This window comes from Copadichromis virginalis, linkage group LG16 (genome assembly GCF_057382275.1).
Source record: "Copadichromis virginalis isolate Kocher_CV1m ecotype Utaka linkage group LG16, C_Virginalis_male_GT1.1, whole genome shotgun sequence".
NCBI classification, from domain to species: Eukaryota; Metazoa; Chordata; class Actinopteri; order Cichliformes; family Cichlidae; genus Copadichromis; species Copadichromis virginalis.
In genome coordinates, this window is record NC_140633.1 from 17,868,055 (window position 1) to 17,929,002 (window position 60,948).

The 60,948-nt window shown below is 39.6% G+C and overlaps 4 protein-coding genes across 7 annotated transcripts in view; 3 read left to right on the forward strand and 1 right to left on the reverse strand.

The window, feature by feature from the left end:
• The window catches only part of clybl (citrate lyase beta like), a 68,297-nt gene extending 52,989 nt beyond the window's left edge, over positions 1-15,308 (reverse strand). The window contains exon 1 of the mRNA XM_085435663.1: positions 15,227-15,308. Within this exon, the coding sequence (XP_085291789.1) occupies positions 15,227-15,270 (44 nt within the window). The 5' untranslated portion in view covers positions 15,271-15,308. The remainder of the gene's footprint in view (positions 1-15,226) is intronic.
• A 15,457-nt stretch (positions 15,309-30,765) lies between these two features.
• On the forward strand, positions 30,766-36,613 carry LOC146690539 (G protein-coupled receptor 183). 3 transcript variants are annotated; one of them, XM_085435664.1, is made up of 4 exons: positions 30,766-30,925; positions 33,977-34,336; positions 34,672-35,186; positions 35,285-36,613. In XM_085435664.1, exons 1-4 carry the CDS (start codon positions 30,766-30,768, stop codon positions 35,447-35,449), a joined length of 1,200 nt encoding a protein of 399 aa, XP_085291790.1. In that variant the 3' UTR covers positions 35,450-36,613. The 3 variants fall into 3 exon arrangements, with proteins under 3 accessions (XP_085291790.1, XP_085291792.1, XP_085291791.1); XM_085435666.1 differs by lacking the exon at positions 30,766-30,925 and adding an exon at positions 30,951-31,100 and having other exon boundaries at positions 35,285-36,612; XM_085435665.1 differs by lacking the exon at positions 30,766-30,925 and adding an exon at positions 30,980-31,140 and having other exon boundaries at positions 35,285-36,612.
• A 7,821-nt stretch (positions 36,614-44,434) lies between these two features.
• On the forward strand, positions 44,435-49,151 carry gpr183a (G protein-coupled receptor 183a). The gene is made up of 2 exons (XM_085435667.1): positions 44,435-44,499; positions 46,425-49,151. The coding sequence occupies exon 2, from the start codon at positions 46,443-46,445 to the stop codon at positions 47,541-47,543; it is 1,101 nt and encodes a 366-aa protein (XP_085291793.1). The 5' UTR covers positions 44,435-44,499; positions 46,425-46,442; the 3' UTR covers positions 47,544-49,151.
• On the forward strand, positions 44,435-56,316 carry gpr18 (G protein-coupled receptor 18). 2 transcript variants are annotated; one of them, XM_085435668.1, is made up of 3 exons: positions 44,435-44,499; positions 54,623-54,672; positions 54,963-56,316. In XM_085435668.1, the coding sequence occupies exons 2-3, from the start codon at positions 54,638-54,640 to the stop codon at positions 55,972-55,974; spliced, it is 1,047 nt and encodes a 348-aa protein (XP_085291794.1). In that variant the 5' UTR covers positions 44,435-44,499; positions 54,623-54,637; the 3' UTR covers positions 55,975-56,316. The 2 variants fall into 2 exon arrangements, with proteins under 2 accessions (XP_085291794.1, XP_085291795.1); XM_085435669.1 differs by lacking the exon at positions 44,435-44,499 and adding an exon at positions 53,732-53,897.
• Positions 56,317-60,948: the final 4,632 nt, after the last annotated feature.

Genomic DNA, 60,948 nt, shown 5'->3' on the forward strand with positions numbered 1-60,948 from the left:
GACAAGCACCCAAAGCCACAGCTCAAACACCAGCAGCCCTTAACATGGTGTGTCTAATGCTCCTATTTAGCGTTTGGGGTGCAGTGGCGCGTGGACTGAGGTTTTTGGGAGGGGAGCGTGGATAGCACCTAGCCTGACAGCTGTGCCCCAAACTGAAGACAAAAGCCTGAGGAAGTACCGCATCAGCGAAGATGGGACTAAAAGGCATGGCAATTTGCTCGTGGTCTGGCCTATACTGCCATTTAATTCGGTGCATCATCCACCATTCATGCAAAATATAGCCCAACAGCAAACACTTCTTTTGTACACCAGAGCTTAAGCTGGTAGGACATCTTTAACAAACTCTGTTATTTAAAGAACAGGCATCATGTGGTACATTTAGATCAAAAGTAGATACACAAACTACAAATTCATAACAGACTTTCTTTTAGACAAACACAAACAGACAGAACATAGGCCACCTTTTGTGCATCACGTTTTTTTTGTTTTTTTTTTTCCACTGGAGTTTGTAATCCTTTGATTGGAGGGAGTCTCTTTGTCAATCCATGCACTTCAAAGCTAAGCTAATATACCATGCTGCTTGTGTTTGTGTGTCTATGTGTGCAAGTCTGCATTCAAGTCTTTAACATTTCACATCAAGGAGCGTTTTTTTTTTTTTTTTGCTTTGTCTTTTGTTTAAAAAAAAAAAAAACTCGACTGACTGATCGACTGATTGAATAACTGATCGACTGATCAGAAACGAGGCTGTCTGTCAACTAAAATTGTGAGTTTGAGGGCAGAGTTATGCTAAAATCTATTTAAAGCATTTAGCACCCAGGATTAAATTTCATACACATTAACCCTTTATTGCCATACACAGAGGTACCTCCTTTTCTGGGTTAGACTAACAGAAGAAGAGATAATTACTTGTTTGCTGTCACATCAACTATTAGGTGATAATTAGGCTGGGCGAGAATTTTAACTCGCCTAAATGGTTTGTTTGATCTGAACACGTGTTCTCAGATGGATGTCTGAGTATCCTGCATTAATTATTGTAAATTGAAGTATTATCCAGCCTGTTCAAAGATGGATGATGCTGATGCCTCAGTATGCAGTTCTCCTCACTACGGGGTGAAAAACAAATATTTCTTTTGAACCCACATGTCTTACTGTAAGATAGTTTTGTAAGTAAGCATAGGTGGGTGTGCAGATTTTCTCTTATGTTTTTAATCACTGTGGTAGGTTTAGCTTTGGTGTGAATTGATACTAGCTGTGAACTTTACTTGGAGCTGAGCGAGGCAGATGAAACGTTCGTAAACGTGAAGTGTGGATGGAGAGGTGCTCGCAAAGGGGTGGTGCTGCTATTTCTGGCCGCTACATCAATAACTAGCCCTGCAATAAAATGGAAAACTAAATATTTAGAAATATGTCTTAACATCAAAACAGGAAACCTATCCATGCCTCGCATAAAGGAACTACCTTTATTATGCCCTTGTGTCAATCCACACAATTGCAGAGATGTCAGAGGATTGAAGCTGACTCAAAAATAACTACTGGTTTAAATTAGACCATCAAACAGCCAGCTGCTGATTTGTTTCCTGTGTGTGCGCGTGCACATGTTGGAGTGTGGATGTGTGTATGTTGTGGTTGGATGGTGCACTGAGGGAGAGGACCGAGCAGGTTTCTGACCTCTCACGGGTGCAGAAAAGTGATTGCAACGGAGTCAGTTGACTAAAACAACAATGTGTGCAATAGGCCATTTCAAGCAAACTTTAATACATACTGTAAGACCTTTTAGTCTTATGCGACAATATTAAGAAGGGTCTAAAACTGGAATTTTTATGTCTAAACAGTAAACTATTACAAGTCATTTTTAAGGACAATTCCACAAGGCAGGGTCCTCCCACTCATCTTTTATAATCAAGAACATCAAGAAGAAATGCTTATTTTCTCTTAAATGAGAGGGGCATTGTTGATACTCCACATTTAATCTGTGACAAGTGTGTTATACCACAAGATACTTGTTTATTAGGTGAACTTAGGTGAAATGACCTACTTTTTTTCCTGTCATCCATCAGATTAGTTGTGCCTCGTCTCAGGTTGTGGCCAATTTCTGTTTTAGCAAGAAGCAACATAGATTTTCTATTTGCGCTTTCCAAAAATTCTTTAAAAAAAAAAGAGTGGACTTCAACCAAACCCTACCCTTATGCCCAGCCTGAGGGCAGGTCACCTGGTACGTGTTTAGTCACGATGACTTTTTATAGCAATAGTCAGAGATGCCATTATCCTGGGTTGTTTTATATAAAGCGTACTCAAATGATGTCACTGTTAACTTAGTCTCACCTGTTATGTAATCAAATGTCAGCATATGGAAAACTAAAATGGTAAAAAGCTGCGTGCAAGTAGGTCGGAGATTTCGAGAGAAAGTATTTTTATAGACAGCCGAAGGCTAAACAGATGAGAACATGCAATAAGGCTTTCTAAGGAGCTGCTGAACTTTAAATAACAAAGCACATGGTTTTCAGAATAAACCAGAAAATTTAAAAAATAAATAAATAAAAGCCAGTTGATGATTCTGGTAAAATTTTCATAAAAATCCCTCCATAACAGGAATTTTTAAAAATCCTGCTAACAAAAGAAAACAAAAAATCAGCACTCTTTACATGTTGGTGCATTATTCTGATGCAAAAAGCCATCACTTTATTTATTTGATCCAACAGTTTGTTTTCTTCTTAGTAGCTTCCATTTACAGCAGCCGAGATAGTTTGATCATAGGTTTGAATAGCTGCCCCGCGCCCTTTAAATGGATAAGTGGAAGAAAAGGGATGGATGGATATTATTCACTCAATTAGGACATCTTAAATGGAAAACACTGCCACTGCCAGTGTGATAAGACTGTTCCAACCTTGTCAAATCAAAAGGTAAAAGTGTCTCTTCTGACTTTTTAAACATTGTTTATTTGTATAATTGTTTTGCCCGCAATGTTTGTTTTTGCTCCACAACATGAGCATGTGCTAATAGTAAGGGTTCTGGTGTGCTGTAAAGCAAACCCTATGTGAGAGTGTCTGTGTCTTTAGAGGGCATTAGTAGAGGCATTATCTTGTTGAGCCAGACAGTTCAGTAGTAAACCCTCTGGCAAAGGGCCTCATAGTAAATTCTGATGGTACAGCACAGTAGAGCCGGAGTGTTGTAGCCTTCCTGGCACAGAGATATGGGTCGTGCTAGACTGTCCTCTCCCTAACCCCAGCACCACAGCCCAAACCCTGATGAGATTAGCTGGCCAGCCAGGCGCTCAGTGGTGGTAAAACACAAACACCACTGATTATGTGAACATTAAAGTCTGATCCCCTCACACTTTAGCTCAGATCCCCTTGTGCAGGGTCACAAGTGGGTCAGTAAAATGACTGTGCTGCCATTTGCAACCTACAGTATATGTCAACGCGACTTCTACCTTGGCAGCCACCGTGGACTTTGCTGATCGTAAACAAACGGAAGACTTATCCTGCGATTAGCGATTACATCATCAGAGACACGTGCTACCACTTTTAGTGGGTGAAGAATGGAACAGCAAAACAGCTGGCTTCCCAGAATCTGCCAAATAATGGTGTTTATTTCAGGAAACATGACTGCTTGCCCGACTTTCTTGACAATAGCCCAAATCAATAACAGGCCAAAGATTTTTATATTTCCTCGCAGAGACAAGCTTTTGTGGGGTAGGTGAGTAAACACAATGCTTTGTCCATTTATACTCTGTTAAATCACTACTAGAAATGGGATTAGGCAGGTTGGTATGCCAAGGTAATCACCCATTCAGCAGCAGCCAGAAGAAAAGGCCTCCTTAAGGAGAAGGGGTGGGTTTTATATAGCCGAGAGCTTTGATTACTGCCCCGTCTTAAAACCGCATCCGATGAGTAAAGACATGCACTGGTCCTCCCCCACATTTACTGGGCAAGTTGCCCTCCTGGGTTCCTGTAAATAAGTGATGTCACAGCGCTTAATGATGCCCAGACTAGACTCAGCGAGGTCCTGGAAAAAGGAAAAAAGAAAAAAAAAAACACAACCAGCTTCATCACTATTATAAGCATGCTGCCCTACTCTCATTTTGTGCACTGTATCTTAACAACATCAAGTGTACTCTTTCTAATTTTATGACACTAGAAAATTTAGCCCTCTCAGAAAAAAGCCAAAACATTATCCTCATCTGACGTTCCATTGTTCTCCGGGTAATGAAGATGTTCCCATGATAAGCAAGAAAGTTTCTCCAGGCTTTCTCCCCATCTCCAACGACGTAGACTGGTAGTGACAGTTGTTTCCAGTTGCTACATATAAAAGGGCCCATCATAAAGCCTGGCTAGAGGAAACAGGATAAGCGCTTGAGCCAAGGCAGTAAAAAGCTCTCTGGGAACTTGAAAGCCACACAAATGAAGTCTGCGTCTGCCATCTGGAAACAATAAACAAACAAAACCCAGCAGCCAAACAAACACCACGAACGGCAGAGAGCGAGAGAGCGAGAGAGAGAAAGACACCAAGAGAGAAAAAGCGAGCCAAAAAGAGAGAGAAAGAGAAGTGAAATCTGGCTTTAAGAGTTTGAGAGTGTAAAAAGGGAAGGTATCAATGTTTAAATGTGTGCAGCATGCATCATTAGCAGACAGTGATAGGAAGACAGACACAGAGACAAGCCTTTGTATAAAATATCCTTTGATGCTGGGGAGATGGTCCTGCTGTTTGAACGTGTGTGGTACCACTGAAACCTGGTTCTAATGAAGTGTAGTGCTAACAGGAGGCTGCCTGTCTGCAACCAGTGCTGGTGCCAGGGATTTGATGAGAAGTTATAAAACCAAAATTTCCAAGTTTGAAATTCTGCAAAATACCAAAAACTCTTTGCTTCCCACCCAAATAAATCATATTTTTCTTTCCTTATTTTTTAAAATTCGGGTGAAAGAAGAATAAGTTATCTACTCCTTTCACCCGAAGGCTTAGCTTTAAGTGTCGTTAAATTTTAAATTTTCTATGAATCATATAGAGTGGCACACCTTCTTGAGAATACACTCAGGAATACCAGAGTAAACTTCATTACATATGATAGAAAAAAAGGTTCAAACTCGACAAACTTATGATCAGATTAAAAACGTGTGGTCAAAGCTCACCGTGATGCTACTAAACATTTTTATACCAAAACTCAATAATTAGTTTGTGACGTAGAGCAAAATATCAGACATCTAAAGGTATTTGATGCCACAATGCAGAAAATCAGGTTTTCTGGGCAGTCACTTAGTGACAGTGTGTGACTATTTAATGAGGGAAATTCATGAGATAAAGCTTCACCTTCTAATAGACTAAAACTCAGAAGCTTCTCTAAAAGACTTTCTCATAAGAAGACCCACTGTCAACACTGACACCGAGGGGTTAATCAAAGAACTGCAGCCATGTGGCCCCAACACTGACCCTTACAGATACTTTCACATATAGGCATACATACACATAAGCTTCCTAGCGCAAAATGATACAGGGAACAGCGCTAACACATACACCACACACACTCAATCCCCCCCTGCTGTGCCCAGTTAGCAACACTTTGCTATAAAAGCAGGCCTCTTACTCATTAGTTTGCTGTGTATCAGACAGGAAATGCTGGGTAAATTACACCTCATCGCGCTGGAACTAGCCGACCATCACCATGGCAATGAGCCAACCTTGGTGCCGTGAGAAGACCTAAACATGATCGTGGCAGAGGAAGACGTGATGAGACAAGATATATCATTCCCTGTTAATAACCGCTCAGTCCCAGTGACACAAATCTACTCCTACAGGTTTCTGAGTTGTTAACTGAATCCAAATCTCTATGAATTTAACGGGCCTCCAAAAAACTCTGGCCTTTTGACAGAGGAGCTAACTCCAAACCTGGAAGTAATATCCTGCCCACACACAACTTTGACTGCTACCCAATTAATGGTACATGGGCTAAACAGCAAGAACCAAACAGAGTCTGTGTGAGAAACTGTCAGTCATCTGTACAATATATGCTTCGGTAGAGTTAAATCAGTTGTAAGTAGGTTAAAACGAGTCATGGCAATCAAAAGAGATTGAAATGACCTATAATTTGGCTTTTAATCAATCAAAAACATGCTGATCATGATTTACTGATACATTTAGTTTTTAACAGCTTCCACTATGCCACTTGAAACCTATATAATGTATGCATTACATCCATTTTCAGCGGTTAGAACTAAAATACCTGTACGTTATACTTTCATCACAGCACTTGGATTGGCTCACATCTCTAAAAAGCAAAAACACAAGTTTCCCCACTTTTGTTTTCATTAATAACAGAATATTTCCCCAGCTTCTCATTCAATTCGACCACCACGCTCAAATTCTTAACCACATAAACCACCCGCTAGCCAAGTCCACCGCATGTCTCTAGAACAAAATTCTTTTGTTGCATTGTTCACACATTCCTCCCTGGTCGTGTTTATACAGATGCAATTCCATGTGCGCACCGAGGTCGTAAGAAGTCCTACTCTGGAGCCGAAGATGTGCTATTGATCAAAGGCTTAAGCGCTAGAGCAGAGATACTTGTTTTGATTGGATTTTTTTTCCCTCCCCCTCTGTAGATACAGGTTAACATATCCATCTGTTGGCCGTATGGATCCACCTTGGTCAGTTAAGGGACAAGTGTAGGCCTCTCTACTCTGCCAGCTCTTCTCTCTCATCCCTGTTTACTCAGCTGGTCCCCACGCCAGTCGTCAGAGCTTTGTTTTCACACAGCAACATGTGTTAATGCTCTGTAACAGATTTCAAAGGCGAGCTTAGCTGGGTCAACAACAGGTAATAGAGCAATTTATTGATTCTGAGGCTAAAGTGAAAAGCCCCTACTTGATAGTCACTTTTAAATATAGACACTAATGCTGTATCAGTATAGTTGGTATATTTAAGTCATATCCTGTATTTTGGGGGTGTTGCATAATTCAGCTTGATAAAACACCAGCTCAGCTGACATATAACATGAACAGTAAAGAAAAAAAAAAGGTTAGATTTAGAAAAAAAAAAAACGGATAAAGAAAGGAAGGGTTTGATGTTACTTGACCAACCTGCTCACTCAAGGTCCCCACGGTTGTTTTCTTGCTTGATTGGATTACGGCCACACACCTTAAGCTCAGCTTCCACCACCAATCAATGAGGAAATGAAGTGTCAACACTCTGGTGTTTATTTAACACTCATTTATTTTCCTACCGGAAGCCAAAGAAAGCTCAGCCACAGAGGACACCAGATGAGCAGAGGGATTTTCGTTAGCCATTTAGAATTATTGCATATAACTGTATACTTCTAAGAGCATTACAAACACGGCTTTCTGTGGCGTGCAACTGCTAATTGCTTTTTCAGTTAATAAAATGTTGGTTTTTATTTTATTTTCCTTAATTGCTTTGCATGAAAATTCCTGTGGCATTATATAGTTTTGAAATTAAATTAGCCGAATTTAGTGTGAAATTACTAATGTATTCAGACTGAATAGCACTTTGCGCTACAATTAAGGCATTATAATATTAGACATGTATATTCAAATTCTGCATGTTTCTAATCTCTTTTATAACTTGGAATACGAAGCTTTTAAACTCCTGGCTGTGCATCCATATGACCAAGCTAAAAGAACTGGTAATGGGAAGACAACAGGAAGTCTGTAATGCTTCCAGTCAGCATGAAGTGCCATCAAAATAAAATTCTGCACAGTAGCTGCTGCTTAAAACAACTGGGGCAATTGAAAATTCCCCTCACAATTTATGCCAAATGCCACTTTATAAACATTCTAGCACGACTGCCAAGTGTCTGCGCTGCTTTATGCCCTTTCTCTTAATTGAAAACATTATAGGGGTGCATTACACTTAAGGATTTTATAAGCTGTGCTATAAAGCCCTAGCAGGCCCTGAGAGGGGAAACTGCCCATTAACTTATAAGGTCCAGGCCTTGGCTCTCTTAATTGACAACCTCTAGGCTACTTTCATCACTTGTCGACTTCATAGCAGCAATCAATGTTTCCTCCAGGATGCTGTTGCATCTTTGACACGAGGGTGTTTGTGACAAAGAGCAGTCTGCCGCCAATGCCAGGGCGAGGGCTCTAGGCTGTCCATAAAACAAGCACACACATTCCTCTCCTAGCTCCAGCCATCTGAGAGGGCTCCATTTAACCATTCAGGTACTGCTTCCCAGAGACACCAGTGCAAATTCACTATGAAACCTATTAAGAATGTGGACTTTTTAATACACCTCTGCAGTTCATATCAGCACAGATGAGAAAAACAATTTCTAAATGATCCACTAAAACAGTTTCTCTTATCAAAGTGGTATTAAAAACATGACATGCTAAGCAAATATTAGGTAAGATTAGGAAAGAAACTATTTTCTTTCAAACTTTTTCATGCTATTCCCACAAGCGAAAGAAGACAGACACACACACCAGACTGGCGTGACAGTCACTTCACACTCTAATGTGGCAGGATCATCAGCTTTGTGCCTCTGGAAATTAATATGCCTTGAATTAGAGCCACATGTCACGATGTTGTTGACCTGAACAGACACATTAATAGAATATTAAACTCACTAAAAGTTCTTTGTGACAAACATGCAAACTGTTTGAAGTGTCTCATTATACCTCTTAAGAGACATGCATGACAATTTACAAATGTAGGAAAGCAATAAGCAGCTCTGACTGTTAACCACCTGTCAATGGATCTCGTGAACCATCTAACAAAAACACACTCAAGTGTAGCAGCAGTATCCCAGCAATATAATATTTGAATTCTATGAACTTATAAGTCATAAGCAAGAAAAAGGATTAAAATCAAAAGAGCAGATTGGAAGGCAGCACCGGTCTTTTTTTGTTTGTTTGTTTTATGACAGTTTACATTTAAATTTGTTCATCCTTATGTTTTCCTACAGAAATTAACACAAACTATTGCTCCCCTTTTTCTTTAGTGGGGATAAATGACAGCAAAATTGAATTAGCTACATTTTTAACACATCATAAACAAACATTTAAATCCATTACTATGACAGATCCGCAGTTCATTTGTTAGCTGAAAAATCTGACTGAGTATTAACATCTACACATGGGTATCATGATACGTGGAGATGGAAATATTGCTTACATTTGTGTCTTGATTTTGGAATCATTATACCCCTCTTAACTATCCCATGACTATCTTATAACATTGCCCTTGTGTGCCATGGTTTACAGCAATATTGGCATGTTTTGCTGTGCTAGCTCGCAGGAGAGAGATTTTCAGTCAACTATTCTTCACCAAACTGCTCTCAAATGACTACACATACCTGGCAGTTTACACATCGACTTCATTTTCATTTATTTTGGCAGGAATTCCACACAGGAGTTCTCCTGTTTATATAGTCACATCTACTCTCAGTGTCACACACACTTTACATGTAATAAGATGCAAAATATTTAACACAAAATAGTCACATATACTGTTTGTTTATTTTGTTTTAAATAACTTAATAATTGTTATTTATGAAAATTACGACTATTCCTAGTCCATTTGCATTGGCCAAATATCAGTATCAGCTGATACTGGCCGATACTGGCATACAACTATGTCAGTGGCCAGTGTTTATTAGTTGTTCCAGTTTTCCACTGGTTTAATGTTAAAAAAGAGAACAAAATGGGAAATAACAAAAACAAAAAGCAAAAAAGAGCAAAAAGAAAATGAAAAGATTGAAAAAAAAAGACATTTATTGTTGCAGAGGATGAAGCCTAGTGACTTGGGACATCATCTTCTCTGTAGTACCACAAGCCTGACAGGTGCCACACAGGAAGAAGAGACTCCATTGTTATTATTATTTGGTAACAAACAACTGAGCTGAAAAAGCTATATGAGTGAATCTTGTATTATTTCCTAATTTAATGAATACCAATTACAAACCCATAAAGGCATACCCATTAGCTTAACTGGTTTTCGCCTCCTGTTAATTTGGCAATAATATCATGCTAGTAGACAATATTAAGAAGCGAAAAAGAAAAACATACCTGCCTAACAAGAGTACTGTCTCTGTAAGAATGTAAGTACACTAATGTGTTGTCAAACTTCTAGACAAATTCCAATCTTGATTTAGAATTTTATATGCTTTTATATGATGAAACACTTTAAAAGTATTTAAGTTGCTAAATTACAGACTGAAAATTGTCATTCTTAAACACAAAGTCATTATTAAAGTAATTTTCAACAGATCGCTTGTCACCAAAAAGAAATTACCTGCTTTTATTCTACTATTTGTAGTCTGGACATTTCCTCTTCTCAAACATTTGGGTAAAGTTGGTTGTTGTCATTTCCTACTCTGTGCTGTGCCTGTTGTTCAGGTACACACACCTGCCACTTCATTAGGTACAGCTGTTCAACTACTTGTTAGTCAATCACATGGCAGCAAACAAAAACATTTTAGGCACTTAAACATGGTCAAGATGATGTGCTGAAGAGCAAATCAAGTACCAGAGTGAAGACGAAAGGTGATTTATGGTTGTTGGTGCCACATTGGCTTGCCTAGATATTAAAAAAAAAAAAAAAAAAGCTGATGTACTGCAATTTTCACACCAATCCATGGGTTTCCAGAGAACGATCCAAAAAGAGAAACTATCCAGAGAGTGGCAGTTCTCTGGGTGAAAATTCCTTGTTGATACCAGTGTAGAGATGCACTGATTTCAATTTATTTGACTAATTCCAATTTCTGATTTTTCTGTAAGTGTGACCTGGCAATACCGTTGCATATATAGTCAACTTAAAGAGATTATTAAACTTCACGATCTCTCCAAATGTATATCAAGTAAACAACTGATAATAAAGTGCTCTTCTACTGAAAAGACATACTGATAAAATGAGCTGCTGTACACCCACGTTTACATGACAGGTTTTACTTAGCAAGCAACAGCAAGTTCCCCAGAATTATATAACAAAACAAATTTCAGGTACTTCCATCATTTTCTAGTATGTTTATAGCTTCAGCAGATAAACGGACGTCAACCATTTCTCTTTTTCACTCATCTCCATAATTTTCCCATAACTCCTTTGATCATTTGCTCTTATTGAGCCTGCTGCCTTCTAACATACTCTGGTCTCTGGTTAGCTTTGTCTTTAGCCACTTTTCCTGTGTTAGCTCCTTTAAAATGACCATATATAAGAGTCTCATTAGGTTTGTTGTAAGGAACATTTTCAGTTTCCCCCTGCAGTTTACTTTAGTGAACTTTCACACTAAAAACATAGCAAAGATTGTAAAAAATATTAGTTGATCTGGCGAGTCTCCATTTCTGCTGTGACATTCAGATGGTAGGGGGAGATTTTGGTGTAAACAACATGAAAGCATGGATCCATCTTGAATTGTATCAACGGTTCAGAATACTGATGGTCTAATAGTCTGGGGATATTTTCTTGGTACACTTTGGTACCAAATGAACATCATTAAAACACCACAGCCTACCCCGGTATTGTTGCTGGCTATGTCCATCCTTTTATGGCCACAGTGTACCCATCTTCTGAAGGGTGCTTCCAACAAGATATCACACATTGTGACAAAGCATCTCAAACTTGTTTCTTGAACATGACAATGAGTTCACTGTACTCAGATGGTCTTCACAGTCGCTAGATCACAATTTAGCACTTTTGGGATGTAGTGGAATGGGAGACATGCATCACAGATGCACAGGTGACAAATCTGCAGCAACTGCATGATGCTGTGATGTCAATATGGACCAAAATCTCTGAAGACTGTTTCCAATACCTAGTTGAATATGCGTCACAAAGAATGAAGGTAGTTCTGATGGCAAAAAAGTGTCTAAAGATAATAACAAAAGACTAACTGTAAAATGTAACAGGCACTTTATTCAATCAGGCGCAATTCCATAAATGTAGTTTTATGACTGTAATGACCAGTTTATGTGCACTGTATTGGTCTACCAGTATTCCAGATACTAATATCAATTCAGCACACATTTTCCACATTTAGAGGTTAAATTAAAAGAAACACCTCCACTCAGCATCACCACAAAGTACCACACCTAAAAACCTGAGTTAACCCTTGAATAGGGATGGGTATTGATAAGATTTTCACGATTCCGATTCCATTTTCGATTCTGTTTAACGATTCGATTCTTTATCGATTCTCTTATCGATTCTCTTTAAAAAAGGAGAACACTAAGGACGATTAGCTTAGAACATAGGTGTCAAACTCTGGCCCGCGGGCCAAATTTGGCCCGCAGCCTAATCACATTTGGCCCGCGAAGCCATACCAAATTACTATCAGAGCTGGCCTACTGGTATTATACAGCTAATATATATATATATTGTTTAGTATTAAGCTTTGCTTATTCCATATTCAGTTTTTCAGCAAAACGTGTTTGAGTCCATAAGAAAAGATTCATTCTTATATCTGGAGCAATAAATATATTTCAATAAATATTAACGTTAGCCCGCAACTTTGTTCCAGTTTTGAATTTTGGCCCACTGTGTGTTTGAGTTTGACACCCCTGGCTTAGAACTTTGTTTTATATCTTCTCTTTGAACAAGATAGAAATTTAGGAGTAACATGGCCTTACAAACCCAGCAGTGAGATCTTAAAGAGATCCAGCCTACGGCTCTTCAATGGGGTGTCACAGGGTCCCCAGGAAAAAAAATTGTAAATGTAAAATAATAAAATAAATATTCTTCAGTAGCAATAACAAAGTATAACATAAATTGTTCTGTGGCAATTACACAAGAATATCCAGTAATGTCCCTGCCCACAATTAAACACATTCACTTACCAAAATGAAATCGGGGGCATCTGCTGTGGCAAATGGGTTCAAGCCTTTTACCACAAACTTAGTCACTGCTCGGTGTCATTCATCTATCCTGGCCTGAAAGGAGACGCTACCGGTAGACTGCAGCGAGAGCTGCCAGCATCTGAGCCAGACTCTGTCTGTCTCTCTCATCATGGTCACCTAAATGCACAGTAATGGCAGGTTTTGTAATAAGGCAGATCGCGCTAACATAATATGCACTGTTATTTACCTGCCGCATTAACGGGAGAGGACGTGCAAACGTTACCGCTGCTGCTGGGTTGAGCTTCACGAGTCCGGAGCGGAATTAAAAACACGACATTCATTTAAGGTCATCGCGTGTTTTGTGAGCAAATGCTTTTGCATACTCGTAGTGTTTCCTCCCTTAAATTAAATATCTACTTTGCAATTATTGCAAGTTGCCCTGTTGTCATCCGTTCTCGTAAAGTATAACCAAACTTTTGAGCGTTTGAGCCGCTTACGCGCCGTGTTTCCTGCCAGGTAAATGACGCTCCGCAACGTGATGACGTCATTCGGGGCAACTGGAATCGATAAGGGAATCGTTTGCAAAAATGGCAAACAATTCCAAGGAATTGAAACAGTGGGAACCGGTTCTCAACAAGAACCGGTTTTCGATACCCATCCCTACCCTTGAAGAAAGTCCAGTTTATTGCAGGGCTGGTATATTGTTCCATTGATTTGATTATATGTCGCAAAAGTCATTAGCATTTGCATTTATCACAGCAGCATAACTGGAAACTGGCAACTTCCTTGCAACTAGGAAGGGAGAAAAAAATCAGTGGTTGCACGATGACTGCACTGAATTTTTTGTAACATTTACTCACAAACTCCCCATTAACTGAACGTGAAACAGCATCAGCACACAAGCTGAGCACAACTCACCTGCAGGACACCTCTTTGGAAGAGGAGACTCAATTCAACTGGTTGCCAACTGCTTGTATTCTGGTTATATTCCTATAATCAAAGTAAGGCTTCTAAGCACTTAGAGTATGTCACTGATGTGAGTTCACCTAGAATTTTGCTTGTGTCAGTGAGCAGGTGAAGATTAGTACACTAGCCTCATTTGAGTATCATTAATAAGAATGGCTCTCCGAGGTTGCACAGAGCTCCTTTAACAGTGAGGATCATTTACTTTTCCTCCAATTATGATGTGGTTTTGGTTTGATTTTCATATGAATATGCATCTTTTATTCATCACTCAACCACAGCATATCAAAGAAGTCTGCAACAGTGTAAAGTGATAGAGTATCCCATGTTATGCGTAAGTGTACAGCATTTGATATCCAGCATTTCAACTGGCTCCAGCATTTCTAAAGTGAGCACTGCAGGACGAATGCGTTTCTAGACTGGGCTTTTATCCACTGTCTAAGGAGAAAGGGGGGAACGTTGTCATTATGGGACTGTGTTAAATGTCTATCAAACAGTGCACATTTAGAGCAAAGGTTGACCTGTCACCATCTTCTGCTGCCTATGGAGAAAATTGCGATTCACCGTGAAGTCACAATTTATGACCGAAAGTACAGCAAAGAAAATGAAATGCAGCTACAGCAAAGCCAAGGTAGAAACTTATAAAGTTGCCAAAGGAAGGCAACTTTTCCCCAGGTTATTTTCAAGGAGCAGAATGCAACCCTGTGATCTAATCTTGTAAATGTGACACAAACATAAGAAATATGTGTCTTAGAAAAACAAAAACATAAAAAACAGGTGTGGTGATATATTTGGATTTTGATGGGAATTCATCCAAAGATGATCACTAGAGAGAACAGCAGTAAAATAACTTTTTCTTTAAAAGTTACGGGAAAGAAAAGGGGCAATAGTGGAGTGGAGGACGACTACCGCAATGCAAGAAAATAACTGTCAAACTTTTATGTTATTATATTTTCTTTGCAAAGTCGTCGGAAAAGTTGCATTAAAAAAAAAAGCAAATGTCCCTCACAAAAGCCAAACCTGCATAGCACACGGTCTGTGTTTAATGTTTTACTTAGTTATCAAATTACACACTACCTCTTGGCCCCAGTAACATTTTTACTTCGTTTCCCACCTCACATTAGATGTGCTGTAAAACTGCGACCCTGGGCAGAATGAGTCACACATTCTTACACTACATTACTAAAGTCGTTCAACAAATAACAGCCACGTTGCTACAATAAAAATAAACAAAAACTGTGTATTCCGTTATTTTGGAAAACGCAAGGCTGTAAAAACATGTTGCTACAAACACAGCTGCTTCTCCACCGCCTACAAAACAAGTGACATTTGACCAGCAGCTGCTAGCTGCACGCTATGAGCAGGAAAACCTATTCATAAAAATTAGCGCCTAAATATTTACAGTGTGTTTTGTTTTTTCCTCCTCAGCCGACAGGTCAAATCATCATTTTCAATCGAGATAAACTGAAAATAAATTGACTTACTGTGGGACAAGTTGTTTCACAGCTCTAGTAATGTGCGCCGCCATGTTTTCCGATGACGCTACAAGAGCAAGCGGCGATTGGCTTCACTAGCGGCGCGTGTGTGCAGCTTGAATCATGTGATTGGCCACAGCCTGGGAAGGGGCGTATCTGGAGTGCTGTTAGCACATGGAGTGGTAAACAGAGAGTAACTGGCTGAGACTGCTGTCGAGGATAAAGTGCAGCGGATGAAATATGTTTCCAGTCCAACAGTTGTGATAAAGTAGCAGAAATAAAGAGTAATTCAACAAAATAAGAGCAGCTGCATAAAAACTAAAGTCAAAGTTTCTGTGGATTACACATCATCTCAGAGTACTGTCTCTCTGAACTGGTCCTCACATGAACTGTCTGCTCTTTGAAGGCACAGACTGCCCGGAGCTTCAAATGGAAGGAAATGGGGGAAACAAAGTGAAAGTGAGATTTGAGCACAAGGCACGTCACCCCAGGAGTTGTCTCTCGCAGCAGTGGTGAATTACTACAGCTACCATCAGCCAGGTCCAAGTGTGGTGCACAAATGACACATAGTATTTGCCATGATTAAGTCAGCAGGAGATTTGCTCCAAATGTCAGCATTCAGAGGACAGCCTTTGGGCTGTGTTTGAATTTAAATGTGAATGTGCTGCTGGATTTATTGTAGAGCTTACTTCATGAGGGCTATAGAGCCAAATGTATCTGTTAGCTTAACTTGAGAAAAAGTCGAGAAAACGTCTCAAGTTCATGATTTGTTTCTTTTTTTTATCTTGCTTTTTGAAATGTAAGAAATGAAAGAAAGAAATCTATCCACTACAGATCATACCAAACAAAATATTTTATTTTCTCCTCATAATAAGATAAGATAATTGCCCCAGTTTTACATAAAGTAGAAAGTCCAAGTTAAAGTACTTTTTACTTAATGTATTTTTTATTCTGCATTATTTCTTCATTTTTTTTTACATTTTGAATTTCTTTTTTTTATTATTAAATATACAGTACACTACACCCTTGACACGGGGTTAAAGTATAGACACTGCATCACCTTCAAGACTAAAAAGCCAAAAACGCCAGGGACAACTGAAGGAATGGATTGCCATTATTTACTTTATCTTTGTCATAGACTAATAATACATGGAAAACATGACAAAAAAATAAGTTTGGTTCCTCTTTGTCACTTGAAAAATCTGAAATCTTTTTTAGATAGGCTAACGTACATTTTTAAAAACATGCAACTAAACAAAGAAAGGTCATTTCTACATGTGATAAAACTGCGATGGAGTTGGAAAATTCCATCCATGGGTTACTTGGAAACTACTTCTTTCCCTCCCCCTTCTGTTCATCGAACACAATTGTTGTCTACTAATCCAGTTTTGATAGCATTTGGCACACTTTCTTTGGATCACAGCAAGATGCTCAACTTCCATTCTGGTCTCCCCTAGGAACCTCTGAGCCCAAGAAAGCAGCCGACAACAGGTCGCGCCAGAGCAGGAGGGTTCTCCGTGTCCTCATGAAGCACAGAAAATTATTTTTTGATTCAAGTCACCCTTTTCCACACACACACACACACACACGCACACACGCACACACACACACACACGCACACACACACACACATGCACAAGCTCATCAGTCTGGTATTAATTCCAGATATATGCAGAATATGTGTTTATTCTTGTCAATCTGTTATGTTGTTGAATGTTGCAATCACCTAATGACCCCCCTGTAAGGCAACAGAATATAAAATATTATGTCAAAGGAGAAAGCTTTTTGCCTTTGTCCCGCTCTGTACCCCCCTCCCCCCCATCCAAATGGACAATGCATCACTAGGCCTTGATGCCTCAGAAGTCTGGGTTCATTAAAATCTTGAACGAGTGCCAAAGCTGTAGTCATAGATAAAAGGAATATGAAAGGATAACAAAATTTATGGATGGCAAGTCACCACCTCACCCTGGCATTTATAATAAACAAATGGTTTCTGTTTCCAATTTAAATTTCTCATTATACTGTGACTTTTGGAAAATGTGTTTTGATTTACCAACATTTTATCTGAAAAACTGTATAATTGATTAGATTTACATGGCTCTGATTTTAATGCTGATCGCCTGCCTTCCCCCAGTAGCACCCTCCCCTCCCCAAGCCCAACACTCACCCAAAAAAAAAAAATGATCTGAACAGCTCCTGAGGCACATTAACATCATATAAAACAAACCTACATATCAAACAGTTTTTTTCTGATAAAATAATTGGTTTAAACCAGCATAGAATCCAATTCATCCCTTTGAAAGAAACCTCTGCGAGTGCACCAGAAAGAGAAAATGGTGAGATAGACTTCACAGCCCAAGTGAGATGGACATCAATGCGGTGTGCCAGCAATGGCTATATTAACCCATGGCTAAATCCCATCACACAAATGTCAGTGTATCCGTTATGAAACCATGACATTTAGATCCAAGGTCTCCATTGTGGTTTTAGAGGGAGCTGATGTTTGTCCATTCTTTGCATCCATCAAACCCGCACACAGCCTCACAGCCAACTGTACTCTAAGCATAGAAAGGTTAAAGATCATAAAGGTTTACATATCCAGTGTTACTGCAAACTGTTTTTAATACAGCAAGTTTTTGTTTTGTTTTGATGATGTAGGGAAGAAATGATCAAGGTAGTCTGTGCCAAGATTTTCTTTATTATTAATGTCACGATTTGGCTAAGAGACAATTTATTGTAATTATATAAAATAAAATATAAATAAGATATATATTATTTTTCTTTTGAAATGATTCATTTTGTTTGCAGCATTACCAGTGATCTGTAAAACATATACTTCAATTATATATATTTTTTTCGCTGCACAAAATTTTGAAACTATAATATTTATTGAGTAAAAAAAATCTGAATATCGGTCAATTTGTTGAAATTCTTCTAATATTTAGCCATATTTGCTACTGATTTAACCTAGATAAAATCTCCTAAAATCACTTCTAGCATTACAACACACCAGGGTTGGCCTGGTCTGACACATCACGACCACTCATGAGTCGTTTGTAATGAGGAGCAAAAACCATATTCAGGATGTGGACAATGTGTCATGAAGTTCTCATGTTACAAGGGAAACACCTATAAGCCACTTGGCTGAGAATCATGAGATGTTTAATTGTTGCCTCCTTACATTAGCTTGAATCTCCCCCCTGAGGCATCAGTTTGGAGGTCAGGTTCTGGAGTGGTGTGTGGAAGAAGGGGGCGATACTGGTGGTGTTGGTGGTGGTGGTGATGATACGGGGGAATAAAATCCCTTTATTATCAGATCTCTCTTACACTCTCTTTCTCTCTCTTCTACCAACGGCAGTCCAGATCAGGAATTACAAATGATATCATGACAATTTTCCATGCTCTTCAAACCAGTGATGTTTTACCGACTCATTTGCTATGATACCTTGTTACGGATCCAGCTGTGAATCAGGGACGTGTCATGGGGCTAGAAGCCCACCTCCCGCTGAGCCTGGCCAATGACCTGGAAGGCAATAGGGGATGCCAGTGCCTGCAGCATGTGCTGCACTGACAAAGCAGCAGGGCACCGTCAAAAACCCTCTCATACAAACTTTGCAGATCACTCCGTTTTTAACAGATGAGTAAGCACTGGTGCTGGCTTTTTTTTCTCCGCACTAACACAAGGTTTATGGATTTCCCTTCACAAGTGTGTGGCTCTGGTTGACACTGAGCAAAACCCTTGCCCAGAAGGGAAATAGTGTAGTGGTGGATCTTGCGTAGAGGGGTGCAGATAGCATGTGGCAGGGTCACTGCGCAGGTTAAGCAACAATTCATTTGAGTGCCCATAAAGGAAGTGGAGTGTGGTTGGAAACGACCAGCACACCAGTTAAAGAGGCCATGCAATTCAGATTAAACTTTGGCCTTTTAACTGAAATCATTAAAAAAAAACAAAAAAAACCCTCAACCCATACACATGATCAAGGGTTTTAAAATCTTTCCTATTTAATCCTCAAAACCAGATCGGTTATTTAACCTTAGAGAGATTTCCTGAAAAGCAATCCCTTGGAATATGGTGTAATCCCAGGAGACAAAGTAGCAACTTAAACCAGTCATTAATTTTTGTATGCATCAACAGGAATTCAATGAGGTTAAGGTTGTTTGGGTTTCCAGATGAGAGCCCTCACGCAATCCTAGGCCCTGATGACTTCTGCATTACAAAAATGATGCTGCCAGGACTGATGGAGCTGAGAGTGTCAGGAGGCATTAGTCTTCACAGCCCAGAGCTGGTGGACAAAACCAGAGTGTGCCCCCTGACCCAATCCACCACCAAGTTACTGACCCAGCAATCATGAGAGGAATAAGGAGAGAGGGAAGGAACAGTAAAGGAAACGATTTAAGCATAAACCAATGTGAGATTAATACACTGAAAAAACTCAGGAACAAGAAAGGGAAAGACATATACTGACCCCCGGACTTTACCACATGCTAGCCAAATCATAGGAAATGGTCTTAAGGGCTTTTTTTCCCATTCGGTTGACTCTGATTCTGCCTCTTTCACTTCATTTAACTGAATTAATGAGCAGGTTCAGCCAGACTTCAGAATATTAACTTCTTGGGTATTTTGTTGAGGGATTGAGCAATTATGCGAATAATTTCACAATAAGTAAACATGTTTGGGCCTGCTTCAGTTACACTTTCCCACATTCCCACTTAATGACTGGTTTTGACACCTCAGGCCTTAAATATGATAGAAACCGCTCAGTTCAGAAAAGAGCTTCAAGGCTCCTAGTATGCTTTCAAGTGGGGAAAAAAGTTAAATAGATACAAATTATTTGGATGGCGAACAAAAAATGAACATCACAGCACTCTTAATTCTTGAAATTTAAGAACTGCTTGTAGGTTTATGAAAGAGTGTTCCAGCGGTACTTGCCTCAGTACACTGACACTGAGCAAACACAGTGGGATAGTGGCCTCGAAACACGACACCAGTTGACTGAGAAACACATACATCAGAGAGGACCTAAAGCTGTGTACACATGGTTCACCTCAGGACAGACCACCTTACAAAGCAAAGTCAGTGCTGGACTCACCCTGTGCACTCTGTCAAATGCGCTCTGTCAAATGTACAGTAGACAGTAGGCTCCCATAGCATGCTGCCCACTGTTTTATGTATGATGTAGTATTTTGGCCTGCAAAAGCACTTTAAACTGCATTGCTTTTATTTAACAGTAAAACCCACTGGCAAAAAAAATATGCATGCTTATTTCCATATGTTGTACATCCCATCCGATTTATGAAATGATATGAGTCCATTCATTATTCATATTGGTAGTGGAGTTATTACCATTTTCCCATCAGGCTTGCCACTGACACCATATTATTATGAAATCACAGTTCGCCCAAGGCGTTGCTGCTGCTGTGTAAAGTGGTCACAACTGACTACTTAGCATGGGCATGCAGAACACTGGAGACAAGCACTAAATGTCATACAAGTGACCCGTGAATTTTTAATACAAGCATAGCGGCGACAGTAAGATAAGTGACAAGAAAGAAAAATGACTGTGGAAGTTAGTGAGGCTTAAAACTCTGGCTCGAAACACCAAAACAGCCACGGCACTTTCAGCAATTACACCAATCTTAATGTAGTCCAGACTGTACTGTAGTCACGCCGGGAGTGAATGTGGTATCAGCAGGTTCCATTTGTAGATGTCCCACTTTTATAAAGCAAACTTCTTTTAAAATGAATAAAAATTTCATGCAACAGCAGACTTTGTTGTAAGCTAATTTGTCACAGGCTTATCAAGGCCTATTCATCACTGATCTAGTAATTACCAGAATGAGCTACAGGATAGCCCCCCTGCTCCCCATTTGCCCCCCACCCCCCTCGCAGCGATGGTCAGCCTGTAAAACTAGGATGTGTTGGCACCTTTATGATATAAATACTCACACACCCTGGGCATAGGAAAGCTGTCAACAGTACATTTGTTTTCCATTTTTCACCACCCAAAGCACTTCAATCTGAGGAGAGAAAAAAAAGCAGACAAGGCGTTAAAAATGCACTGCAACACTAACTATTTTGCCCTTTGGTAAATTTCGGTGCTTAAACAGATGGGGCTCAAACTGGTTCCTTTTTACTTAGTGTAGCAGGCTTGTCTGAATTTCCATGCAACAAGTTCTCACCTCTGCACATGCTTGGTTACAGCTGGCATACTGAGATTAGTGCTACACACACACATACACACATGCAGAGCATTCACACTTTAGTGAATATGTGCTGAAATGCACACACGACCACAACAGCTGCGATTGCTGCTCTCTCTTAGTGATCGTTCATCATTGGACTTCTTGTTTATTGAAAAACACGAGTGCATGTCAAGTGAACGTAAAGACAAGAGACGTCAAAACCCTCACGACTTGACCCACGCATGGACGTAAGCTGTTATAACCCCCCCCCCCACACACACACACACACACACACACATACACACACACCCCACACCAAGCCCATCCACCCACACCATAAATAGATCAAAGCACATCTGTTTCTGTGTCCAGCAGCCACACATCTATAATTGCAGATTGGCCGTAATGGCTTAGAGCGACCCATCAGATGCTAAGCAGTTTGGACAAAGGGGATACTAAAGCATATGAGGATAGGGTGACCATCAGCAATCGCCGGCCAGAGAATTCTCTGAAGCCACAGTGGCGGCTGTCTGGTCTGTAGTGGACTGAAATAGATAGCACAGCTTCAGCCCTGGGATAGAGGTCCTGAGGGCCAGCACTGACCACACAGCTGGGATTGCGAAGAAGGGGTTGACCAGTGGTCAGAGTCAGAGATGCCGTTTGGATCACGGTTAGGTCTGGGTAATGAGTTGAGTTAAAGAAATGCCTGAGCAGGAGATTAATGGTAAAAATTGAATTAGTTTGTCAGACCTAGAGTTCTGTTTTAGGCAAAAGAGAAAAGGCCAGAACAGTTAAAGGTTTTAAATTAGGTGTAGGACAGTCCGAGCTGGTCTTGGTTGAACGGAGTAAGCAGTGAGTGACGAGCGAAGCCTCAAGTTGGCCACTTGTCACAGTGTGAGGCTGATTCGGCCTAATGAGCATAGTGCTGTCACCACACATCTGCCTTTCATTCACTTGTAGAATCTGGCAGACTCAAAACCTGCTGGAGTCACTGCTAGATGCTGGAACTTGAGACACTGTTACTTCACTGGTTGCCAGATTGCAAAAATAAATAAAATAAAAAATCCTCACAAACTAACCAACTTTTGCTTTTACCAAATAATCTGATAGCTGATATAAAATAACAAAACACACATATTTTAATCATTCCTTGTCTTCCAGGAAGAGTGAGAAAGTATAACCAGAACGGTTACTTCTTACAGAGGCAATAAAAAGTTTCAATGACTAAACAAAAACAGTTTGTTTTAATTGAAACATATTTTTTTTTAATAATCAAAAAATCATTTTAGCTCATGCTAGCAGTTTTCTATTTTATATACACACCTAATCAAACCTAATCTCATGACTTTCTTGCATGTCACAATTGTAAGATGGGTAAATAATGATTTAAATAATGTTCCAAAGCCATCTTGCAATTATTTAGAATAACAAGTGCCACATTCTATAAATCTCTTTTGCATGATCTAATAATTAAATGTTACAGTAATAGAATTAGTGTGGTGTTTAGTGGGTATTAGTGGTTCTGTTGATCAGAAGAGAAACACAGAGATACTATGCCCTTTAAGGTGATAATGATGATTAGGTCGTGGTGTCTCTGATCTGCAGACGACAGCAGTCATCTCATCTGTCCTGCCTCTGAAGGCGTGTCTGTAGACAGAGCAGCTACTCACAAAATTCCTCATGGGCATCCTCCTGGAAAATAGCACAAAGGTTTACTAAACATCATTGTGGCGGTGGCACCAATTATTGTTAATATACATCAAATAGCCTCGGCTGAGTCCAAGGAACAGACTGATCACTCCAATGACGGCAACTGTCAGTCTCCTCCCCAATGAAGAGAGCTGTTGAAATAATTAGTCCATGCTTTGTGAATAAAACAATAATACAACAGCCGAGATGACATCCAAAATATGCACATCGCCTCAGATGACCCGAAAACTGGCCGTGGCGTGGACAGCGGAACAAGGCCACATCTTTAAACGCAATCAGAGTCACCGGCTGCAGATGAATGCATGCTTTGTTTAAGCTTGGTATACAAATATTGATGGAAGACCAGTGACAAGGAATTCCATAAACACACAGCTTTTGGAATAGCTCGTAATATCATTGATAATATTGTCTACCTTCACGTTTTTGCATTTTCATGTTTGCATACTGTTTTTACTGCTTCATAAAATTGTGTGTGTTTCTTTTATCTGCTGCTTGCATTTTATTCTTTATTCTTTTTTCTTTTCTTTTTTAAACAGAGTTTCACTAACTACTACATCCTCTTTAAAATGTATACACTTCTTTGCAAAAAACAAATCATCAGAAAATACACCTGCAGCAGTCCAGGTAATATGAAAACACATAGAAGAACATATAAGTCAGAGTTTAGAGTGCTTAAGTATTGTTTCATTGCTGAGCCTGAAGATGGTGCTGCTCAGCTGCGCGCTTCCTGTTGTAATGGTTATGAAAATGAAAACCCCTGCAAACCGCACTAACTTCAAACCTTGTGTTAACCGAGCTCAGATCCTTTTTCCGGTAACGGATCTGTTCTGGTTAAACAGAAAATCACTGAATACCTTTTCCCTCTAGTGCTAGTTTCTGCGCAGCTGGGGTGGTGGGTGGTTCGACATGACATGAGGTTCTATAATTCTATAAATATAACTGAATATTCCAGCTTAATGTAGCTTTGCAGATAAATGTGTGTATAATATTGTCATTTATTTACAGTGTGATTAGTGTATATTGTTAAGTGGCATTAGAAAGCAAAATAGCATGTACAAAAACACGCTTTCTTACTTATTTCCTTTCGTTTTAAAACCACGTGCACATTTTGCAACCTAAAAACTTTTTTAAACTTTGTTCAAACTTTTAAGTTAGTTAGATGGGCCGTTTTGTTGGTGCTTTGTTGCAACTCTTGTGAGTTTGTATTGATTTTTATATATTCATACACGTGAAGAGTTTGGCATACAGTTCACATACAGTAAGTTCAAAGCATGTCCACTGCTGTGAAACGATGACACGCAATGGTTTGGTGCGTGTTAAAAACAGGCTGTGATCCCCTACGTTAAGACAGGCCCAGAATGAAATGTGAGAGAAATCGTGGCCTGCTAATCACAGACACCCGTGACAGCTTCTAACGGCTGCTTTTCGCACATACGCTCTCATTCAGTCGCGTTACTCTCCCATAGTAACAAGAGTCGTGTAGCACCCTCGCCTCTCCGAAGCGAGCGGAGTTAAATTGTTTCCAGAAAAACAACAAAGGACTCATCAGTGATAAAGGTGACAAATATGAACCAAAGTGTGAAAGGAAAGTCTTCACGCGAGCATGGTGGCAAAGGGGACAAGGCCTGAGTAGGGCAGGCGGCGATTGATGCGACTGATGAGACCAGACACGAGCCACATGAGGCCCACTGACAACGCAGGAGTCCCCTGCGGTATGTCCACCAGACTGCTTATGCACGCACGCACACACTCACACAAATGCACGCATTCACACAAGCACGCAATTTTAACACTACCACAGTGATCCCGTGCAAACGCAAATAATGCAGACATAACAGTTTTAATAAAAAGAAGTTTTAAAATGATTAAAGCTTTTGCTTATTGCTAACTTATGAGTTCGTTTATCCTTCGGATTTGTAATGTTCGCCCACCCTCTAGTGGTTTTATATTATATTGCAATTATCCCAAAATTAGCACTGCACATAAGAACAGATTTTTCTTTTCTTTTTTCTTTCTTTTTTTTGACATTTCAAAAAACTGCTGTTTCTTCCAGTCATTATTTCTTCTATTTGGCTGCCAAACAAATAAACAGCAGCACAGTGAAGTTAATAAAGTACACTTTGTGTGTCTCGTGTGAGTGGGGCAAGTTTCACACGCAATTCATTTTGGCAGCAAAAAACATCCCAAATTTGGTTGGGCATCATTTGTGGAACCACGCTGACTATCCTACACATGTTGTGGACACCAGAAGTCATTCCCAGTTTGGCTCACCAACACACCCCTGGTTCCCCTCCACCGTGAGGGTGCCTTTAAAACGATATGCCTTCTGGGGTGTTCTTTTATGGACTGGAGTTGCACCATTGAGTATTGTGTAATTCTCTTCAAATCACTTTGTTCCCCTCTCTCCTCAACCCCCTCCTTTTTTTTAGCCCACCCCTGACTTAACAACCAGAAAAAGGTCACATTTTTGAGAAGTGACTTCCATGCATGTTCCATGCTGGGTCGTCACTTTCGATTTCCTAAGACCTTTCATGTCACACACCCATCAACCCAGAGAACTGCAAGCACGCTACTACAAACTACCATGTGCAACTTTTTATGCTGCTGCTGCCACTGGTGTTTTCTTCACTTATTTTATTTCAGGTTTGTCAGAACACAAAATATCATTCAAATGCACAATGTGCTGTGTATTATGTTTCTCTTGTACACCCAGGTTTTAAATCTCTCTGTGGGTACTGCTGAAGCCCATTTTGGGGCTTTAGTAGAGACCCTGCATGGGTAGGATTGGTGATAATCTTCTCCCTTCGTGTCTTCCTGAGCTTCTGCAGAATTTAACACTGAGATACCCTCAGGACACCTAGTGAGGGCTTAACGAACGACTGTCTTTTCCTTTTCCAGCACATCTTTCAGATGGTATGAGATGTTTAACTCAGGGCACAATATCATTAATGGAGCATGAAATTTAGGCCTGAAGTGCAGCAGGCTCCTAACCTGCAGGTGACACTGTCTGCATGAAGCTTTTATTGTGACTTAAGTGAGCTGTATTATAACCACATTTGACTGGTGACAATTAGTGACCTTTTGCCTATCCAGCAGCCATCCATTTCAATTACGCAAAGCTGGAAATCTTTTGTGGATAACCAAGTAAAATACTAGCCAGAGAGCTTCCACTGTACTTTTACTGTACTTTACTGCACTATACTTTACGGAACCAAAAATTAGGTGAGAAGGGGTCTATATTTATGGGTGTGGATTAACAATAGTCAGCTGCGTCTGACCTTCTGTGACTATATTAATATTTATTAGACAATATACCAAACAAGGAGGTAGATAACTTATGGATGAAGCCTGCTATAGGTTATTGTGAGTTCTTTTTTCCAGTTAACTGTCCTCCTCTTCTAGTAAAAGTCTTTCTCGTCGATCAATAATTAATAAATCACAAAGTTAGATATTGTAATCTATGGTAAATTTGCTAGCCCCTGATGATGCGAAAACTGAGGCTCTCTCCCTCACATCACATGATGTGCTTAAGTTATGATATTTTTTGTGGATTATTGTTAGCATTGTCAAAGTAAAACAAACCCTTATTTTTGTACCTTTCATAAGTGTCCACAATATGTACTTTCAGCTTCTCACTTATTTTTTGTGTTTACCTTGGGACCAGCACAAAGAGTACACTAGCTTGTGACCTCCCTAAAGCTGGGTTTGTGTCTCTTGGTTGCAAACCGGGGATCTTTTAACCAATTAACCAATAAACCACAAAGCAACTTCCTAAGTGTATCCACAGTGAACGTCAAATAGCTTACTGTAAAACAAGAAGCACTCAAAGACCACAGAGCTCTGCAAAGGCAGGTTGCCCTCTGGGCAGAATTTACTTTAAAGTATTTTGTATATATTCATTTTGTTTTCTTTGTTCTTTTTAAAAGTACTTTAAGAATTTTATACTGTTATAAAAAAGAGACATGTTGGAGTCAACTTGAAAGAAAGTTGTCAAATGGGGCATGATATTTGGATGCAAACTATAATGGGATATTTAGAATCCCCATATACTAGTATCATTTACTAAATGTTGCCAATACAAACAAAGGCAATAGAACTTTAACAATAGTTTTAAAGATAAAAGACATTTTTAATACAAGTTTGACCTTGAAGAAGAGTTCAGATGTCCAAAGTAATTATATATTTAGAATCCCCGCAAATGTGCCTGGCACAGTTTTAAGGAATACACTATTTTGCCAAAAACATTTACTCACCCATCCAAATCACTGAATTAAGGTGTTCCAGTCATTTGGTACAAGAACCCACATAGCAAGCAGGTCTGGCCCAGATCTGGTATCAAGTCGGCACTGCTGGATGACTTCTGGGATGGTAAGTGGTATGTCATCCAGATATGGGCCAGACCTGGTGGATTGGTTTATGTGGCCCAGGCCCATAGAAAACAGGTCTTCCCTGGATCCAGCATCAAGCTGGCACTTCTGACTGACTGGTGTCATGGCAGGGTGTATGTCAACCAGATGTTTGCCAGGCCTGGCAATGATGGCAATATTTATATTCCTATTCTCCTATTTTAGTCAGAAGACCCAAATGCCGTGTTGCAATACTATACTGCTATGGTAGCCAACGTTTCAAATGCAGGTTTGACAGGTTTGTGAGTGTACACTTTATCCAATACCTATTGACGGTTTACTCATCTCTGTCAGTGGGTGGCTGTAGCTCAGGAGGGAGAACAGGTCACCTTCTGATTGAAAGGTTAGTGGTTCGATTCCTGGCTCCTCCAGTCTGCATGTCAAGAGTGTGAATGTAGTTAGGAAGCACTCAGTTTAGTGAAATTGGGCAAGTTGTATAGAGCAATTTAAGTAATCCTGAAGAGTAGAAAAGCACTATAAAAGAATCAGTCCATACACTGTCTGAACAGAGTTTTGTCATGTTACTTTTGCAGTGTTTTGCATGTTCCGGCATATGTTTTTTATTATATGGCTTGATTAAGGTACACATTAGGCTGACATCTGCGGCCAGAGCTGAAACTGTTCTGGGCCAGCACAGAGCCAGCGGTGTGTCTACTGCTGGCCCATGTGTGGGCCACATCTGGCAAACCTGATCTGGGCCACCAAAGGGCTGTCATTCTTTGCAGTATGTGGGCCATGTGTAAGCACATTGTGTGGGCCAGATCCGGGCCATACCAATTTTGCTATGTGGGAAGCACCTAAGCACGCAGACTGCTGCTACAAACATTTGTGAAAGAATGGGTTTCTCTAAGGAGCTCAGTGAGTTCCAGCATGGTACTGTGATAGGATGCTACCTGTGCAAGTCCAGTTGTAAAATTTCCTCCCTAATAAATATTCCACATTCAGCTGGTAGTAATGTTATAACAAAGTGCAAGGGATTTGGAATGACAGCAACTCAACCATGACGCAGTAGACCATGTAAAATAACAGAGTGGGGATTGGTGGGTGCTGAGGCACATAGGGGAAAGATTCTGCATGGGTTTCCATGACTGAGCAGTTACATCCAAGCCTTTCATCACCAAACATAATGCAAAGTGCCAGATGCAGTGCTCTAAAGCACATCGCCCGTGTACTCTGTCTGGCAATCTGATGGACGAATCTGGGTTTGGTTGTTGCCAGGAGAAATGTACTTGTCTGACTCCATAGTACCAAGTGTAAAGTTTGGTGGAGGGGTGATTATGGTGTGAAGTTGTTTTTCAGGCTCGGTTCTTCAGTTCCAGCCAAAGAAAGTTGGCCAATTTCATGCTCCCAACTTTGTGGGAACAGTTTGGGGATGGTCCCTTGCAATTCCAACTTGGTTACGGACCAGTGCACAGAACAAGGTCTATGAATGAGCAAGTTTGTTGTGGAAGAGCTTGACTGACCTGCACAGAGTCCTGAACTCAATAGATCACCTTCAGGAATTAGAGTAGGGACGGCGAGCCAGGCCTCTTTGTCCAGCATCAGTGTCTGACCGGTGACTGACCAATTATGCTTCTAAAAGAATGGTAATAAATTCCCATAAACATGCCTAAAACTTGTGGAAAGCCTTCCCAGAAGAGTTGAAGCTGTTATAGCTACAAAGGATTGGCCAACATCATATCAAACCTTATGGATTAAGAATGTTACTCAAGATGTTACTCAAGTTCTATGGCTGTGAAAGATGGCTGAATACTTCATAATCTAGCATTATTATCACTCAGGATACTCTCAAGGAGCATAAAAGCTGAATGCAGCTTCTCCGTGTCTGGTTCTGACTCTGGGAACTGATAAAAGACCGGATCCAGATGACCTGAGGGATCTGGATGGTTCATACTGGGTCAGGAGGTCATTGATGTATTTTGGTCCTAAACCATTCAGAGCTTTATAGGCCAGCATCAGAACTTTAAAGTCTATCCTCTGACGGACAGGCAGCCAGTGTAAGGACCTCAGAGCTGGACTGATGTGGTCCACTTTTTTGGTCTTAGTGAGGACTCGAGCAGCAGAGTTCTGAATGAGCTGTAGTTGTCTGACTGATTTTTTAGGTAGACCTGTAAAGATGCTGTTACAGTAATCAAGCCTACTAAAGATGAATGCATGGACTAGTTTTTCCAGGTCCTGTTGAGACATCAGATCTTTTATCCTTGATATATTCTTGAGGTGATAGTAAGCTGACTTTGTTATTGTCTTAATGTGTTTTTCTAAGTTTAGGTCTGCATCCATCACTACACCCAAATTTCTCGCCTGGTTTGTGGTTTTTAGATGTATAGATTGAAGTTCTCTGGTGACCTGTAATCGTTTTTCTTTGGCGCCAAAGACTATTACCTGAGTTTTGTTTTTGTTTAGCTGGAGAAAATTGTGGCACAACCAGTCATTGATTTCCTCAATGCATTTACCAAGAGCCTGTACAGGGCCTCGGTCTCCTGGTGACATTGTGATATATATTTGTGTGTCATCTGCATAGCTGTGATAGTTTATTTTGTTGTTGTTTATAATCTGTGCCAGTGGGAGCATGTAGATGTTAAACAGAAGGGGTCCCAAGATGGAACCTTGGGGAACTCCACATGTGATACTTGTCTGCTCAGATGTGAAGTTACCTATTGATACAAAGTATTTCCTGTTTTCTACGTATGTTTTGAACCAGTTTAGTACAGTTCCTGAAAGACCTGCCCAGTTCTCCAGTCGTTTGAGTAATATGTTGTGGTCAACTGTATCAAATGCTGCACTGAGATCCAGTAAAACTAGGACTGACATTTTTCCACTGTCTGTATTCAGACATATGTCATTAAACACTTTGGTCAGAGCGGTTTCAGTGCTGTGGTTCTGTCTAAAACCTGACTGGAAGGCATCGTAGCAATTATTCTGTTTTAAGAAGTAACTGAGCTGTTGAGAAACTGCTTTTTCAATGATCTTACTTAAAAACGGGAGATTTGAGATCGGCCTGTAGTTGTTCATTTGTGTCTTGTCAAGATTGTCCTTTTTCAGTATAGGTTTGATTACAGCAGTTTTTAGTGATTCTGGAAACACACCTGATAATAAAGAAAAGTTGACGATCTGTAACAGGTCTGACTCTAAAGTCTTTGAGACCTTTTTGAAAAAAGTATTTAAAATACAAAATATGAGTAACTGTATTCCGTTACAGTTACCGTTTAAAAAGGTGGTATTCAGAATACAGTTACTTTGTTGAAATAAATGGATTACACTGCGGTACTTTCCTGTTTCATTTTGTCGCGGGTCAGGACTGTTTGGGTTTTGTTTGACAGCTACGTTCTGTTGTTCCAGGCGGCAGCGTTACGGTTGCCATGGTTACAGGGCGACGCTCGCTCTCTCTCTGCGACTGTGTGTTTCCTAGGTGAGAGAGCGCCTTTTCGTTGTTGTTGTTGTTGTGCTAAGCTAACAGGCAGAATGCTACAAGCATAGCTCTAAAGAATGTAGCATCATGGGCAGTGTAGTCCGCAGAGAGAATGGACTGCCATACACGTTATGGGTCTGTGAGCGCGAGGAGGGAGAAAAAGGGGAGTGGAAAGGTACGAGTTGTCATCGAGGAAAAACGGGAGCTGGAAGCATGTAAATATAATAATAACCACTTCAGCCAAGCTATTAAGACTCGACTGTACACCGTGTTCGTGTTTTCCTCCGAAAACAATAAGTTCCGTTGGAGCAGTCTTTCAACGCCTCTCTCTGTCTCTCGCAAGAAAAGTTGACCCACACAACAAAGTAAAGCTAGCTTTCGGCTACGAGCCGACAGGGACCCCGCCGTATTAGTCAGAGGTCCCTTTACTACAGCTCGGAGTCGCGGACCTTCAGTAATAGTAATAAATCACACGGCAATAGTACATTCACGTTGTTGTAAAAAGCATGATAATATATTAAGTAATCCAAAGTATTCAGAATACATTACTGTCATTGAGTAACGTAACGGAATACGTTACAGAATACATTTTGGGGCATGTATTCTGTATTCTGTAATGGAATACATTTTAAAAGTAACCTTCCCAACACTGTTATCACTTTCACCTTGAAGGAGAGGTCAGAGGTCAAATTTGACATCTTTATATGGTACTTTCTATATGTTAACAATACACACCACACTTATAAGAATCATAGTTTCTAAGTTCTAAGGCTTTTTGTCAATTTTGATCAATAAATCATTAAGTTTATCTTGAAGACCTTGGTGGATTTAAGCCAAACTTGAATGGATTTTTAACATGACCTCACTCTATACCTTTTTTCAAGCTACTTAGATTACTGTGACCTGGATGACTGAGAACCTGCACAGACATATTTACAGACAGAAAGACATACATGCATTCACTTTTGTTTTTTGCTTTTTTGTTTTTTTCACTCATCAGTTTCAATTATAAAGGTTTTACAGTCATGTGTCATGAGGGAAATGGCAACTCCAGCTGTCAGGTGGCTGCTGACACTGCTAGCTGTAGCTACACAGTTAAAATTAGTCATAATTTATTAGAATTAGCGGGGATTTCCCTCCATCAACGCCACTGGACTATTCTTCATCGTCTTGATGTTTTCACTTTAAAATACAAAACAGTCTAAAATGTTGGGGCACCTAATTTCCATCAGTGAAGTAGTATGAGCACACTGCGTCTTTTGTTTGCAGTGAAGCTCGTGTTGCACCTTCCTTTGCCAACACAGATTCACATTGCCACATGTAACCGCTATAACTATTCTCAGAATTTAACACCTTGTATTTCAGTTTAGAGTGTTTATATGTTTTTAATCTTTCAGGCGGGTTGGTGGTTTTGATTTGTACATGCACATATATATATATATGGAGACACAACTGCCTTCAGACTGTTAGTGTTTCATTCACACATCAAGCAATACTTTAGCTTCCTGCTATATCTTCCATCAGTACCATCTCAGGCCTTCTGCATTTACCTCAGCTACATAAGAGTATGAACTTGAAAAACCTCAGAGACGGGAACGTAATAAAACCTCACACTCTATCACTTCATCTAACCTTTCTCAAAACGGCGCTGCACCCACTGCCAGCAGCAGTGAGAGTGACTCCTATGTTAACTGCAGTCAATTCAAATCATATCACAACTCCTTCTGTGGTATGCATGTAAGTCTTGCTTTTGAATATATTCAGACTCTACAAGAAGAAGTAATCAGTTCTAGTCAACCTACACGGTCCTTTTTTTCAATCCTGCTCCCAAATGAGGTGCATACTCTTCGACACAAGACAGAATAAGACAAGATAGGATATATTGTATCTTCTCCTTATGCCCAGATCACGTCATATCTTTCTCTTTCTAAATTGTAAGACGATTTGTATTTATGTACTGTAGTACCCTTTCTACTCTATTTGAGCACTTGTAATGCTTTCTACTACAAATCCCATTCGCCCAATCACACACATTCATATCGTTTTTTGTTTAACACTCACACACACACAAACTCACAGGGACAAACCCTCACTCGCTGCTGACGGATGCCTCAGGGCCAAGTCAGGGTTCAGCATCTTGCCCAAGGGTACTTCGACATGCTGACTAGTGAATTGGTAGACAACCTCTTTGTTTCCAAATCTCATAATCTTTTAGTTACTCCACTGTGCAACTAACAAAAACTCAAATTAATTTAAATTAATTTGATTTCCCCCTTAGTTTGCATCACAAACCCTCCCCTCAAACAAGATTTCTGCCACCACAAACAGTGCAAACCTGTGATGGTTTATATATATTTTGTCTGCATAAAGGAAAAAAACAAAAACAAAATTGAAGTCACACATCACAGTCCAAGTGGCTTCTTGTTGTCACACTTTAAGTGTTAATACCCAATAACGATAAACTTTTAGAAATAACATATATGAATGTTACTGTTATGTTCTCAGCATGTATGTAAATTTATGCCACATATATGTATGTATATGCATGTAAATACATAATGACTACCTGCCTCACAGCTTGTGATTTAAAGTAGCATTGTCATCCCAATTAAAAAGTAAAAATACTAAAAAAACTGAAATGGCAAATAGGATGACAATTGATACAAGTACAATATATCTTAAATGAGGGTATTTTAATGCATTGCATGTCCTGGGGGACAGGATGTTAACATGCAACTACTGTTGTTGTTCATGTGTGACATTTACCCAAATGTAATGTGTGATGTCAGAAAGGAGAGGTGGGATTTGAACACTTCACATAAACTTTGCAAAGATATTTCAAGCCTTGCTGCTTCTTTTACAACCATAACTAGCAGACTCTGCAGCATTTACAGTTAAAAAATACTTGGTTACTCTGTTTCTAACTGTAAGTATTCCTTATTATAGTTTTCTTTGTCTATATAGCAGCACAGTGGTCTGTTGCTCCTGTATTTACATGCATTTTCCTGCCTGTGTTGATTTATTATGACATTCTTTCTTATTTTCATAAAGTGACAGGCAAGATGGCTGGTGGAAACATGACCCTGGACTCTGTTGCAGTTCCATCAAACCAGAGCAGCTGTGATGTGTTTGTATACCAAAGAGCCGCAGTGGTCCTTTTCCCCATTTTCTACTCTGTGGTATTCATCATCAGCACATGCGGCAACAGTTTGGTTCTCCGTGTCATCTGCCAGAGAAAACAGAAGTTCAACTCCACCTCCATTTATCTGGTCAACCTTGCTTTATCTGATGCTCTGTTCACACTGGCACTTCCTGGGAGAATTACCTACTACATCCGTCACTTTGACTGGCCTTTTGGTGACCTTCTCTGCAAAGTGACCACACTTCTTTTCTTTACAAACACATATGCAGGTAATATGAGAAATTTTGTCATTGTACTTTTGGAGCTTGTCTTTGTGTATGTCTGTACAGGTGCTGCCAGATCTTTATACTAGTTTTAGTTCACTTTTTTCTATTTAGAAAGACACATGCAAAACATGTCAGTAATTACAGACATGACCAGTACATCATATCTGTCACATATGACATATATATCTACTAACACTCAAAAAGCATTGCATTTAAACTTTTGAAATACATGAAACATTTCCAAATGTTCAACAACAAAACAAAATGCTCAGATTGCAACTGGGATGGTGAACGCAATAAGCAGAAGCTGTGTGTCACTTCCATTACATTCTCACCAGGTATCGGCTTCATGACCTGCATCAGCTTGGACAGATACCTGGCCATGGTGCATCCACACCGGCTGCAGTGTTTAAGGAGTGTAAAGGTTGTTCGAAGGGTGTGCTGCCTGGTCTGGGCTCTAGTTTTTCTGGAGGTAGCGCCTCTGCTGTTCCGCAGCATGCTGCATGAGCATCAGGGAAGACGAACCTGCATGGAGTACTTCAACTTCGAGGGCTCCCGCTTCACTCCGTATCTTCTGATTCTGGCCTGCGTTGTGTCCTTCTGCTGCCCGCTTACCATTATCATGTGCTGCTACGCCAAGATCAACATTAAACTGCGAGATGCAGCTAAAAAGAACTCTGTAACTGGTCGCTCAAGGAGGAATCACAGGGCCAACACTATTATTCTGCTCATCCTCCTCACCTTCATCGTATGTTTTAGCCCTTATCACGTCAATGTCATCCAGTTTATGGCCAGAAAAATACACCACCAGCCAACCTGTGAAGAACTGAGAGCCTTTAAAGTGTCTTTACAGGTGAGAACTGCTGTGTTTTCTTTTTTCAATTGATTTTAAAATGTCCCCGTCATTTCTCTTTCTTTTTTTCCTTTTCATAATTTACCCTTACCTTCTAGATTACCGTTTCATTAATGAACTTCAACTGCTGCTTGGATCCAGTCATCTACTTTTTTGCCATTAAGACATACAAGAAGAGAGTGATGAGCCTGTTTAAAGACTATCTCTATACTTCCGGCGCCTCCTCCAAAATGACAGCTGAGAACAGCAGCAGCAACACCTGAGAAACCACAGCTGATTCTGCAAGATGCACATATAGAACATATGCCACAGACCTATTTTCCCATGCTAAACTAAAAAAGAAAGAAAAAGAAAAGGGCTTTATTTTACGTAGTCTCTTCTGCTGATGTGTTTTTTTAAATCCCTTCCATCTAAAATATATATCAATTGTGTATGGACACATGCAGTGTATGTGCCTTAATTTAGCTGTAAAAAAATGAACTAAATCCTTGTTCTGCTGTTAGTGTTGCACCCAGTATTTGTTTGTACTGTATGTATTGCCAAGTGGTTTTGTTGTTGTTGTTTTTGTTCATATGATGGCCTTTTCTTTTTTTCTTTATGTGTTTTCTTTATTATTATTTTTTAGTTTAGTTTTTTAATTTGTTTGATTTTGTTTTTTGGTTACAATGTGTATTCAGTCTAGTATCAACAGCGTCATACAGTAATCGTAAAAGGAAGTTACTCTAATCCATGTTTTCGTGGTAAAAGGGATTTTGTATAGTTATGTATTTGTACATTGTTAAGAAAATGTCCCAACCTATGTGTTTGTTTCCAAACTCTTTCTGAAAATACTGTGGCCATTAACGCAACACGGAAGCAGCTTGTACTTCCTTTTTTTGTTAGAGAAGCACATACCCAGCCAAGTCTTGGGTGAAATTTTTCACTGTAAGAGGAACCATTTGAGCAAATTTGTAAAGCATACGCTCCTGCTATCAAAGATGTTATTCATATGATCCCAGCAGTATTACGTATTTCACAAAATGGAAGAACTGCGGGTAGGACAAAATGAGAACATGTCACACTTCTCTCTTTCATACCCACATCTGAGTTTTGTGTGGGAGTACGCAGATGAAAATCACCACTTCCTCACCCACCTTTCCTGCTCCCCTATCATAGGCCTCATTCCTGCTGGGCTCCACATCTTGTGGTGAGGGTACACTGTGTATTTTATGTGTGTGTGTTTGTGTGTGCGCTCCTTGCAAATTTACGCAGGTGCACATTGTCTGTTTATAGCACAAAGTGTCATATTTAAATTTAACCTTTCGCATTTCCTGAGTTTTTCTGGAGATGTTGCCCTTTAGTTTTACATCGAAAACAATGTGCATAAACTATTCTATAAAGAAACATTAAACTGCTTTGAATGATTACAAATTTTTTTTTGTTGTTTTTTTTATTGCTGGGGAATTTATTCACTTGTCAAGACACGGGCTACACAAACAAGGAAACAATTTTTTTCCACTTCTAGTCTTCTGAGGTTCTGAGGAAAACACAGTGAAATGAAAAAAAAATGAAAGATGATTAAAACAGAAAGCAACATCATTGTCAGATCAGAATAGTAAAGGTTAATGAGTTCTACTAAGTAAATCCGAATTACCTTGAATGATTTTACATATTTTATTAAGGTAAATTAAGAAACATTTTATGTGTTCATATATGGGACACAAGCATTTGACGTATATGATGAAAATGTATAAATAAAGACAATAATACTAACAACATTAAGCAGCATTAATGGAAATGGCTTCATTTGTTTGAGATCTGCTCAGTAATTCACTGTATATTGTATGAACCTGATTAAGTCTAAGTGATCCTTAAATTAGGAGAAAAATGATCATTTAACAGATCAAACAAAGAGGTTGTTAGAAACAGCATTTTAGCTCATCAGACATGGTAACCACAAAGGCAAACGAAACACTTCCTAGTGTGAGAAAATTAAGCAATAAATTGTTTATCACATCTGGCAAGAACCCGCAAGTTTGATATGCTATGTAGATCTTTAGATAGAGTACCAAACTCTGGTGCAACACAAGAAGTTCTCGTGTGTGTGTGTGTGTGTGTGTGTGTGTGTGTGTGTGTGTGTGTGTGTGTGTGTGAGAGAGAGAAAGAGTGAGTGTGTGTTTGTGTTTTGTTTGTTTGTTTGTTTGTTTGTGCATGGGCAGCACAGAATTAATGAGGTTAGCAGGAAATTGTTGCTGCTATTTTAGCTGCAACAAAGACAAGCTTGTTATGTTAATAAGTATATTCTATATTAGATGCTCGGATGTGAGAATGCAATGGGCTGGTAATTAACTTTTTACCCTGTTCAAGCTGGGATAAGGTAGTTATGAAAGTGGATGGATGGATTAATTTGGGATTAATTTAGTTTGGGTACAGGGTGAGCAATCTGAGCAGTGAAGCCCACACTTTTCTTTACCCCAACCACCACTGAGACATTCTCAAGAGACATAATCTCTCCAGCGAGTCCTGGGTCTGCCCCTGGGCCTCCTCCCAGTTGGACATGCCCAGAATACTTCACAGAAGAGGTTTCCAGGAGGCATCCTTGTCCGATACCTGGACCATCTCAACTTTCTATGTGAAGAAACAATGGCTCTACTTTGAGTCCCTCTTGCATGACTGAGCTCTTCACCCTATCTCTAAGAGCCACTCTTTGAAGGAAAATAATTCTGCTGCTTGTATCTGTGATATCTAATGAGCTTGGAAAGAAAGTGATTAGATTTCTTTAACGTTTTTTTTTTTTTTTAAGGTTTCAGCTCTCATCTGAGAAGCTTCTTCAGGTAAAAAGCAAATGGTAAAGAGTCCCAGGTATTTAATCCCTAGTGGGAGTTGTTAAGAGTGTCGTTGACCCACTATTGATCATGTGCCTCATCACATGCTCCAAGGTGTGAAAAAGGTTTTGGGCGAAACCATTGTGAGACTTTGCCTCGCCCCATTATGTGACCCATTGAGATCATCTGATGCAAGATGTGAGTGGGGTTGAGGCACCTCGGATGGGATCTCAAAACTGCATTGTAGGTGCCAGAGAGTTGGTGTCATAAGACACCCCCTCTGTTCAAAGATGCTTGTTCACAGTGGGCATAGATGGTCTCTTTCACTCCTCTTTCCAGCCATCTGTCTTCTCTATAGTGTATAAAAGCCTATTTCTTCTTAAAAGGTGCACAATTGCAGAGGTGGGAAGCAATGAAGCAAAAAATCCTGTGTTACTGTACTTAAGTAGAATTTTCCATTATCTTTACTTTCCTTGAGTATTTAGTTTTCTGGAAACTTTTTACTTTTACTTTTTACATTTATTTTCTTACAAATATCTCTACTTCCTACTGCTTACATTTTCAAAACAGGGTAGTTACTTTTGGTTTAAGACATTTGAGGAGTTATTATTTCACGCTACTGTATACCTTCAATCCTGAATGTTTTTGATTCAATCACCACGGCTTATCATGAAAAAGGCAAATGAAAAAGACAAAATCATGTAATTTATGCATGATTTACTGCGCAATATTCAGGTGTTCTTACTTCAGCATCTAGCTACCCCTACAGAGAGAAATGAGCACAAAGAGTGACATTTTGTTTTTGTTTAAAAGTGGTAGGTAATTTCAAATGTAGCGTTTCTATCAGCTCAACAAACATCAGCAAACACACAAACTGTTTCTGTGAAGCTTAGGGCACACTCTGTATGCTAGTTAAAGGTACAATTGCGATATTTCCCAACAGGAGAAAAGAATGAGAGCTCACATCACTCAAAGATGGAGCAAGATGTATGAAAGACAGGAAAGGAGAGGAAGACAGAGTTCTATTTAAAGGTAAGAACAGCTAGTTATGGAGCAAGAGACATTGGAAAAGAGAAAAAAAAGTACTTTTGTGAAATCTGAAATGCAATTTTTTATTTTTTATTTTAAATTGAGATCCCAAGGGAGACTCCCCCCCCGTATTTATTGAACTTCCATTGGTACCTGTGAAGCTGTACAAAACCGTGCAGCTAGATGTTACAGTTTTTCTCGATTGCTTAAACAAATTTTTTGAAACTATGCCTCGTATTCTCAAAACACAAATCCATAACATCTCACCCAATTTCCCAAACATCGTATTTTGAGGTCAAAATGAAGCTCTACACCCAAAACCATACCCTATGGTTTTGGTTCTGCCTGGGAGGCTATGAAGGCAGAAAGATGTTAGAAAACCTCATGAACCAGAGCAGCGCGATGGAAGCTAACATTATCCCAAACAACAACGTAGTGAGGGTGCTCTGGCTGTGCTGGTTCCCTGTAGTCCAACTGGAACATATTTTGTCTTAGACCATCAAGAAAAGTAAGGAGAAGCATGGTGTTATAGGGTCCTAGAATGGCATGGCGGTGGAGTATCCCTCCATGGCTGATGGCTGCACACAGAGTGACATTCCCTCCACGCTGACCAGGGACATTTACAGTAGCCCGATGGTCAATTATGTTCCTCCAACTCTACCTCATCCACCTCCTCCTCACTGGTGTCCTAGACTGCCTTCTCCTCCTCCTCCTCCTTGACCTTTTCCTTTGCTTGTTTTTGGATCCATTGTTTCATCCTAAATGAGCTGACTTTGGCCATTTTGTCTATCCATCAAAGTTTCTGATTGGTCTGTGATACAGTTTGACTCCTAGTGTTTCCACTATTGAGCTAAAGGTGTGCTGATGTGAGAACATTATTGACTGCTAGTGCTTTCTAAGTGACCACATGGTGTCAGAACTGACAAATGTAGGGATTTTTGAGTAGAGTTTTGCAGTAACAGTTCACCACATCTGACTCATGTGGTAAAGCAGGGGCATAGTGTTTACAGTTCAGTGTTTACAGTGGGTGTCCGTTTTGGAAAGTGTCATTATGGTTATTAAATTTGGGTTCACGAGACTGGTTATAGTGTTTAAGCAATCAAGAAAAACTGTAAGATCTTTCTCCTACTTATGAATAGCACTCAGTGTGCTGCTATGTTGAGCATATAGTAAGAATAAAAGGAGGCAGAAATAAAATGAGTTCTGTCTTTTCGCTAATATAATTTTATTACATTAATATAGCACAAGGTTCAGTTTGCTTTGGACAAAAATAGCTGGTAGAAACATCTTATAAAGAGTTATCTTTGTTTACTTTCTTACTTTAAGTTTATTTCAGAGCCTTTACCTGTACGTATACTCCACTTTTGCTTCAGTGTAAAAGTTGAAACAGTACTTCAACTTTTACAAGATTATTTTTAAACCCACTTAATTACAGAATGTCTGCATTTTAGCCACCTCGCCACACGTGTAAGGAAAATCTATTTGTGTGTTGAGCAGCAGAGTTGAGTTGAGTATGTGGTTTGCGCCAATAAAAGACTCGTCAAATCTTCTCTACTACTGTCAAACAGCTTATTCTGCTATTAACGCTTGTTTGGTGTTGGTTATTGGATCAGATTATTGATGTCTGAAAAATAAACAAGACATATTGCTAATTTATCAATTTATTAATATAACTAACAGGAGCCTCAGTCCTCCAAGATGACAATGCTCGTCCCTGTAGAGTGGGGTTTCCAACAATATAAACAGGGCTGCACATAAGTGGTCTGCAGGTGCGCATTCGCTGTCAAAATAAAAGACGCGCACCAGATAAGAAGTTGCAATGCGTGTTTGCGTACATAAGATTTTCTGGAGGAGGACAGACATTAGTTTAGAACTCTTAAAGATGTCGAAGAAGCAAGCTCCTGTAAGCAGTTACTTTGGTGTTCCTCCACCTCCAAAGAAATGTCAGAAGGAGTCCGAACCGCAAAAGAAGCGCGTATTCTTGGAAAAGTGGTTGCAGGAGGTGAGCCGGCTTCAAACAAATGATGAACGCACAGATTTATGATTACATACTCTCTCCATTCCATCCGAAGTTGAATAGACTTTTTATTTGACTTTTATTCTTGAGTAGAAATAAAATGAAACAGCACAGGATTCTGTTACCTTTGGGATCAGACCAGTTCAATCAGTTAGAAAAACAGATTTAATTTGCTGGGCAAGGTTGTTGTCAAAGAAGATACTAAAGAGAAGTACTTGTGTAAGATAAACTACCTTAACCACTGTACGTAGATCTCAAAGAAATTCCTGAAATTGTCAATTATCTCTGAGTTGCTTTAGCTTAATTGTGCAAAACTCTTGAGCCAGCCCTAATTTCTTTACACTGTATATTGATAGGAAAATGGGGGAAAATCTGATTTTAGTGAAACATTTTAAACATTTTACCAGTTAATTTTAGTTTTCAAATTTCAATATCTATCTATTAATTCCATGCAATTTCCTCTAGTTAGGGCAATGTGTACACCCTGCATGCACAGATAGTGACATAAATCTCTTTTAGGCCTGCTGATTCCAACACTGACTTGAAATTTATCTCTTTTTGTTGCAGGTAGAAGAACTGTAAAGGCATTACTGCCATCCTGTGACTTCTTTATGCTATGACGCAAGTACTGTGTGTACCATGTGTTGGGAGCGAAGCTTTGACCTTCTCGTTTTCTTTCTCCTGTTGCAACATAATCTAAATATCTCAACCCGCAGTGCATTCCACTTGCCAGAAGAGAGCACTGCTCCTGGGTAGATGCTCCTGATCTGATGGAGAGGGTTTGATAATCGGCCAGATACAGTTAAGAAAAACTGTTGTGACATGACAAGAAAGGCACATGTATAAGGATTGCAAGAGCATAGTTATTGCGACATGTCCTCTGCTCTACATGGTCCCACTTCCCGCTAATAAACTGTATAAAGTCATTGTCATCACAGGAACCCATTGGTCCACAGGCCACTGAATTGCATTAATGTTGAAATGATGATTTGTAAATATGTTTAAAAGTAGTTATATGAACTTGGTTTTGAAGTTCTTGTAGCCAGAACAGCATCAGCTGTTATTGTCCTATAAATGAATTAAAGTAAATTGTGCTCTCAAATATTAATGCAATCACCGTATATACAATTTAGTCTCATGGGAATTTTGTTACTTGGTAGATTTGTTTTTGGCTTGTTTTCAGCAGTATGATGAATAGCCACAGGAGTTTCCTGTTGCTGTTGCACTATACTGAACCACAAGCTGAACAGCCTTTAAAAGATTGCTATCGCACTATTGATAAGCAACTCTACACATTTTTAAAATCTGTTAGTGTAAAAACTACGCTATACACCCTGTGAGTGGACCAGCCAAATCAATATGTGACATTTGTAAATCATGAACAGTTTTTTGTTTTTTGTTTTTTTTATTTAATGAGGGCAAAATTAAGGTTTTAGCTTAATGTTAAAAATTAGCAGTGTTTGGTTTCACGTGTCCTATATATTAATACTACCAAACCACAGTTCTGAACTGATTATGAACTATTTGAATACACTGACAAGTGACACATAGATCATACTACTTTTTCTATGCTGCCAGTGTGGCAGCATGGTCTTTACAGCCATGGTGACAATGTTTGTGTGCCATAATATGCAACTCAGGAGGAAATCCTTTTCACTGTTTCTCTGTCAAAACTTCCTTCCATGTGCACAGGATGTACAAATTTTGTTTAATTTTAAATTAAATTTTTTTTTTTTTTTTTTTTTTTACCAATTTCTCATTTTATTAGTCTTTGTTTTACGCAACTGATTTTGTTGTTATTGTCACAAAAAAAACTATCAGATATCTTTAACAAAAACCCAAGATTTACAAGAACAGAGTGTAAAAATGTTATTAGTGGCTTAGCCTTTGCACTGGTACAATATGTCTACTATGAATAGCAATGGTAAAATTCTTTGCCTTTTGTCTGTCATCACCGGGCGTGTTCTAGCTGTCTAAAGACCAGTGAGTCAGACGCACAAGGACAGGCCATGAGGAAGTTAACTGCTTCCTCTCTCTCACTACCAGACATGTTTTGAAGGAAGAAAGTTTGTGGCCAACAAAAAAACCCCCCCAAAAAAACAAGAACAACAGAAATTCTTTTAGAAATATTTCCATTTCCCACCACCTTAACAAGCATTTAATAGATGTTCTTAGTGATTTTTTTAATTTTTCTTTGAAGTTTGAAGTTGAAGTTCTTCCACACCTTAAAAGCAGTGAACTGAATGACTGAATGGAAAAACAAAAGGTGCAGAAAAGATATTTATGCTCTCCACTATGCAGTTGCCATCACACTTCACATCCTGTAGTTGTGCGCGTTCAAATTCAAAGTATCCTAAAGGGCGGTGGTGATTTAAAGGTGTTAAAACCACAGGATAACTGTTGCTATAAGCTGTAAGTATACCGAATTTGAAGCTCTAATTTGAGCATAGCAATAGCATTTTGTCTTAAAGTTAATTGATGCCTTCAGAAAACCTGCTCATTTAAAAGCACAGGTATGTAAAATCATTTTTTCTTTTTTCTCTGCAATATATCAAAGCATAACCACATAATACAGTGAAACCAGTCTCTGATCTCTTACTCCAAAGCATGTTTGCGACTACCACATTTGCCTGCGGGGATTCTTTACTATATTTGTGTCGTCTCAGATCTGTGTGGTTCGTCAACTTTGAAAGTGAGCCTGAGCTAATAACATCAAAGCCAATGTATCTTTGGACTGAAGGGGAAGTTTATCACTCATTTAGCTATCACTCATTTGTTTAGTCTAGGGGAAAACTGATCAGAAGGAAGCGAATTACTCTGAGCTTGAATTGAGGATTACTGGAGAGAAGTGCGGTGCTGTTGTGGGCCAGTCTCTTTACAATAATACATTAAGAAAAACAAAATTGCTGTGTTGCATATATGATTTTATAAAAATGCTGACGGTCATACTCCTGCACCTGAAGCAACATCCTCCCATGAGTACTCACATGGGCACAGCATGTGTATGAAACCTACATTTTGCCCCCCCGCTCAAAAAGTCACACATGACTCACCACCCACTTTTTAGACCACAAATGCCAATGAAATGATTTGTTTTATTTTGATGTAACGAGTGACAATGAGCACGTCTTTTGGCGTTATCAGTAGGTGTTTTGCAAGAGTTTTTTTTAAAGACAAAACTTTTGAAAAAGTTGAGTTAAAGCGAGAAAAGTGAGAGACGGGCAAACGGTGCGAAAGAAACAGAGAGAGAGAGAGAGAGAGAAACTGAGCGCTAGAACAGGATATTTTGTCACTATGGTTACTGGCAGGAGATACTGATCTTGATTACTTTGTCTTGTTATTTTCACCCAGGTCAGTGTGACGGTACCGCGCTCAGGGCAGCTGTGATATCTTTCCGCCAAAAATAACGTCGGTTGAATAAATGGGACTTCAAGTCTGATGAGCAGCACGTTCCATCTGTAAGGTAAGTTTCTCTCTGTGTTTTTTCCAAACTTTAACTTGTTTTGTAGTGTAACGGTGAACACCGTGTCTCTTTTGACTTGCCAAAATCAATTTCAGGTGATCATATAGATTAATATACGTGGACTAAATGTATGAAAACAGGGCATAGACTAGAGTCAGGAATTTACTCCACGTAAATGTCTCACACCAAAGCAAAAAAGTGTTTTTAAATAAACATTTTTAAATATCGTTACAATCTTCATCCTTTATTCTTTAATGTAATTGAATTTGGCAGATTCAGAAAAACAAAATACTCGCTCACTTGTGTAAACGTGACATTACCACAATCACATTACTAACTATCTTAAGAAACACACTTTTATAACACACACACTTCAAATTTGTGAAGTCATACAACAGCTTTTTGAAACTATTTAAACACAACAGTGTTCAATTCAATTCAATTTTATTTATATAGCGCCAAATCACAACAAAAATCGCCTCAAGGCGCTTCATAGATACAGAGAAAAACCCAATAATCTTAAGACCCCCTATGAGCAAGCACTTTGACGACAGTGGGAAGGAAACAGTGTTGTTGCAGGTTTGTCCAAAATGCAATTGGTGGGCCAGGAAACATTTTTCTCCACCCCACCATGTGGTCAAACAGATAGATAGAATGATAAGGCAGTCTCAATGTACACAATGTGGCACTCCAACTGCCTTCAAGGGTAGAGTACCTTGGGGAAGCTCACTTCCTCATACCCAAGGCCAGCTAGTAACACCGCTTTTTTTTTTTTAATAAACTTTTTTTTTGTGCTGTTTATGTGACAGAGTTGCAGCTGCATTGAGAATAGCCGTTGAGCAGAGGCATTGTTCACTGACTTCCTTCATGGCACTTTTAACCACACACGCTATGCCAGAAACGTCCTGTGAGTCAAAATTTTAAATAAAGGATTGGAACAGTTTGGAAATGAACGTGACTTGTGCTATTTTCCCTGGTAGTCACTTGAGACAGAAATATAAGAAATATAAAACCAATTTCATGTATGAAAAGGAAAATATGCTATATTAAAAAAAACAAACCACAATCATCTGTCAGAATAGAAAAGGAGAAGAGCTGCATATGCAGATTAAAAGCTAAATATGCTAACCTCACGCTGCGAAAAAGTAGCCAGTCGGGACATAAATGTACAACCTTTGGAGGCGTTCGTTTATCTTTTCGTAATGCATTATGAGGTTGGCTCAGGATTTTATGAATCATCTGGGTCGACGGGACTGTGATGTTTGAAAGCCAAGGCTTTGTACGTGTGGCTGTTTACATGTGCTTTGCAGTTCCAGTCTGTCACCAGTTCCTCTCAGATATCAGGTGTATCTTTGTTTGCACAAAATTTCAAACCACAAGATGGCACTACAAAGCAAAAAATCTATTTGTACCTTACAGCACTTTGTTCACAGTGTTCACTGTTTCACAACTCATTGTTAACTCTTGCTGTTGACAGATCAGGTTTTACTTTCATGAAGAACAAAATAGTCAATTTGCTTGCTTTGACTGTCCATAGCAACAGTTTTTTTTTAAAATATAACTTTATAATTTGTTAGAGTTTAGAAACACAACCTAAAAGATAATGTCAGCATTGCCATTTAAGATTTTTTTTTAATGATACTGCCATTCACGCAACAATTTTGTAGACTGTGAGGAAATTGACTTTGAGACATGCTCCTTTTACTTCCCTTTCGAAACACGGTCATGGATCTGTAACCCTCTATGTGTTCTCACACCAATGTTGACAATAGTTTCATATCATCATAAAGAAAGTCTCAGCAGTTCAGTTTATTTTTTTTTTTTCCTTTAATTTGTTACATACAAAAAATAAGAAAAAAACTCAAAGCAATGTGTTACTCTCTAGATTGAAACCAAGTGTGATTGTATTTTTTTCTTTTATGCAGATACTCAATAAATTTAAGATGGGTTCTGCCGCCGCAACCACAACCGTCAACAGTACCTCTAACTGTACCACCCTGTATGCTCATCGGGAGTATGCCAAAATCCTCATGCCTCTTTTCTACAGCCTTGTGTTCTTTGTGGGACTGTTTGGTAACTGCCTGGCCCTCCATGTAATCCGTCCCAATCTGAAGAAGATAAACTCCACTACCTTGTACTCTCTCAACCTGGTCATATCCGACATCCTCTTCACCCTCTCTCTGCCTTTGAGGATCATCTACTATGCTTTGGGTTTCCACTGGCCACTAGGAGAAGCTCTGTGCAAGATCTCAGGCCTTATCTTCTATATCAACACCTATGCGGGAGTCAACTTCATGACCTGTCTCAGTGTGGACCGCTTCATCGCCGTGGTCTTGCCTCTGCGTTTTGCCCGACTCAGGAAAGTCAGTAACGTGCGCTACATTTGTGTTGGCGTGTGGCTGCTGGTCCTGGGTCAGACACTCCCACTGCTTTACATTAACATGTGCCACAATGAACCTGATGGCTACATCACCTGCATGGAATACCCCAACCTTGATAAAGTTCCACATATTGCCACTACACTGATTGGTGCTGTTGGCTTGGGTTATGTTATCCCTGTCGTCACCATCCTGGTGTGTTATTCTGTCTTATGCTCCAAGCTTCACTTAACAGCCAAGAACAACCATTTAACAGAAAAGTCCGGCAGGAGCCGCAAGGCCATCGGAGTGATCTGCTGCGTGTCCGTGGTGTTTATCGTGTGCTTCAGCCCCTACCACATTGACCTCCTGCAGTACATGATCCGCAAGCTGGTGTCGGAACCCGACTGCAGTCAGCTCACAGCCTTTCAGGTGTCACTGCACATCACCGTATGTCTGATGAACCTCAACTCCTGCTTGGATCCGTTTATCTATTTCTTTGCCTGTAAGGGCTACAAAAGAAAACTCCTGAAAATCCTGAAGGTGCACGTTAGCATGTCATTCTCCAGCGCAGTGAGAGTGTCTCCTGAAGGTTCCTCCAAGGATTTCCTCGACGGTAACAAGATCCAGCTAAACAGCTCAGTTATGGGAACAGTCACAGAACGAAGATCCCACTATCACGACTGATCTAAAGAATTAAGGGACAAAGAGCTGCACAGAATAAGAGGAATCTTTTTGTTTCGTTTTGTTTTTCTCAGGGTGACTTTTCTCAAAGATAGTGTCTCAAATAAAGAGGTTTTAACCTTTAAATGGACTTTTGCATCATCACAAATGCCCAGCATCTGTAGACACTGGAAATGGATTGTTTTCCACAAGTGAAAGCACTCAAAGGACATTTCTGGAAATGTCTGAGAATTCAAGGAGGAACCTGTTGCAGAGCTAACATGGAGAATGGGAGGAAACCACAGTACCAATAGAGCCACACAGGTCTGGAAGGCACCAGCCTGGATTCAAAACCAGCAAGCTCACATCAAAGGGACTCACTTACAGTGATACTTCTATGAACTGAAATGTAAGGATGAATTAGATCTGACAGAAGTTTCATTCTCGTACAGAATCACGCTTCAATTGTCTTTTATTTTCCCCAAGTTTCGGTTCAGCTTTCAGGTGTAATAGTTCAGGGAAATCGACAGAGATTATTCCAACTCTCTGCCAACCTTAAATGTTTGCAAAAGCAACATATTTAATATTTTCCTGTTTGGATAATCATGCATTGTTATTTAGTGGCTTGAGGATGAGGTTGTTTTTTTATTGTTTGTTTGTTGTTTATTTAAAGAGACGTTTGCAACAACTTTAACTGTTCTGGATCTGTTTCTATAGTTATTATTTTCTGTCTGCGCAAGAGTTAGAGACGCAGTGGTTTCAAGTGCTATATGTTCCACCACCAGCAGTTTGTTATGTTTCTTGTTGAATTTTATGGTCTATATTTTAGGTTTAATGTGTGAACAACACACAGCATTTACCACATGTAAATAGGCCACAGGAACGGCCGTCATAAAACTGTATGCCATGTGTAGTGATATATTTATAAAAGGGTACTAACGTGACCAAAAACCGCTGAAAAACTGCAGAAACTGCATTTCACCCTGTGGTTTGCTAAGTGATTAACATCTGTTAAGTCAGTCATAAAACTGTTTAGCTTTGCGAGCGAGCTCGTAGTACTCAACAAAAAATTTGGGGGCATTAGAAATCTTTAAATATGTAACCATTATACCGTACTTTCGGAAGGGTGCTAAACTTATTCTTTAGTATGATTTTAGAAGTACAACTAGTGCAATAAAGCCTGAGGTAGACCAATCATCATACATGTGTGGCTGGAATTACCCGAAGAAACGGAAAGCATTGCAAAACTCTAAATTCACAAAAAAATAAAGTGTAGCTAAATCTGAAGATAGTTAGAAAACCTTTAAAGGCCCTTGATCTTTGCCAGTCTTTAAGTTTAATTGATTGTAACTTTATAACACATTGTATTATTTACTTTAGTTCAATCTGTTACTTTTCTTATTGGAGCAGCTCTAACAGCATCATTTTCTTGGGGATTATAAAGTATTCTGATTCCGATTCTGCCCAGATACTGATATGCTTTTTTTCCTTTTTACTGCACCTTGTGTAACTATAATTGGTAAATGAAAACTCTTCACAGCATTGTTTTTGGAGCAATTGTCACTTCAATGCTTGACATGTTTATGCAGCACTGTACATAATAAATGACTTGTAATAATTATTAATAATGTTTTGGATGTGACTGAGATTGTGTTTATATTGTGGGTATATCCGCTTCTTGCTGGATGCAAACAGCAGCTCTGTTTATAGTATATTGAGTCACCACTACGAATCGTTCTTAGATTTAACACCCATTTCACGTTATCTCACAACATCATCACCTTCCCACTGAACTAGAAGGCCATGAAGGGATGTCAGGTCTGGTTATTAGAAATTCAGTCAACACAGATGTGTTTTATCAGTGAAGCAGCAGAAATTGTGCACATATAAATTTCAATATTTGAGGTAAGAAAGAATTATAAAATATAACAGAATATTGCATGCATCCAACAATATTTTTAAGGACATTGAGAAATGAGCACTAGTTTAACTAATTTAACTGGTTAAGTAAGCCAAATGCTTGGTCTGAGGTTTGAGAAAAAAGAACAGTGGTGTGGTGGAATGCAAACTCTCACCTCTTGCATAGCAGCCTGCACCCAACAGTACACCACCATGAACTTATACCTTTCAGCACAAAGTTCAGAGAGCGTCTACTGTAAGCTGGCATCAAAAGGTCTGAAAAAATATGTGCGAGGATTTATTTTTACTGCCTTCGCATTTTGGAAAGGTGTAAACTTTTTGCTTTTAGTTTGAATTACACATGTGTTGGGAGACTGTGACAGGCCTTTTGGTCGGTTCAAGCTACTGAAGACAGTTTGAACTTTAGTTCTAGAATTTGATCTTATATTTGTTTACATATCTTGCTATCAGGTTGCACAATTCTGTCTAATTTGCTAAGATTGTGAAACAGTGGCCTTTTTTGGCTGTTGTTTAGAACAGAGCAGAACAGAAGGAATATTTCTGAAGGAGACTTTGATATGCGATTGCAAAGAAACAGAGCACAATGTTAAAAAAAGACTAACTAGTGAGAAGTTCAGCAGCGTTTAATGCTTATGTGTCACTATAACATATGCCAGGGTGGCAGCAAACCCACAGAGCAAAACACATGGCACCATTTACAAAGTACAGTACTGTGAAGAACTTTGAACTTTGGAACGCAAGGGGTTTGTAGCACTTATTACAGAAAAATTTTATATATATGAAAAAATGCTAAGAGTGCCATTAAGTGAAGAAATCAGAGGTACTAAGAGTATCCAAAAACTGTGCCACTGATTTGTAAAAATTAGCAGTTGGGTGGAATTGCTATCAAGAAATTTACAAGTATGTAAATATAAAAGACATCAAAACATCAACAGAAAAACTTAAAGCATCTTAGTATTTGTATTAAGAAAACCTGGTACTCTTGTTACAGAGCTGCCAGCCCTCTGACACATTCACCACCCACATTTAGTGTGTCACACAAACATTTGCACTTACACATTTTAATGTCAATGTGTTTCCTGTATCACTTGATTTCTCACAAATAATAAAACGATAAAAGATAAAACGACACCATTTTAATGTATATATAAAAGGGGATGTTGAGCTCTCAAACAATAGTTTTCAAAGGCACACTGCCATCATTTAACAAATCACAACATGACCACATTAGATAAAGCCTGGTAAGTTACGCTGAAGACAGATTTGCAGTTGTAGTGTCAGAGCTAGCACGAAGGTGCTGCACCGAGAACATGGTTTATAGCTTCACCTGGATGTAATCTGATCCACAGATCTGTCAGCTGTGCTGTTTGAAAACCAAACAGCAGCGATGTACAACGATAAAAACCTGAACTCACGGTTTTGTCTCCTCTGAGTAGGCTGACATTAAAAGTACTCCAACAAGTAATTAACGTAACTTTTCGCTGTCACCTTTGTACAAACCTGATTTAATCTCTAAGCTGCAGGAAGTTTGCTGGTGTGGTAGCTGTGAGAAAAGGAGCAAAAAAGTGAAGCTGTGGTAAAAATACTTGAAACTAGACAAAATACTTGGAATGTTATCTGATGACATTTAGTCACCAGATAGAAATTAATCAGCCATTTAAGTTAACCATCTACGTCACTGTCATACGTACATGCAAAACAGCATCTTTCTTTCTTGGATTTTACGCCTTTGGTTATACAAAACAAGATATGTTTTCTTGTTTTGTTGTTCATTTTTTCATAGGTCAACTTATGTTACTGGAATGTTTTGCATTTACATAAGAGTTAAGTATGAGTCAGAATATATGCATATATTGACATATATGCATTTTGACACTGTTATCTTCGTACGTTTAGTTCAACGGGAACATGTCTCTTGATGATAGTGTGGTTTCTTCGTTTGCAATAAACACATATTTCACACATATAATTGTCAGCTGCTTCATCGTGCTTTGTTTCTGTCACTTATATTTCTCGGAGGGGCTGACAGTATGAACATCATGTCAGAATCATGGCCATAGGTCAGATATTTTAAATATGGAGGTTTTTGAGACAAACCTTTATAATAATCCCAACTAATACATGGAAAATTGACAGGTAATGAATGGGTATTTAGTTAAAGTTTAGCATGGTGCTGCATGGTGGTGGCCATGCTCTAGGTGTGAATTTAAGTGTAAATGATTCTCTTACTCTGTGTTAGCACCGTGGTAGACGCGCAACATGCTCATGGTGTGTCCTGCCTCTCACCCAGTGATGGCTAGGATAGGCTCCATGATGACTGATATTAACTAATCTTTAATAATTACAGAGTTGATGTTACTTTGTCACATGTTGTTGTGACATAAAATGATTAATTTATGAATTAGAAATTAATTTACATGTGTGTGTGATAACAACAATATTCTAATGAAACTGGCACAAATAACATTTTATAGACTCTTGTGGATTTTTTTTTTATAATTTTAAACATTACTTTTATATGACTCGAGCGTCATTACTGTTTAGTGTGTGTGAAAACGAGAAACACCAAAGGTCACCAAACGGGAAACAGGGAGTCCCACACAGGCCTTCTAGCACACTGCAGTGGGTCTGAAAGGGGGGCCTGATGATGAAAGTGCGCATGTGGGAGCCAGAGTGCTTCTTGGACAGGGTTGAGACAAACCATAATTCACTCTCACATTTAGACTCATCAGCTGATAAAGTACATCATAAGATCGACCTTTTTGGTATGAGCTATCACTGCTAACCACTACACCACAGCGCAGCTAACTAATGTGGTCAAAGAAAGTTTGCGTACAAAACCCTTCAACTCTGCGCCACCTTGAACAAATATTGAGTTTGCGAATCCTTAAATTTATAAAGCAGTTACTACAAATAAAATATGATATACTGATATAATGCTTTCTTTATTGTAAAAATAATATATACGTTCCGCAGTGAATAAATAAGCCACAGGCTGGGTGTGTTGTAGTATTTCTTTTCAGCCTCTAGAGGGCAGTGTAAAACAGCGTAAGAGAGGTGGTGATTAACCAAATAAAATGTGCTTCTCAGAGGGGCCATATATCAATTCTAAATGTAGACGGAAGCTACAAAAGAGGACCTAATAATCATTTTATTGAAATATTACTTTTATGCTTTTACAAAAAATGGCATAGTATAAAATAGATAGTTTAAAAAGAGCAAAGGGAGAAGGGGAGAGGTAGTTGATGTCTGGTTATCTGTATAGAGAAAGCATAAATACACTCCTTGTTGCTTATACAGGTGAATAATTAAACATGTACTATAGAGTTGAATATTGACGCAACCACATGACAACTATCAAAGAGAGGAAAACATCACACAGACTGTTGTCATAACAACATATTGCAATGAACACAAAGTACCATCTGGTGCGAGATTTTTTTTAAGACACATCAAGAGGACAAGCCGATAGATAATTATTTCCCAGGAATAAGAATTAGACTGAATGAGCTGTGATCAAAATGCAGTACTAAAAAAAACCCAAAATCCACTGACAATAAGAAGAAGTTTAGCATCAAAGCTGACAAATCTGCACGGCACAATTATGAATGTGCATCGGGGCAACATGTAAAACCTTTTGTGGGAGCCGCAAAAAAGAAAAAACCTGTGGTGAGTGATGGAAACGGTCTATTTTAAGCCCTGCGAATGAACCAGCGAGGACGTGAACAGAAGAAGTTTTGTTCTCACAAAGTTCTTTGAGTCAAACGTCCCAATTGATAGTTTTTACCACCTTACACACACACACTAATCAGACGCATTAATCTGTATTCAATCCGGGTCCACGCTGACCTTGAGCGTTTCACCTGAGCTATGCGCTTTGCATCCATTAAGCCGATGTGGTGTAAAACCATCTCCCAGCATCAGCGTGAAGTGTCTATTACCACCGTCTTATTTCCTGTTTATATGGCAACTGCCTCAACATCCTGTTTTTAATTACTTCTCTCCAGCAGCAGATGCTTCTCGCAGCAACCTGCTGTGGATTACTCCCCTGAGAACTAATGTGCTGTGACAGACCCCACTTTTCCAATCAATAACTCGCCCTAAATCTGCCATCTCTCTGCCTGCCAAACACACTCCCACTTCTAATGGCACATCATTTTCTTTAAGGGGGTGTAATTGCAGACTGTGGAAAGCTGTAGTCCATTTCTGTTCCAACCACGCAGACAGTGTAAAGGAATCTAAAAAAGAGCAGAAACTATAACGCACGGGCGACACAGGAAGTGAAGGGGGCTTTACAGCCTCTTCTGTCTCGCCACCATTACAGTCAAATTCAGAGAGAAAGTATTCACTTCCCTGTTTTGGCCGTGAGAGCTTGGTATTCTGACATCTTCATGAGCTCCATTTGGCTTCATAAACCTGCTGTTGTGAGCTTGTCAAGATGTTTGTTTGATTTTTGTGGTAAGTGCAGCCTTTTATTGTCCAGGCAAAGCTACCTGATCTGTTTCACTTTTAAGCGTTGAAGGTTGTAGTATTGGCAGACGTGTTTCATGGCTACTTTGTACAGTATGCGTCTTTTGGTGCTACTAAAAATCGATTCACATGATATGTTTGTTTCATTTACATCTTTCTTTCATCTAGATTATGTCTAGTTTGCTGTGGGATATCTAGATTGATAGATATTCTATAATTTTATTTACATACAATAAAAAAAAGTACGTGGAGTGGAGTACAGTAGAAAAGAAATGGGTAAATGTCAAACAGAAGTCACATGATTTCTTATCAAGATACTAAATCACTTTCTCAGGGATACAAGTCACACTTCCACATTTGACTCTAACCACAGATTGCAGTTCAATCAAACATTTGCTTTCATTTTTTTCTTTTTCTGTTTATTTGGGTGATTTTTGTTGTCTGCAGTTATAGAAAAGCTCTCTGTTTCGCATGGTACAGCTGCACCGCATTTTAAAAATATATATTCAAATTAACAGCTGCTGCTGTCATCTGTAACATAAAAATGTCCATATTTAGAAGAAGCCACCATTTCAACTGAGTGTCACTTCTGTAAATCTAATTGTGTCGTTTTAATTCCCGTCTAGAGCAGACGGTTTGATCGTGCTAAACGTTAGGAAAGACTCTTAGTTTTACATTTTTTCTAAGTTTTATGTTTTGGTCTTTCTTCTCAGATTTTACTCGTGTGGATGGATGAGGAACAGATTCAAAACAATCCATATATGTAAGTTATATTTTGAGTTGTTTTGACAGATTATTTTGGTCATAACTGTCACTCTAAGAATTTGTAGCTGATTGAAATTATTCAGCTCCATGTAGCTGATGTACTTTTAGGGATCCACAAGTGGTAGCCAAAGTACATCCTTTTCAGTACCAAAACCTTTTTGGATGTGTCATACGAATATTAAAAGCACCACAGCTGCATCAGACATGACCACATGTGATATATAAACCGAAATGTTGAAACAAAGGTACTAATGAATGACAACTGAAACAAACGCCATTGTCTTTCAGTATGACAGTGGATCTAAACTCCACCAACATGTCTGCAACTATGAAGCCAGAGCAGGGACCAGTGGAGTACCGCATTTCAGGCCTGATTTTCTACTGCTTCATCTTCGTCATTGGAGTCATGGTTAATTTCACAGCTTTATGGGTGTTTGCCCTAACCACAAAGAAAAGGAACTCAGTCACTATCCACATGATAAACGTGGCACTGGTAGACCTCACCTTCATCCTGCTGCTTCCTTTCAGAATGGTATACCACCACCAGGACTACTGGCCTTTTGGAGATCTTTTCTGTCGAATCATGGCAGCCTTCACCATTTTCTACCCTTGCATGGCTTTGTGGCTGTTTGCCCTGATTAGCACTGACCGTTACATGGCCATTGTCCAGCCAAAGCACGGCAAGGAGTTGAGAAACGTCCCGAAGGCTGTGGTGGGCAGTGTTGGGGTCTGGGTCATGACCATGGGCAGTTCTGTACCATTGCTCTTCTCCCAGAAGGACCCTGACCGGGCCTCTAACTTCACCACCTGCATCAAGATGCAAGACATCATCCACATGCGCCATGACAACCCCGTCAACTTTGTGCGACTTATCTTTTTCTTCCTCGTCCCCATCTGCATAATGATCGGCTGCTATGTCGTCATTGTGGACAATCTGATTCATGGCCGCACCTCTAAACTCAAACCTAAAGTAAAGCAAAAGTCCATCCGGATTATAATCACGCTCATTATCCAAGTGCTGGTGTGTTTTGTGCCTTTTCATGTGTGTTTGGTTGTCCGTTTGCTGGGGAACGGCATCGACGGGGGGTATAGCACTTGGGCAGTCTTCACCACATTCCTCATGAACCTAAGCACAGTCTTGGATATCATCCTGTACTACATCGTCTCCAAGCAGTTCCAGGACAGGGTGATTAGCGTGATTCTGTACAGGAACTATCTGCGGAGCGTGAGACGAAAGAGCAGGCACACGCACACAGGCAGCATCAGATCAATGAGCAATATGACCAGCGCAATGATATGAAACAGCCACAGTCATTTCAAAATGGGACTGCGATACGTACTGTGAGCGCTTTTGCACAATGTAACACTGAATGCATCGCTGTGTACATGGTTCATTATCAAAGTCTAAATCAAGAACTTGCAATTAATTTCCAAGGTGTAATTTACACTCACAGTATGGGAGTGCTGCTGTTGTGGCAAAAAACATCTGTGTTCAGAGCTGATTGACTCACCCATGAGACTTGAGATGGTGTTTTTCTTCTTTTTTTTGTGCATCTTTGCTTTAGCAGACAAAGCACGAGTGGCTATGTCTCAGGTGTGATGTGTGCAGGTGAAAATAAAGCTCACATTCATTTAAGATGTAGCACACAGTATCTCAATGTCTGCTTTGTTGTACGTGAACATTGAAACTCTTCTCAACCTACTCGCAGCGTCACTGACAGCCTCCACGGGGGGTGGGGGGGTGGGGGGGACTTACAGGAAACAATGGTGGGTTTTACATATTGTCTCTTTGGTTTGTTATCGTGCGGTGTTTTGAACTTTATCTCTGCAGCACCTCGGTTTCTGCAGAGGCGAAGTGAGCAAATGTTGCCATTGCTGCGGCATGATGTCATGCACACAAGGAGCAAAGTTTTTTCGGCTGCTTTTATATTTAGATTTGCATAGAAAAAAGGGAAAGTCCAACCTGTGGTGCAGCACATACAACACACCACAAGTTTTGTTAAAATTGCTGTAAATTTATTGGCCAGGTGATGGCAGCATGGCACAGCTACAACAGATCCCATCAACCCAGGAGAGCAGGCCATCACAGTGCTTTCTTGACTTTTGTCAAGCAGACTGTGCAAGATTTTTGTTTTCTGTTTTAAAAGTCTTTTTCTTTGTTCATTGGGGGATTTCATTTATTACATCCAGCTTCACAAAAGCCAACACTTCAGTTTTTCTTCCCCGTGAAACAACCAGTGCGCCTCATTTACACAGAAGTCCTAGCAGCTTTCCGAAACAGGAATCAGACCAAAGCGTGTTTATGGTGCAATGTGAATTGTATTGATTGGATGTTAAATGATTCAGTCGCTTGGAGTGCATTTACAGTAACATGCTCGAGAGATGTCAGGGAGGCTATTCGGTAGATTTAAAACCACCTTAAGCTTAAAAGAGAGAACCTTTTTTTCTACACGGAGATACTTCAGTGTCAGATCTCTGCCGCAAAAGTAATTTATTCTCAGTTTCTTCTTCCTCAAATGACAGACAAGGAAATGAGTTAGACGTGAATGTGTGACAGTTCTGTCTCTGCCAAGTGGCTGTAAGTGGAAGAAATGTGACGATTTTGATAGGTGTCCAGCCCAAACATCACTAAGAATTGATTTTGGTGTGGCCAGTTGTTAAAATAATTGAGTTATTGTTTCTGTCGCGACAACGCAATCTTAATTGGGTCAGACAGTAAGCCAGTGTAGCTGGGTAACAGTGTAGTGGCGCTTTCGATTACACAGTAAGAGCACCCTGTGGTGCAATCACAGATAGCAAAGTTATTGCATAGCTGATCACTTGCAAACACAGGCTAAATATACCCCATTAAACTGTGAAAGTCTTTAAAATGTGCCTGATTCTGTTAATGTTCTGATTGATTTTTCACAAGCAAGTCCAGCTGTATTCATACTCAGAGTAGTAAAAGGATAAACTGCACTGATGGTCCACGTGGCATTCGGCTGATTGGTTAACAGCATTCAGATGAAGAAGAGGCCAGTGTGTATGGCATGAAAGGGTTAGATTTACACTGTCCTAAATAAAAGAAGGCAGACATCAAAATTTCCAATCTCGTGGAATTCTGGGAACTGCAGTTCATCATATGGTGATAGGTTTATTGGCTGGTGGACTACAAGTGGATTTATAAGGGAGAGGTCAAAGGTCAAATGAAACATCAGAGGGTTGTCTATGTGTCCCACCTGTTAGACATCAAAGACAAACCAGCCACAGTGCTCACAGCAACTGGCATTTAAAACAATTAAGTTTCCTGTCAAGTCCCTGTGATGAATTATCCGGAAGCTTTACCCGCTGTAATTCTAAATCTTCCCAACAAGTGCCTTTGTTGTAGAGAAATTAATGAAAACAAGATTGTCTTTCATAGGAGCTGATCTAACAGCGCAACAGCCAGCTGCTCTTCTTTGGGAATAAAAACAGTCAGCATTAAACACAGCTCGCACAAAATACTTTTTTTTTTCTCCTTTCTCTTTTTTTTCCCACCACTCGTGTGGAAAACAAATCAGGCAGCAGGCGCAGTGGCCATCTGTTTTGTTATTTGATATGTGTGAATACATGTTGTAATGACTTTGTTTGTGAATCACTCTGCGCGGCAGAACACACGAGAGCTCTCGAAGTGCTGGAGTGTTCAAAGCTAATCATATAATTGGACACAATAGTCGATGACAAATGGAGACGCTTGGAGCCAGCCAGCTGGGGAAGTGAATATGTAATCATTGTAAAATCATATCATTTTTGCATATTTGAAGACAGCTTAATAGAGTTTGCGTGTCAGCACACTATCAAATGATGATCAGAGACAGTGTTGCTGCATTTGTTTTTCAGATTGTGCTTTTTTTATATATTTATCTGTGCCGTGATTAAAAGTGTTTCTAAAGAGCTGGTTTCTGATGCTGCGTGTTCATGTGTGTTCCATTAAATCCTGAAAGTCAAAGCAGATCTGGGAGAAAATACTCCTCTGAATTAGGAGAAAAGAAGGAGTAGTTAGAGCTACAGTTGTACCGTAGCCTGGGGGGGATGCATGGAAAGATTGTGCATTTAAAACATTAACAAAATTCCAATACAACTAAAATATATTCACACAGAGACACCTGCATGCTATGTGCTGTAAAGAAAAACGTGAGAAATGGACAAACTGCTGACTAGAAGTATTGTTCAGTTGTGGAAATGCGCTTTTTCTGCCACTCCATTTACTAGTAGTTAAAATTAAAGCCACCAAACCAAACGAAACACTTTGGTTTACTTTGGGTTTTTTTAACTGTCTCACAAATAATGTAAAATAAAATGTTGACTGACTTCAAATTAATGCCGAAACAAAGGTGCCTAGTGGATTTTGTAACAGTTTTGTTTGAAGCAATGTTTTCCACAGTTTTACTATATACCATCAGTCTTCATATTGTTCCCATTAGAGAGCACAAGGACATGAAAGAGGGCCTATAATGTTATATAGATACTGTACACATCCAGCCTCAGCTGGGCCTCCTCATCTACTGTATGGCATTAGCAGCCAGCAGCTGCCTGCATTTACATCGTTTAGCGTTTCTCTCAGGGCACTTTAATACGCTGAACCTCTCCCCTGGTAAACTTTACAATAGGATGTTGAAGGATACTTCTGGACTGCCATAGGAAATGAGAGGCACATGTGCGTGGATGTAGCGGTGCAACGGCGGATTCCCCCCTGCGATACTGAGCTTAAGGGCTGCACAATGAGACTAATGGATTCCTTTTGTGGACAAAACTAGGTTAAGCACATGAGCTATTGTTTTTATCTGTATTTGGACGTGCAATCATATCTTATGAAGAGCAGGAACTGTGTGAGGTATGCACATTAGCAAGGATAGCCTCTCAGAGGTAATCTTTTCCTCTGGCAACTGCAGTCTACTTCTGCATTGTCTTTTGTCTCTATTAAAAGGAGATAATCTAGTGCAAGAGTTTCAAATGCTGCTAAACTGCCTCCAATTGACCCTCTATTTAGCACAAGAAGGAGAGGAAATGTATGGCCTTGATTACATCTGTGTGTCTATTTTAGCAGACTGTTCTATTGCTGATTCACACACACGGCCAGCCACCATTAAGAACCATAAATAATGTAAAGGCCCTCATCTGTGTGTATGTATGTGTATTTTCCAACTCCCAGCTCAGCTAAGTGGTTGAATGGAAACCTTGGCCTCCTCCTTGTCAGGTTCTCCGTAGATCTATATAAGATTTGTTCAAAGTCATTGTAAAGAATAACATTCACAACACTGTTCTGCTCCATGCACATGGCAAAGTTTTTTAATTCTATTAGGTGAAGTGGAATAGGAGCTCCAGTGGGGACTGTGTCAGGTTGTGTTAATATTTAATCCGGTCTCACTTCGGGTTCCGCATGATCCACGGTATTGTCAAAGAAGAATGAGAAAGCAACATTACAAGGCGGATAAAAAGACATGGATAAAGACACCGTAGCTCCAGGACACGGCCTCACTTAGGATGTAGTGTTGTGAAATGCTTGTTGAAGACACTATTATGAGATGCCACTTTGCATCTCTCCTCTCTGCAGAGCTCCTTGCCATAGTGCAGGGCTCTCTGAACAGAAAGCAATATTATGGCAGCTAATGCTAATGCACTTATTTCAGCTGATGTGCATCTAAAGAGAGCTGACTGACAAATTGAATGTACAAGCAGGTAAAGAGGAAGAGAAGAATAAATGTGCATAAAAGTAGGATGCCGCATTAGTCTATAGTGTGTGTGTGTGTGTGTGTAGGAAAGAGGGAGAAACAGAGGGAGGGATGAAGGAATGGAATGAAGAGCGAGGGAGGCCTTTCACTTCCTCTGTGTGCACATCACGTCTCCTCTCCCTGAGCTCAATTACAGGATTGATACTCAGAGAGGAAACTTCATCATGTCGTACAGATGTCTTCACTGGGAAAAAGAGGGAGACGATGCATGTTGTCATTTAACGTGACATGGCCTGCGCTCATTGAGAACAAACAAAATGAGAAACAGTCGGACTATAGATTTCATTAAAGGCTAATAATAAATATGGAGCACTGGTGTAGAGAGGGAGCCCGCGGAAGGAAGACTGGAGGCTACTTACTGACGGAAGAAGGAACTGGAGGTTGGCATGCCTGTTGGATAGAGAATTTAACAATTCTGCTGAGTGAATTAATCGAAAACAATATCTTGTAAACAATAATACTCTTTCAGCGAGCCATTCTGCTCCATCATAGTAAACATTTTTTATAACCCAGACAGCTCTATA

Coding starts and splice junctions, on each gene's coding strand:
- LOC146690539 (XM_085435664.1), top strand. CDS start 30,766: ATGGATTACACTGCGGTACTTTCCTGTTTCATTTTGTCGCGGGTCAGG. Junction 30,926..33,976: donor TGCGACTGTGTGTTTCCTAG/GTGAGAGAGCGC, acceptor ATTTTCATAAAG/TGACAGGCAAGATGGCTGGT. Junction 34,337..34,671: donor CTTTACAAACACATATGCAG/GTAATATGAGAA, acceptor CATTCTCACCAG/GTATCGGCTTCATGACCTGC.
- gpr18 (XM_085435668.1), top strand. CDS start 54,638: ATGGATGAGGAACAGATTCAAAACAATCCATATAT. Junction 54,673..54,962: donor ATTCAAAACAATCCATATAT/GTAAGTTATATT, acceptor ATTGTCTTTCAG/TATGACAGTGGATCTAAACT.
- gpr183a (XM_085435667.1), top strand. CDS start 46,443: ATGGGTTCTGCCGCCGCAACCACAACCGTCAACAGTACCTCTAACTGT.